Source organism: Lutra lutra, chromosome X, assembly GCF_902655055.1.
Source record: "Lutra lutra chromosome X, mLutLut1.2, whole genome shotgun sequence".
In the NCBI taxonomy this organism is placed as follows: domain Eukaryota; kingdom Metazoa; phylum Chordata; class Mammalia; order Carnivora; family Mustelidae; genus Lutra; species Lutra lutra.
Genome location: NC_062296.1, coordinates 57,344,303 through 57,403,611, shown reverse-complemented (window position 1 = coordinate 57,403,611; position 59,309 = coordinate 57,344,303). Strand labels below are relative to the sequence as shown.

Here is a 59,309-nt window from a genome sequence, read left to right as displayed (position 1 = left end):
TAGAGAAGGAGAGGGACAGAGCGGGAGGGAGAATGAGAATCTTAGGCAGGCTCCAAGCCCAGCACAGAGCCCAACAGGGGACTCGATCTCACAACATGACCTCAGATCATGACCTGAGCTGAAATCAAGGGTTGGACACTTAACCGACTAAGCCACCCAGGTGCCCCGTAGTTTTTGTTTTTTTATAAATATCAAGGGGTGCCTGGGAAGCTCAGTCAGTTAAGCTTCTGCCTTTGGCTCAGGTCATGACCCCAGGGTCCTGGGATCAAGTCCCACATCAGGCTCCCTGCTCAGCACGGAGCCTACTTCTCCCTCTCCCTCTGCCTGCTACTCCCCCTGCTTATGCTCTCTCTCTCTCTTCTTTCTGTCAAATAAATAATAAACAGTGAATCTTAGAACACGGAAAAATTAAAATAAGTAAATAAATAAAATCTTAAAAAAAAAACTATTGGGGTGCCTAGCTGGCTAAGTCGGTAGACATGTGACTCTTGATCTGCCTCTCTGCCTACCCGTGATCTCTGTCTGTCAAATAAATAAATAAATAAAAATCTTTTTAAAAAATAAAATAAAATAAAATCAGTCTATATTTTGTCACTTGTTGCTAATTGTCCTAAACTCAACATTTTCAGATGTCAAGATTCTCTTCTCACTTCCTTTTGTTTGCAATTGTCAGGAATGATTTTATATTTGTCCTTCTTCTAATCTTTCCAAATTATCTCTTGTATTTTGAAGTTTCTTAAAATGTTTTATTTATTTATTTGACAGAGAGAGATCACAAGTAGACAGAGAGGCAGGCGGGGGTGGGGGACAGGCTCCCTGCAGAGCAGAGAGCTCAATGGGGGACTTGATCCCAGGACCCTGAGATCATGACCTGAGCCGAAGGCAGAGGCTTAATACACTGACCCACCCAGGTGTCCTGTATTTTGGGTTTTGCTTTGTATTTCAAACTGAATATATTTGGTCTTTCAGTAGACAAGTTTACCCTGATTTTGTCTGTACACATGACAGAGCTTTTTGGTCTTAGATCTCCCAGTCTATTTCCTATTGTTCATGCTGTTTCCATTGCTTTTGTCTTTTAATCTTTTGTCATGTGGTCCTGGTTGCCTTCATATTAGTTTGGGCAAGTTTCTTCTGTAACAAAGGGAGGGACACTTCTAAAGGGTTTGTGGGGAGCCAACATAATTGAATCAAACAAATCTGAAAAATATGGACCAAAAAAGCAAGCTACAGATCAGTTTTATTTGCAACGATCAATGCAAAACTACTAACTAAAATACCAGCAAAAGTTTGTCTGCTGCATGCTGGCTCATAGCACGAGCAAATGAAGTTTATTCTACTAGTGCAAGAAGGGTTCAATATAAGGGCATTTGTTAATATAATTTATTATATAATGGATCAAAATGAATAGTCATACGATCATCTCCATGAACGCTGAGAAGGTAATTTGATAAAATTCAACAGCTATTCTTGAGTCAAAAAAATAACTCCAATAAAATAGGGACAGATGGAGACTTATCATCATATACTATCTCTCTGTCAACTCAAAGCCTGCATATTCTGTGGGGAAACAATATATATGCTGACTCAACAATATGTGAAGCCCAAGAGTGTTACTGTGTAATGCTGTTCTGAAAATACCTGATAATGTTTTTAGACTTTAAGTATGTCTCTTAAAATGGCATACAGCTAGATTTTATGTCATACAATCTGACAATTTTCTCTTTTAACTGGTGGGTACAGTTCATCTGTATTTGTTATGACTGACTCTCTCTCTCTCTCTCTCTCTCTATATATATATATATATGTATTTCGACTATCTTATTCTGTGCTTTATATTTGTAACACTATTTTTCAATATTTTTGTCTCCCTTCTTGTCTTCTTTTAGGTTGATTTTTTTTAATCCACCTTTGATAAGCAGGATGATGACCACCAAAAATACCCATGCCCTAATGCTCAGAACCTGTGAATATGTTACCTTACATAGAATAGGGGTCTTTGCAGATATGATTAAGGTTAGAGACCTTGCGATGCAGAAATTATCCTGGATTAGCAAGGTGGGTCTAATCCAACTACAAAAGTGCTTAGAAGTGGAAATCCTTCCCCAGTTATAGTCAGAGAGAAATGTGACAATGTGGGAAGAGTCATAGAGCTGTAACTTGAGGGCTTTGAAGATGAAGGAAAGTGGTCATGAGCCAAAGAATTCAGACAGCCTCCAGAAGCCAGAAAGGGCAAGTAAATGAATTCTCTCTGAAAGCTTAGAAATAAATGTAGCCTTGTCAACACTTTGATTTAGCCCAGTGAGATCTGTGTTCGACTTATGACCTACTCTAAGATAAATCTAAGTTATTTTAAGCTGCAAAGTTTATGGTAATTTGTTATAACAGCAATAGGAAATAATACACCATCCATTTCTTGACTGTCTTAATTTGGAAGTTGTACACTCTTTCTATTATTTTGCTGGTTACCTTAGAAATTTTAGCATGCATTTGAACTTAGTAAAGTCTAAATTTAGTCAATATATTTCCTACTAAGTGTAACATGCACATTTTATTTCTGTCTTGTTCTTATACCCATGATTTATCATTACTGGGTTTTGTAGTTACTGTTCATTTTAATTTACCCACATCTTTATCACTTTTTTTGCTCATCATTCTTGTATCTTGGATCATTATTTGCAATCAGTTTCTGTTGGAGATACATCTTTTAAGAAACCCTTAAATATTATCTATGTTATATTAAGCTTTTTATTTTATTCTTTACTATATTAAAAATACACTTATATATGATACACATTATATAAATGTATTTTAATATAATATATAATTTTTTATTGTCCATCTCTCCATGAGGACAGGGACATTTCTGGTCTGCTTTGTTCACTACAGAATCCTTACAGTAGTGCCTGCCATGCTCAGTAAAGATTGGTTGCACATGAAGTAATAATGCCCATCCACACTCTGGGACATTTTTTAAGAAATTCCCCCATTCTTGCTGTGGCGTGCTGCAAGTCACTGACTCCGTAAGAGACCAGACCCCAGAAGCTGGGCCACACCACAGCAAACAGACATTTCACTATTGCGTATCCTTCACTTCAAGAACAATCACCAAACCAAAGTCACTCACACTACAGTTTTCAAGAACATGTCCTGTTCAATGTGGGCAAAGACTGCTGACATAAATTTGGAAACAAAAAGGCTTTACTCTCTGTGAAAGAATGAGCTAAAAATAAAACCATCTCTGCCCAAAAGAACTGTAAGAGAAATTATATACCTTAAATCATGGCATTAAGCAGAAAGGTAAAAAAAAAAAAAAGTCCTCTGAACATTTATGATCAAAAGTTTGCCATCATGCTTTTTTGCAGCCTCAAATCTCATCTCTCTGCTACTATGAGTTATCAAGATTATGGAAACCATAATTCTGCTAGCTTCCTGAAAACCTTTTGAAAGCATACATCCCTTTGCTATGCTCTGGAACACAAGTAACACATCCAGAACAGTACAAAAGAAATTAGAACACATGATGAAAGATGAAAAGACATAAAAGCAATAAAAACAGGATGCACAACAGGAAATACGCTGAAAGACCTAAGACTAAATAGATCTGTTATATCCACAAACAATATTGGGTTATACAGTAGGACTAACCTATCAAAAACCAGAATACTCTCAGACTGAACCACAAACTGCTAAGGTAGTTCTCAGATTAATACACAGCCCAAAACACATCTATAAACAGACCAGAAAGAATGAGATTAATTGACATACACATTCAACTAACGAGGTTAGAAGAAATAGAAAAGAAAATGGAAGGACTTTAATGAAATAAAAAGTACCAATGAATGAATTAGAAAATGGAGAAATTATATAAATGCAAGAATTGGTCTTTGGGGGGACATAAGATAAACAAAACATAAGTATTAGTTTACCTGAGGGGGGAAAAAATCACAAATACACTCTATAAGAAATGATAGTGGAGAAATAACTCCATATTTAGAGGAAAATCAAATGAATCATATGAGATCACTTTGCTCAAAATTTCACAAATATATCTTTTCAAAATTTCACAAATATATTAAGAATCTTCAGGAAATGGGTGATTTTTATGAAAATTACAGGGATTCATATATCTATATCTACATATCGATAGGTATATCAACATAAATATATGTGTAATCTAAAAAGAGAAAATATGATGGAAGAAATACAGAAAGATTGCTTTCAAAAAATGCACCATCCCCAAATAAATTCAAGGAGAGTTCTACAATACCTTCAAGGACCAAATAACACCAAAACAGTGCTAATTGTTCCAGACACATTTATTCCGTGAGGGGGGATAGGATACTTTGAGGGTGAACAAATCCATTCCAAATTTACAGTATTGAGAACCTGACAAGATCATTCTGTGGAGGGGTAATCAGAAATACTTCAGAATTGGGTGGTTGGGTGGCTCAGTCAATTTCAGCCCAGGTAGCGACCTCAAGGTCCTGAGATCAAGCCCCACGATGGGCTCCGAGCTCAACACAGAGTCTGCTTGTCCTTCTCCCACTCCTCCTCCCCACCCCCTCAAATAAATAAATAAATAAAATCTTTACAGTAAAAAAGAAATACTTAGCAGCATATGAGGCTATTCTACAGTAAAGGAGGTGCCACATTTTCTTCCTGTCCAACACATCCATAGATTTCTGTTCAGTGTGAGTTTTTTCACGCACAGTGAGATCTGACTTCTGGGAAGACCTTCCCACAATCAGTACATACACAACGTTTCTCTCCTATATGGATTCTGATGTCCAGCAAGGTGTATATGCTGGCAGAACACCTTTCCACAGTCACTGCATTTTGACGGTTTCTCCCCTGTGTGTGTTCTCTGATATGTGATCATCTGTGATTTCCGGGAAAAAGCCATCCCATATTCAGCAGATTCAGAGGCTTTTTCCCTAGTATGAGTTTTCTGATGAACAGCTAGTGGAGACTTCTCACAGAAGACCTTTCCACATTCACTACATTCATATGGTTTTGCTCCAGCATGAGCTCTCTGATGTATAATGAGATGTGACTTCAGGGAAAAGGCCCTTCCACACTCAGGACATCCATAGGGTTTCTCCCCTGTATGGATTCTCTGATGAATAATGAGGGGTGATTTCTGGGAGAAGGTTTTACCACAGTCATTACACTCATAAGGTTTCTCCCCCGTATGAATTCTCTGGTGTATAATAAGAGGGGACTTCTGAGAGAAGGCTTTTCCGCATTCTGTACATATATAAGGTTTCTCACCAGTATGAAGCCTTTGATGTCCAGTAAGGTGTGACTTTTGGGAAAAGGCTTTTCCACAGTCAGTACATATATAAGGTTTCTCTCCTGTATGAATTCTTTGATGCCCTATGAGGTGGGACTGCTGGCAAAAGGTTTTTCCACATTCACTGCACTTATAGGGTTTCTCTCCAGTATGTGTTCTCCGATGGATGATGAGTTGTGTTTTCCGAGGGAAAGTTTTCCCACATTCAGTACATTTATAGGGTCTCTCTCCAGTATGAGTTGCCTGGTGTGTAAAAAGGTGAGATTTCTCACAGAAGGCTTTCCCACATTCACTGCATTCAAATGGCTTCTCTCTAGTATGAACTCGTTGATGTATAATGAGATGTGACTTCTGAGAGAAGGCTTTTTGACACTCAAAACATTCATAGGGTTTCTCTCCAGTATGGACTCTCTGATGAACGATGAAGGGTGACTTCTGGGAGAAAGCTCTCCCACACTCAGTACATTTATAAGGTTTCTCCCCAGTATGAATCCTCTGATGCACAATGAGGTGTGATTTCTCACTGAAGGCCTTTCCACAGTCTCCACATACATACGGTTTCTCTCCAGTATGAATTCTTTGATGTATAGTAAGCTGTGACTTCTTAATAAACCCTTTCCCACACTCACTACAAACATTGGGTTTCCTACCAGCTTGATCTTTCTTATACTGAATATGGACTTGTTCATGATTAAGACCTTTTTCACATCGACTATGTCCATGGGGTTTCATGTCAGTATAAATTTTCTCAGGCACAGTACAGGAATCACTATAGCTAAGTGGTGTCCCACATCCAAATCTCTCAATGGGGTTCTTTCTTGCATAGCTCCTATTGCATGTCAGTGAGTCTAAATTAGATTTCAAGCTCTTTTCACATGAATCAAAATCATGGAGTTTTTTACTTGAAGGGCCAAGGTCTATGCACCCACCAAATATTTTTCCAAATGTATTATATTTGGGGGTTTTCTCCTTGGCCAATGTTTCATGGCTAAGGACTGTGACCTGCTTCAAAACCTTGTCTTGGTTTCCTTGATACCTATCTATCTGACCATCAGTATGCCAGGCTTTTAAGAGAGAGTACAATGAATTATCTTTTGGGGCTTTCTCCAATACCTCCTTTTGAAATGAAAGTTCTGAAATGATCTGCTGGGAGGAGTCAAGGCTTTTCTCCCTGTCTGAAAGAAGAAGAAAAATATAAAATCAAATAGGAACCAAAAAGAAAACAGCAACAAACAGAAGTGTTAGGAAGGTGCTAATGTAAGATGGATGCTGTAAAAAAGGCCTAGTGAATTTTAAGAAAGAAAGGAGGCCACTGATGTCAGAGAAGAAGAAAATGTCCTCTCAGCCATCTACCCAATTCTCACTCACCTGAGTGGATCCATGTTGACAATTCACTCTTTATGATCCACGGGTCCTCTTCATGTTCCAACTTGAAGATTATACCTGGTTTTATACTTGAACACCCTGTTAAGGGAAAAGTATAATTGTCTTGGCCTTGGCAGCTCAGAAATCCATGAGGAGAAGAAGCAGTTTCAGGGGCCTCCCAAGGAAAGATGGATCCTTAACTCACAAATATAAATTTCAGATATAACAAAAATATGAATGGAAAGTGCAAGCTATAAAAGAAGACTTTATTCATGGAAAATCATAAAGGTCATGGTCTTGACAGCTCTGAAGGATGAAGAGGATTCAATTCATTGTTCCATGGAGAATATGCCCTTACCCACAGAGACCAGGTGGCCATAGATCTCCAGCATCACATCTCTGTGTAGGGTCTTCTGAGCAGCATCCAGGTGCTGCCACTCTTCCTGGGTGAAGTCCACAGCCACATCTTCATATGTCACTGGTTCCTATGACAGCACATTCCTGTACAATCTGCTCATTCTGATCATTTTTACCACAGCAATACCTGTAGGATACTTACTTAGCACTTTTGTGTAGCCTACTTAAGGAGAAAAACTTTGTAAAATTCTGCCATTGCCAAGAATAGTTAGTGGAACAGCACAAATAGTCTAAAGCTAGATATAAATAAAAATGGGACATTTAATATATAAGAAAGGAGTATTTTAAATAAGTTCAGGGGCGCCTGGCTGGCTCAGTCGATGGAGCATGTGACTCCTAATCTCGGGTTTGTGAATTTGAGCCCCATGTGAGGAGTAGAGGTTACTTTAAAATAAAATAAAAATACATAAATAAATAAATAACTGCAAAAAAGACAGATTATTCAAAACTGGGTAGCTATTAGAAAAAAATGTAAAGACAGACTCCCTATTTCACACCATACACAAAAATAAATTTGAGATACAACAAAAACTTAAACAAAGAAAAAGAGAAGCCATAAAATAAAGAAAGACAGGAGAGATTTTTAAAATAAGTTTAAAGTGGAGAAAAATCTTCTAACTAGGCATGCTACAAAACCTAGATGCCACAAAGGAAAACAGTGATAAATCTGACTAGTTTCTGTATTGCACAACAAAATATATCATAAACAAACTCAAAGGACAAGCAACTAACTGGGGAGTGGATGTGTGCACAACACATAAAATGGACAAAGAGATAATTTCCTCAACTTATAGAGCTCCTACAAAGCACAAAGAAAAAGACCAACAACTTCACTTTTTTAAAAAAATAATCAGAGGACACGACCATCAATTCACAGAGAAGGAAATGCAAATGTCTTTTAAACATGGAAAATGATGTTCAAATTCATTTACATGAAGAGAAATGCAAATTAAACCAAAACAAAACATCATGCTTTTCTTACATATTATCAAAGATTAGAGTTTGATAAGTCACTAAGTTGGTAAAGATACCAAAAAAAGAGCACACTCAAATTGTGTGTATACACTGGTACAAAATATTTTGAGGGCAATTAATTTGATAATAGCCATTAAAATTTTAAATGTGCACATCATCTGACCAGCAATTCCATTTCTAGAAATTACTTAACATATATATTCAGATATGTGAACAAAACAGCACATGTGAAGTTATTTCACTATGGTACTGTTGGGTGTCTGGGTGGCTCAGTCGTTAAGCATCTTCCTTTGGCTCAGGTCATGATCCCAGGGTCTTGGGATTGAGTCCTGCATCAGGCTGCCCACTCAGCAGGAAGCCTGCTTCTCCCTCTCCCACTCCCCCTCCTTGTGTTCCCTCTCTCACTATCTCTCTCTTTCTCCATCACATAAATAAATAAAATCTTTTTTTAAAAACTACAGTACTGGGGCACCTGGGTGGCTCAGTGGGTTAAGCCACTGCCTTCGGCTCGGGTCATGATCCCAGAGTCCTGGGATCGAGCCCCACATCGGGCTCTCTGCTTAGCAGGGAGCCTGCTTCCCCCCCTCTCTCTGCCTCCCTCTCTGCCTACTTGGGATCTCTGCCTGTCAAATAAATAAATAAAATCTTTAAAAAAAATAAAAAATAAAATAAATAAATAAAAAACTACAGTACTATTTATAACAGCAAAATGATGAGGACAACCTCATGAGGATCAAATGAATTATGCTTCAATAATTCATAAAGGGGGCGCCTGGGTGGCTCAGTGGGTTAAGCCGCTGCCTTCGGCTCAGGTCATGATCTCAGGATCCTGGGATCGAGTCCCGCATCAGGCTCTCTGCTCAGCAGGGAACCTGCTTCCCTCTCTCTCTCTCTCTCTCTCTGCCTGCCTCTCTGTCTACTTGTGATCTCTCTCTCTGTCAAATAAATAAATAAAATCTTTAAAAAAAAATTCATAAAGGAATACCACATACAACCATAAAAAGCAACAAGGATTGATATGCAACAATCTCTAAGACACACTGTTAAGTGAAAAAAATTTCATCTATGCAGAAAGCTGTTACTGAGACCCCACTGAATACCAGGGATTGTTCTAGGAACTGGGGATTGAGCCAGAAAGAAAGCTGGAAAAAATATCTTCCCTCAAGCATCTCATAATCTAGTGAGAGGAGACAGCCAATAAGGCTGAGTGACAAATCAACACATAGCCAGAAAAAAAGAAGTTTGTAATGTGTACTTCAAAATTCCTATCACTCATAAAAAAGCCTCTAGAAAGCAATAAGCAGGGCACCTGTGTGGCTCAGTCAGTTAAGCATCTGCCTTCAGCTCAGGTTATGATCCCAGGGTCCTGGGATCGAATCCCACATCAGGCTCTCTGCTCAGCTGGGAGTCTGCTTCTCCCTCTCACTCTCCCTCTGTGTGTTCAGTCTCTCTCTCAAATAAATAAAATCTTTTTAAAAATAAATTAAAAATAAATAAATAAAATAAAAAAGTCCATCAACAAGGGGCTGGTATCCTACAAACATTAAAAGAATAATAAAAGGATGCTATGAACAATTTTATGACAAGAAATTTGACGATGCAGATCATAGGACAGCAGATTATGGCATGCAGGCTAAATCTGGCCCATGAGCTAAGAATGGTTTTTACACTTTTAAATGGTTGAAGAAAAAAGCCAAAGGACAATATTTTGTGGCATGTAAAAATTATATGAAATTCAACTTTCAGGGTCCATAAATAAAATTTCACTGGATCGCAGCCACACTCATTGGTTTGCATATTGTCTACAGCTGCTTTCAACCTACAAAAAGAGAGCTGAGTCGTTGCAACAGAGACCATATGGCCAACAGGCCTAAATATTTCTATCTGGCCCTCTACAGGAAAAGTTTACTGACCCCTGATTTAGACTTAGGCAAACTGGACAAATTATTTGAAAACCGCAGCTTAACAAACCCAATGTACAAAGAAATAGAAAATATGAATGGTACCATATTTTTTCAATAAGTCAAATTCATAGTCAAAAACCTATCCACAAAGAAAACTCCACACCCTGATGACTTCACTGGAGAACTCTTCCAAATATTTAAGAAGGAAATAATAGTAATCTTACCCAAACTCTTTCAGAGAATACTTCCCAACTTGTTAAATAAAGCCAACCTAACTGTGATGGCAAAACATAAACAGAAATACAAGAAAAATTACAAGTCAATATGTCTCATGAACAGAGTAGTAAAAATCCTCAACAAAAATATTAATAAAGGACTGGCTTGATGATAATGATGAGGAGGAGGATGACAGGAGTGGATGAAGATTGACCATAGATAAAACAAGATTGGCCATCAGTTGATAATATTTGCAGCTGGGAGATAAGGACAAGCAGTTCACAAAAATGTACTTCTGTGTATGTTCAAAATTGAAATTTTCCATAATAAAATGTATAAAAGCTGTATTTATTGGTAATGTTTTATCAATACATTTTTTAAAAGTTACAGAAGATATAGTGTGTGTGGTAAAGAAAAATACATGAAAATAATAAAATCACTCACACACATTCATGCATATGTATCTATACACGCAGGGGTTATATGTATCTGGAAGGATCATCCCCAAACTACACAACACTAGTTATACCAGGGAAGAGGGCAGAAGTTACATTAAAGAGATATTTCCCTTTCTAATTTTTACTTTGCAATATTATTTACATTTTTTGCACCATATATACATTACCCTTGCAGAGAAGGGATAAAAAGACATAAAATGGGGACACCTAGGTGGCTCAGTCGGTTAGGCATCTGGCTTCGGCTCCAGTGGTGATTCCAGGGTCCTGGGATTGACCCCTGCATCTGACTCCCTGCTCTATGGGCAGTCTGCTTCTCCCTCTCCCCCTGCCCCTCTCCCCGACTCGTATTCTCTCTCTCTCTCAAATGGATGGATAAAAATCTTTTTTAAAAAACTATTTTGGGGCACCTGGGTGGCTCAGTGGGTTAAAGCCTCTGCCTTCGGCTCGGGTCATGATCTCAGGGTCCTGGGATTGAGCCCCGCATCGGGCTCTCTGCTCAGCAGGGAGCCTGCTTCCTCCCCTCTCTCTCTGCCTGCCTCTCTGCCTACTTGTGATCTCTGTCTGTCAAATAAATAAATAAAATCTTTAAAAAAATAAAAATAAAAAAAATTTAAAAACTATTTTTTAAAAAAGACATAAAATGGAAGAGCAGAGAAGGAACTGGCCTTGTGTTGGGGCATGATCCCACAAACTATGTGATGACAGCAAAGGAGCCATGGAAAACCAGGAAACCATCCACCCTCCAAGCCTCTGCCAGAAAATTTTAACTAAAAAGCGCCTCTTTGAAACAACTACTGATGATACCCCACTGAGCAGAAAACCACTGGCCTTTAGGAAAACTCAGCAATAAAATTTTTTAAGTTAAGTCCCAGAAATTGTGACTTGCTGAAGAGCTGGACTGATGAACTTTCTCTTGATGGAGAATACAAGCCATCTAACGTATCCTGTTTGCCATTTTCCCTGTGGCTGCCAGGAAGCTTGAAGGTAAAATGTTTAGCTCAGTTTATATGAAGTAAGGCCACATAATCTATGTATCTTAACAGCAACTTTACCTGCATCTTGATCTTCTATTCTGTCTAAATTTCTCTAATTCTTATTTTCAAAGTATTGTCCTTTCTCATTTTACTGTGGGAAAAACAAGCAGGAAACAAACAACTTACCTGGGACTCAGTCATTTTCTGTTTCTCTTCGGAAAGCAATTGGGGGTGCGGTGGGGTACAGAAGAGTCTTCAGAAACCAAGCTGGGTTTAACCACTCTTCGATGGCTGAATGTAACATGTGTTGCTTGTTAATTCATTGATAATCTGTGTTTATCATCTGACCAGCATTTCCATTTCTAGAACTTTTTCTAAGGTAATAATCATGGATGCGTGCAGAGATTTAACTGAAAGAACTTTCATCACAACTTTGTCAAGAACACCACAGTTTTGAAAATAACCAAATGCCCAGTCACTGAGGACTGAGAAAATAATTTGTGGAACCTCCAAGAAATGGAAAAGCAGGTGACCATTTAAAGTAACACTAGAGACAATTAAGAGGCTCAAAAGAGGGCGCCTGGGTGGCTCAGTGGGTTGAGCCGCTGCCTTTGGCTCAGGTCATGATCTCAGGGTCCTGGGATCGAGTCCCGCATCGGGCTCTCTGCTCGGCAGGGAGCCTGCTTCCCTCTCTCTCTCTCTCTCTCTGCCCGCCTCTCCATCTACTTGTGATCTCTCTGTCAAATAAATAAATAAAATCTTTAAAAAAAAAAAAAAGAGGCTCAAAAGACACAGCAACCACATGTAAACTGCAGACCTTGTCTGGATCTTAATTTGAATACACAAAAAAATCTTTGAGATAATCATTAAAGTTTGAGCCCTGACTAGATATTTAATGATATTACAAAATTTAACCAATGATGATCTGAAGTTATTATTGTTAATTATTTTACCTTGAATAACAGTATTGACCTTTAAGACCTTATCTTTTACAGGTACATGATGAAGTCTTTATTATGAAATGATATATCTGGGATTTGTTTCAAAATAATAAGGACTACATATGTAAAGATTCATTTGGCTATACACTTAATATTTGTGCATTTTAGGAGCACCTGGGTGGCTCAGTCAGTTAAGCATCTGCCTTCAGCTCAGGTCATGATCCCACGGTCCTGGGATGGAGTCCCATATCAGGTTCCCTGCTCATCGGGCAGTCTGCTTCTCCCTCTGCCTGCCCCTCCTCCGGCTCATGCTCGCTCGCTCTTTCTCTCTCTCTCTCTCTGTCAAATCTTTTTAAAAAATGTGCATTTTAGGGGCGCCTGGGTGGCTCAGTGGGTTAAAGCCTCTGCCTTCGGCTCAGGTCTTCATCCCAGGGTCCTGGGATCAAGCCCCACATCGGGCTGTGTGCTCTGCAGGAAGCCTGCTTCCTCTTCTCTCTCTCTCTGCCTGCCTCTCTGCCTACTTGTGATCTCTGTCTGTCAAATAAATAAATAAAATCTTTTTTTTAAATGTGCATTTTATGTTACCAATAACAAGGAGAAAACAACCTAGGAGGGAGAAATAAATGGGCGGTCTAGATTACAGGTTGGCAAACTTTCTCTGTACAGAGACAGATAGTAAATATTTCAGATTTGTGAAGCCTATGGTCTCTGTTGCAACTAACTATTCAGCGGTTGAAAGCAGCCAGAGACAATATATAAGCCAATTCTGTTTATTGACTGTGTTCCAGTAAAACCTCATTTATGGAGCACCTGGGGGGCTCAGTCAGTTAAAATCAGTCTGACTCCTGATTTTTAACTCAGGTCAATGATCTCAGGGTAGTGAGATCAAGCCCTGCATCGGGCTTCACACTGAGCCTGAAGCCTGCTTAAGAGTCTCCTCTCTCTCTCTCTCTTCCTCTCCCTCTGCCCCTCCCCCCATGGCACTGTCTCACTCGAAAAAAATTTTTTTAAGTATACTCTTTAAAAACCTCACTTATGAGCACTATAATTTGAATTTTATATCATTTTCATATGTCACAACATAGTCTGATTTTTTTCCAAACATCAAAAAATGTGAAAACCATTCTTAGTTTATGGCTGCATGAAAAGAGCAGCGAGCCAATATGGCCCACTGCCTCTGGTTTTCCATACCCTGGTCTAGGTGAAACAACAGTGGCCATCAGGAGACGATTGATGTGACTGGGTGATGGGCATAATGGGGGATTATTATAGAATTCCCTCTTATTTTGCTGAATGTTTAAAAATTTCCACAGAGGGAAGCCCGGGTGGCTCAGTTGGTTAAGTGACCTGCCTTCAGCTCAGGTCATGATCCCAGAGTCCTGAGATCAAGTCCCACATCGGGCTCCTTGCTTGGCAGGGAGCCTGCTTCTCCCTCTGCCTCTGCCTGCCACTCTGTCTGCCTGTGCTCGCTCTCTCTCTCTCTGACAAATAAATAAAATCTTGAAAAAAAAATTTCCATAGAAATGAGCTTAGTAGTAATATGGAAATAAAGTTAATAGCATGGAAATACAGCTGCAGAATGAAGACAAGGCAGACCACAAGATCACACTCCCAATTGTTTAATAACAACAAACATCTGACCCCTAAGATAATCGCAATGGTTTGTGGCCCTCCAAAGCTCAACGCTACCTGACAAAATCTTATTACTTGGCATTTGATTTCTTTCATTATATTTTCTTGGGAATCACACGAATAGAGCTGATCTTCAGTTCATGGACAATCCGTACAAGATAAGTGCTACAAAACCATGGTGAATAGATAATAATCCGGTATTAACTCAATTATCATCCAAGCCTCAAAGGATAGACCCTACTATTATCCTCATTTCACAGTGAGGAAACTGAGGCCTAAAAGTTTCAGTAACTTATCCATGATCACACAGCCAGTGACTAGAGGGTGAGCTGGTGGAAAAACAAAAAGCAGAGAACTAGGGGCACCTGGGTGGCTCAGTGGGTTAAGCCTCTGCCTTCGGCTCAGGTCGTGATCCCAGGGTCCTGGAATCGAGCCCCACATCGGGCTCTCTGCTCAGCAGGGAGCCTGCTTCCCCCTCTCTCTCTGCCTGCTGCTCTGCCTACTTGTGATCTCTGTCTGTCAAATAAATAAATAAAGTCTTAAAAAAAAAAAAAAAAGGCAGAGAACTCCTCCCTGGCTGTCATGGCACCGAAGTCTTCAGAGATGCAACACGCTATTTCCCAGTGCCATAAAAAATTAATTCTCATCCTAAATTACAGAGGACATTGTCTGCTTTTTAACTTGAGAATAACAAAACTCTAAACTTACACTGTGCTTTACAGCTCAAAGTTAACTGAAAACCTTAATATTCAAAGCCACAATGAGGAAAAGAGAAGCCAAAAAATCAAGGAAATATTGGCAAAACACATACCACTGCTAAAGGAGTAGTTATCAGAATATATGAAAACAAGTCCTACAAATCAATAAGGAAAAGGCGGACATCCAATAAGAAAATGAGCAAAAGATCTGAACAGGTGCCTCACGAAAGAGGATCTAAGAGATCAATACATATATGAAAAAGCAGTCATCAGGGAAATAAAGTAAAGCCTCAATGTCTGACTCCTCCATTGGAATGTTGACCCCACAAGGGCAAGGATTTTTGTTTATTCATGGATGTATTATTGATCTCAAAGAGCCACCCATCATGGACCCCACAGAATCCCAACATTGACCCTATATTTGCCCACTCCTGACCCCATGAACTCTCATCACTCACCCTAATAAAGACCACCCCATTGCTCACCCCAGATCCACCATCATTCACCCAAAAAACTCTCCATCACTCACCAGACCCCATTCACTCACCCCACAAACCCCTTTCACTCACTTCCTAGAAACCCCATCACTCACCTACAGACCCCCCCCACTCACTTCCATAAATTCATCGCATATCCCACACACAGTCCTACAGACTCCCTTCCCTATCACTGCTCTCCACATCATTCAGCCCAAACAACCCCTTCATTGGTCCTTCCACATGTCCCCATCACTGACCACACAGACCCGCATCACTTAACCGGGTCCCTCACCCTGGCTCTGCTCTCAGGACCCCAAAGCTCCTTCTCAAGACGAGCTTGGCTCCCTGCTTCCACAAGCAGGCTCAGCCTCGCCCGAAATTCCCTTTCCCCTCCAGCCCTCCTTGGTAACTCTAGATGACGCATTAGCTTATCTTTCGCAGGCTCAGCAACAGCCTCCCAGCCGAGCTCTGCCAGTAACAAAAATGGCGTCATTCGGGCTACGCCAGGAACTCTGTCGCCGGCCAGGGCCTCACACTGCTTCTGGAGGCTCCCATTCCAACCAGAAGAGATAGGCATTTTAGGGGACGGGGAGTCCCCGTGATATTTTCGAGGCTGGGTATTCGGAATTAGTGCTTTGAAAGCAGTGTGAAGCTCGGATGTGGAGGACTTTTCCGGGAGGGTGAAGGGGCGTTCCCGGTCCTCTGCAGAGGCCGGGCCTGAGCAAAGGCGGGGCGACGTGCAGGTCGGGAGTGTTGGGTGGGAACCGGGATCTGGGGAGGGGGGCGGAGGACTGGTAAGGCCAGAAGGTAGAAGCACAGCCTGGGAGATTCCTCTGCAGAAGCCTCGTTTCTAAAACCTCTGGTGAAAGTGAAGAGTCTTTGGACGTAGTGTAGTCTCTTCTCCACACTCCCGGCCCACCTCTAACAGCCTCGCGTCAGAGCCCTCCGGCCTTCAATGGAGCTGAGCCCCCTACCCGTTGGTCACTCAAGGCCCCGCCTCAGGACTCTCCTGCTCTTCTATTGGCTCCTTGGAACACAGAAGGTCCGCTCCCTCTTGTCACTCACAGGCCAGACTCTGCCCCGGTCTCTTAAAGTGGGCAGATGTGGCCTTTGGCAGCCCATGTCAAAGCCGAAAGAAGTAAGAGGGGCAGAGGTTTAATGTAGAGCCTAAGGGGCATTGATTTTAGAAAACTTAACAAAAGACTAGCGTTGAGGTCAGCCCAGAATGGGATTGAATAGTTAACAAAGGCTCACATTCTAGATCTACAAAATAGAGGAGTATCGATGGTGAAATAGTTAAGACCTCTATCAAGGTTCATGGATGGAGAAAAAGAACAAGTAAAGTCTGCCTTCGGCTCAGGTCACGATCTCAGGGTTGTGGGATCGAGTCCCACACCGGGCTTTCAGCTTGGCAGGGAGTCGGCTTCTCCCTCTCACTCTCCCCCTCTGCTCTCTCTCTCTCTCTCTCTCAAATAAATAAATAAAATCTTTTTTTAAAATCTTACTTCTAGGGGCGCCTGGGTGGCTCAGTGGGTTAAGCCGCTGCCTTCGGCTCAGGTCATGATCCCAGGTCCTGGGTTCAAGCCCCACATCGGGCTTTCTGCTCAGCGGGGAGCCTGCTTCCTCCTCTCTCTCTGCCTGCCTCTCTGCCTACTTGTGATTTCTCTGTCAAATAAATAAATAAAAATAAAAATAATAAAAAATAAAATAAAATCTTACTTCTAGGTCAGACTAGAAGGACACTGAACGTAAAATAGTGACCTAATAGGAAGTGTAGCATCTTCAAGTCTCCATGACCTTCTGCTTCCACCTTCACACGTTCTTTGAATCTAACCCTCCTCTTCCTTCTCAAAAGGATCCTTGTGATTACATTGGACTCATCTGGATAATCCATAATAATCTTCCTATCTCAAATCATATCTGGTCCTTTTTTCCATGTAAGACAACAAATTAGAGGGTTAATGGTGGTGGAAGATTTGATTAAGGCACAAAGTATTAATAGGGAAAGACTAGTGACAGTAGATCAGGTTTGAATTCAGACCAGATGGTTACCAATAAAGGGCCCAGGCTTTTATGTCAGAATTTTTTCAAAGGCCTGGGTTCAAGGTCAGAACAAAGGAAACTGTTGGAAATATCAGTAGACCCCCTAGGTAATGGTCATAGGAGCACACTGGTGGTGGAAAAGTTAACAGAAGCCCAGGTTTAAGATCTAGAACATAGACACATTGACGGCAGAATACTCAACAGAGCCCTGGGTTTAAGGTTAAAGCTAAAGGTCATTAATGAATAAAGATTTAATAGGCAGAGTCAAGGTCAGAAAAGAGGGGCATTGATGGTAACATCTAGAAGTGCAATCTGGGTTTAATATATAGCTCAACAAGGAACACTAATGTTAAGAGCCTTGGATTTCATTCACAGATCAGATTAGGCACTGATGGAAGTAAAGACTCATGTTTGCTTTTCATGACAGAGTAAACTGATGATAGAACAACTAGTTGACAGATACCTAAATTAAATGCCCCCAACCAGTGGAGCATTGGTGGCCAAAGCATTAATAGAAGGCTGTGTAGAGAGAAAACTGAGCAGAGAACCAGGTACAAGGGCAGACCTGAGTGTCTATGAGACATTTATGAGGTCCTCTATGGAGGACCAGGACCAAAGTTCATATCTGAGGGATAGTGATTCATAATTATTATTATTTCATGTCCAGGCTCACGGTGAACGTGTTGGCCCCCAGGAGATGTGTTCGCCATGATTCCATGCTCCAGTTCCTTTCTGCAGTAAATGTCTCCGAGCCCTGATTGCAAATGTCCCTGCCGTCTGGACATCCCCCAGGATGTGACAGCAACAGGTGATTAAGGGCAATGTCACTGGCGCTTTTTGTGGTTGTATTAGGGTTTGAACATCAGCTAGAGATGTGGCAGCCAACACCTTAAGTCAAGAGGTAAAGAGGAGAGGAGAACCAAAGAGGGAGAGTGTGGGGGAAGGAGAGAGGCCTCTGAGAGAGACCATAAGAGGAAGAGAATGGAGAGAGAGAAAGAGATAAGCAGATAAAACCAGAGACAAAGTGGACAGTTAACTCGGTGAATCAGGGATGGAGGGTCTCCTGTGCCAGGAACACCCACCCAACTCACAGGCAGAAGTGGAGGGGATCAATAAGAAATCTACATCAAGGATCTGGCTACCCCAGCCTCCCTCTGGAGGAGCCTTGCCTAGTGAAATCTGGAGAAAACAATCCCAAGGGAAAAGGTCAGGAGCTGAGAACTGATGCCTTCTTCCCACTGAAGAGATCTTGAAAGGGGCTTGGGAGGGACTAAAGGAAACAGAGAAACCATGTCTAAGTCCAGGAGCAGCCAGGGTATCCTCAGGGTGGGAGGGAAGGACCTATATCTGACACCCTTGGAATAGAGCTGCAGGAAGTGTCCCCTCTCTGTGCCACCTATGCCCCAGCAGGTCTTTTTGTCCAAACCTCTGCCTCCAGGTAGCCAGGTACCAGGACATACCAGCTGCACCAGTGGATCCAAAGGCCTCAGGGGAGGACCCTGTCACCCAGGTTTCTTGGCAGATGGCCTAAGCTACTTTGCTTTGCAGCTCTGTAGGCTGAAAGGGATCCAGTGAAGCCATGGGAACTGTTTGGGTCCCCCAATAATGGGTCCGTGATTAAAGGAGCGAGACTGATACAAAGCGAAGGTCAAGCAAAGCTTTATTTCGTGCCAAGCATCAGGAATCAGACCGACCGTCAAACAGACCAGTTGGGGCTGCCCCTACAGAAAGGACGACCCCTCCCTGCTTTCCAGACTAACTTTTATAGAGCAAAGGCCATGTGGTTGGGCCTGGCCACACACAGGTGGTCAATGAGATTGTAACACACACAGGAAACTCCACAGTGATGCTAGACAACCAATTGAATTACAATTTACCCTAGTAGACATTTGAACCAGCCTATCACCTAGTTCAGAATTGGCACCCAAAATGTGCCCAAAGGGCGGGGCCCATACTCTTTGGTAGCTAGGAGACAGCATGTGCCCCCACTTATTGAATACCTCCACCTGGCCTGACCCATCCTTGTATTTGGACTTTGTTACGTGGGACTGGTTTCCCAGACTTGCTTTTAAATAAGTTCCCCTGTGGGGGGGCAAGGTCAATTTAAACTTTACAGAAAAATGGCAGTTCAACCAGGGTGGGGCTACTCTGGCTGAATAGGCCCTTATAGAACCATCTGGAATGAGGTGCTGAGCCTGAATGTTAGTGCCACCCTTCAACGGTACTGTACTTGGTGATCCAGCTGGCTTTGGCCACTGCCAGAGGAACCCAGGTTACACAGTCCCAGCCCCATTAACATATCAGTTCTCCTGGGTGATTCAGACCACAGGGCTGAGCCATCATGTGGACATTGAGCCCCCAGGAGCTGATAGAGCTATTGCTGCAAGGAAAGGAGGGGCAAGGTCACTGCCGGCCGAGAGTGTTTCAGCCATGGATGACTGTGAATTGAGGCATTGACTCAGCTTACCCTGCCCATCCTTCGGAGGCTTAGCTTAGAAACTCATCACGTCTGCTCCCATTTCTCCAGATTCTGGACCAGTCCAGTTTCCCAAAAAACAGGTCTCACCATGGGGAATCTGACTCCATAGCACGAATTTGTTCTAGCTTGATCAACCTAAAAGAACCAGAAACAAATCTTATAGTACTACAATGTCAAGTTCATTGACCCTTTCCAATGAGGGAAACTGCATGTCAGAAGAACCACGGGACACCTCTTCAAGTAAAAGAGAAAATTCAATTTTTACAGGATTCAAGGAAAGGATGAAATTTATATGAAATTTAGATGAGCCCTGCTACATCTGTCTACATTGTACTGTCTGCATAAAGACATTTATCGTGAGGATCACATCTGTGTATGTACTGATTTCTAGTGCAGAATTTCTCAACCTCAACACTATTGACATTTGGGGCTACATAATTCTTTGTCACATTTTGTGATTTTGTGCATCGTATAAAATCGTTTAGCCTCTACCCACTAGTTGTCAGTAGCCCCCTCATCCCGGTTGTGACAAACAAAGTTTTGCAGACATTGCCAAATGTCCTTTGGGGAGTGAAATCACACCTGGTTGAGAACCACTGTTCTAATGGTTTATTGATAGTGAGTATGATAGTGAAAACTCAGTAAAAGGTTTTATGGGATGGCTTCTGTTTTCACTTTCCTATACATATTTTAGGGGTAAGTATTAAATGAAGAACACATTAAAATGACAAATCTGTGGTTAAAAGCAAGTTCATTGTTTAAAAAAAAGACAATGTCAGAGATGACATGACCATCTTTGTAGAAAATCCAATAGCATTTATTAAAAGGCTATTAGATTTGAGGCACTTGGCTGGCTTGGTTGGTAGGGCATGCGACTCTTGATCTTGGAGTTGTAAGTTCAAGCCCCACACTGGGTGGAGAGATTATTTAAAAAATAAAATCTTAAGGGGTACCTATGTGGCTCAGTCTGTCAAGCATCTGACTCTTGATTACAGCTCAGGTCATGATCTCAGGGTTGTGACATTAAGCCCAGAGCCTCGCATTGGGCTTTGCATTCAGCACAGAGTCTGTGGAGGTTCTCTCCCTCCTCCTCTACCTCTCCCTCTCCCCACTCACACTCTCTCTCTCTCTAATAAATAAATAAGTTTTTTAAAAAGTAAAATAAAATCTTTGAAAAAAAGCTACTAGATCTAATAAGTGAGTTTAGCACGTTTGCAGGATACAAGATCTGTATACAAAAACAAATAATATGCTTATTATACCAGCAATGAACAATCAGAGATTGAATTTAAAAACCAATATCATTTAAAATACAGATAAAATATAAATTAAAAATATTTTAAATAAAAAAACAATAATATTTACAACAAAAGCGAGTCTGCTTCTCCCTCTTTCTCTGTGATCTCTCTTTCTTTCACTCTCTCTCAAATAAATAAATAAAATCTTTTTTTAAAATTTAATTTATTTGACAGAGAGAGATAGACCCAGTGAGAGAGGGAACACAAGCAGGGGGAGTGGGAGAGGGAGAAGCAGGCTTCCCACTTCCCACTTCCCTACTCCCACTGAGTAGGGAGCCCGACTGAGGGCTCAACCCCACGACCCTGGAAGCATGACCTGAGCCGAAGGCAGACACTTAACTACTGAGCCACCTAGGTGCCCCACAAATAAATAAAATCTTTAAAAAAAATAGATAGCAATTGCACTACTAGCTATTTACCCCAAAGATACAGATGTAGTGAAACAAAGGGGCACCTGCACCCCAATGTTCATAGCAGCAATGGCCACAATAACCAAACTGTGGAAGGAGCCAAGATACCCTTCAACAGATGAATGGATAAAGAAGTGGTATATATACACAATGGAATATTACTCAGCCATCAGAAAGAATGAATACCCACCATTTACACTGACATGGATGGAACTGGAGGGGATTATGCTAGTGAAATAAGTCAAGCAGGGACAATTATCATGTGGTTTCACTCATATGTGGAACATAAGGAATAGCATGGAGGACCACAGGGAAAGGAGGGAAAACTGAATGGGAAAATATCAGAGAAGGAGACAAACCATGAGAGACTCTTAACTCTAGGAAACAAACTGAGGGTTGTTGGAGGGGAGGACAGTGGGGGGATGGGGTAACTGGGTGACAGGCATTAAGGAGGGCACGTGATGGGATGAGCACTGAGTGTTATATGCAACTGCTGAGTTGTTGAACACTTTATCTGAAATTAATGATGTAGTATGTGTTGGCTAACTGAATTTAAATGAAAATAAATAAATAAATAAATAAATAAAATTCATATAGAAATGCAAAGTATCTAAGAATAAGTAAAACAACTCTTTTTTAAAGTTTTTTTTATTAATTATTTTTATTAACATATAATACATTATTTGCCCCAGGGGTACAGGTCTGTAAATCATCAGGCTTCACATTTCACAGCACTCGCCATAGCACATACCCAGCTAAAATAACTCTTAAAAAAGAAAAAGTTGGAGGACTTAACACTGACTCAAGAATTATTATAAATATGCAGTAATTGTCACTGTGTGGTATTGATATAAAGATCAAATAGTAGATAAATGGAGCAAAATAGATACTCTAGACAAACCCACGCATATATGTGGGTTATAACTAATTTTTTTAAGATGCGAAGATAATGCAGTAAGAAAGGATGGCCTTTTCAACAAACAGTGCTGGAACAATTAGATATATAAATATTCAAAAATTATCTCAAAATGGATCATAGACCTACATTTAAAACCTAAAAGCCTGGGTGGCTCAGTTGGTTAAGCATCTGCCTTCAGCTTGGGTCCTGATCCCAGGGTCCTGGGATCGAGTCCCACATCAGACCCCCTGCTCAGCTGAGAGCCTGCTTCTCCCTCTCCCACTCCCCCTGCCTGTGCTCTCTCTCTCTGTCAAATGAACAAATAATATCTTTTTAAAATAATTTTTAAATTATAAATAAATAAATAAATAAAACCTAAAAGTATAAAACTTCTAGAAGAAACCACAGGGGAAAATTTATGACCTTAAGTTAGGCAAGGATTTCTTAGATTTGACAATGAAATCACAATTTACAAAAGAAAAAAATTATAAATTACAATTTCATCAAAACTAAAAAATCCATTCTTTTTTTTTTAAATATTTTATTTATTTATTTGACAGAGAGAGATCACAAGCAGGCAGAGAGGCAGGCAGAGAGAGAGAGGAGGAAGCAGGCTCTCTGCTGAGCAGAAAGCCCGACTCGGGGCTCGATCCCAGGACCCCGAGATCATGACCTGAGCTGAAGGCAGCGGCTTAACCCACTGAGCCACCCAGGCGCCCTAAAAAATCCATTCTTTAAAGGACACAGTTAAGATTGTAAAAAAACAAGCCACGGACTGGGAAGTCTTAGCAAAAACATGTATCTGAATATAAAAAAGGACTCACAAAACTCAACAATGAGAAAATAGCCCGGGGTGCCTGGGTGGCCCAGATGTTTGGGCTTCTGCCTTAGGCTCAGGTCCTGATAGGTGAAATAGCTTCATGACCTGGAGTTAGGCAGTTTTTTTCACATGACACCGAAAGGATGATCCATAAAGGGAAAAAATGTCAAATCACAGTTTTGGGATGCCTGGGTAGCTCAGTCTGTTAACCATCTCCCTTCGGCTCGGATCATGAACCCAGGGTCCTGGGATGGAGCATAGGGCTCTTTGTTCAGCGGGGAGTCTGCTTCTTCCTCTACCCCACCTCCTGCTTGTGCACGTGTTCTCTCTCTTTCAAACGAATGGATAAAATCTTTAAAAGAAAAAGAAAGAAAATAACCCAATAAAAAATGGGCAAGGGGCACCTGGGTGGCTCAGTAGTTAAGCGCCTGCCTTGTCCTCAGGTCATGATCTCAGAGTCCTGGGATCCAGCCCAGCATCGGGCTCCCTGCTTGGCAGGAAGCCTGCTTCTCCCTCTCACACTCCCCCTGCATAGTTCCCTCTCTCTCTGTGTCTCTGTCAAATAAATAAATAAAATATTTAAAAGAGAGAGAGAGAGAGAATGGTTAAAATTAAAATGACCATAGGGGGGCGCCTGGGTGGCTCTGTCGGTTGAGCTTCTGGGTCTCAATCTCACAGTTGTGAGTTTGAGTTCTGCTCTGGCTCTGAGCTGGGCGTGACGCCTACTTAAAAAATTTTTTTTAAAAAGGAAATTAAAATCACCATAGCAAGTATTGGCATATATGTAGAGGAGCTGGAACTCTCATACACAGCTGGTGGAAATGTAAAATGGTACAACCAGTTTGGGAAACAGTTTCATAGTTTCTTTAAAATCTAACCATGCACCTACCATATGAGCTATCTTTTGCACTCTTTAGGTTTTTAATCCAGGAGAAATGAAAAGATATGTCCATACAAAGATTTGTACAATATTTGCTTGGAAGTGCATTTATAATAGTCAAAAACTGAAAACAACCCAAATGTCCATCAACAGGTGAATGAATCAACAAATTAGAGTGTATCCATATCCAAACAAATTAGAGTGTATCGTCCTTCCAGCACGACATGGAAGAATCTCAAAATAATACTAAGCGAAGGAAGCTATTCAAAAAAGGGTACATAGTGCATGTTTCTATTTATATAAAACGTTATAAACTGCAAACTCATCTTTAGTGACAGCATCAGTGTGAATGAGAGAATGATGTGTGTGTTTACTATCTTGATTATGGTGAATATATATATGCAATATATAAACTTATCCAATGATATATTTCTAATATGTATAATTCATTATATGTCAGTTATATCTTAATAAAGCCATTTTTTAATGTCATAGATAACAACAGTCTGCATGGCCAATCATACCAGAAATACATGCAAGGAAGTCTAAGTTGGGGGCGCCTGGGTGGCTCAGTTGGTTGGGCGACTGCCTTTGGCTTAGGTCATGATCCTGGAGTCCCAGAATCGAGTTCCTCATTGGGCTCCCTGCTCTGTGGGGAGTCTGTTTCTCCCTTTGACTCTCCCCTCTTCTCATGCTCTCTCTCTCCCTCTCTCTCTCAAAAAAAAAAGTCTAAGTTGTTGAACCATGAACCTGGCAGATATATTTTTCTGATCTCATACTCAATAGCAATGATCGATCTTGAGGAAAATAACACCAACTCTCAAATCCTGAGTTCCCCTGACTCTGTCAAATGATAAAGCTACAATGTGCAAGATTCCATCTTTATGCTATACTTCAATATAAAGTTGAAGGGGCACCTGGGTGGCTCAGTGGGTTAAGCCTCTGCCTTTGGCTCAGGTGTCATGATCTCAGGGTCCTGGGATTGAGCCCCCACATCAGGCTCTCTGCTCAGCGGGGAGCCTGCTTTTCCCTCTCTGCCTGCCTCTCTGCCTACTTGTGATTTCTCTCTGTCAAATAAATAAAATAAAATCTTGAAAAAATATATAAAGTTGAATTTAAAAAAGAAGTGGAAATATACTATAGCATGAAAAAATCTTGGGCTCAATGAATAGTATTCTTGGGGAATCGTGGGAAACTCTCAGAGTCCCATGATGCTGGCCTTCTCATCCATTCAACCTGGAGTCAAAAGGTCCACAGAATCCTGGGTCCTGGTGCAGGTCTTGCTTTCATACAGGGGTCTGTCACCACTACCTGTGTGGGGCCTTTTATTGTCTTGATGGAAAAGTAATGAGCACAGAGATGTCCTCCATCCTGGTTTTCCACACCAGAGTCTGCAGCCCCAAGAGTTGGCAAGTCCCTCCATACAACTGGCCACAGACTTTCCTGCTTGCAGACGTGTTTATCGTTTACATATGCACTCTGCATGTGCTGGGATTTATAATCCCCTCCTGTGATGGAGATTCACATTGTGTTGAAAGATTAGCCATACTTGGTCTTCATCTCTTCCTCTGCTATTTGTTGACTGGCCAACTCTGGGTGAATCCTGGCCTCTTGAATCTACATCTGTGACACGGGGCAATGAGGCCATCTGTATGACATATTCCTGGGAGTGTATGTCAAGATCCCTTGTGAACCCAGAAGAAAGTAAACACAGAGTAAGTGAGTGTTATTAATGTCATCATGCTCCTGACTTAATACGGACAGCTAATGTCTGTTGATCACTCACTATGTGCCTAGCCCTGTGCTAAGTGCAAGTTATAACAACCCCATGAGAGAGAAGCAGTTATCACCTCATTTCACAGAGGGAGAAATGGAGTTAGAAAGGTTGAATGACTTGCCCAAGGTCATCAGATATTGGGGCTGGGAAGTGAATTCCGGTCTATCTGACCACAAAGCCCACGTCCTTCCCACCAGGCCGCACTGACCTCTACCCATGTGGCCTCAAAAAGCTCCAGTCAGGGGCGCCTGGGTGGCTCAGTGGGTTAAAGCCTCTGCCTTCAGCTCAGGTCATGATCCCAGGGTCCTGGGATCGAGCCCCGAGTCGGGCTTTCTGCTCAGCAGGGACCCTGCTTCCTCCGTCTCTCTCTGCCTGCCTCTCTGCCTACTTCTGAGCTCTGTCTGTCAAATAAATAAATAAAATAAAATCTTTAAAAAAAATAAAAAGCTCCAGTCAGGGGTGCATGAGTGGCTCAGTCATTGGGTGTCTGCCTTTGGCTCAGGTTGTGATCTCAGGGTCCTGGGATCAAGCCCCGCATCAGGCTCCCTGCTCTGGGGGTAGCCTGCTTCTCCCTTTCCCACTCGCCCTGCTTATGTTCCCTCTCTCCCTATGTCTCTCTCTCTGCCACATAAATAAATAAAATCTTAAGAAGAAAAAAAAGAAATCTCCAGTCACCCTTTTCAAAACCCAATGACCCTAGAACTTCAAAACAAAGTGTCTGACTTACTCCTTGTAGTAGGCTGAATGATGGGCGCCCCCCCCCCAAAGATATTAAGTCATAATCCCTGGAACCTGTAAATGTTACCTTATTTGGAAAATGGTTCTTTGTAAATATGATTAAGTTAAGGCTGTTGAGATAAGGAGATTATCCTGGATTATCTGGGCAGGCCCTAAATGCAACCACATGTATACTTGTAAGAATGAGCAGGCCAGGGTGTTCCTGAGAGCCCAGGAGCTAAAGAAGCTAAAGAGGCAGGGAGACAGAAGCAGCCAAGGGTTGGAGCCAGACCAGGAGACAGAGCCAGAGTTGGAGTAAAAGCTGCTTTTGCTAAAGCAGCAGCAACTAAAACTATTTAAAAGATGCAGTTATTTTGGGACTGTTCACCTCCTTCCTTTCTTTCCTATATGTGATCCCTCTATCTGTTAGGAAGCTCTTTGCTCCTGGGGTTTGGAGAACTAGCATACCCTTTCCTAGGAAGATAGTGGTAATCACCAGAGCCAACACTGGCATCAGCAAGGAGACGGCCAGAGAGCTTGATAGCAGAGGAGCCCAAGTAAGCATTGCCTTCTGAGATATACTGAAGGGATAATCTGCTGGCCAGTGAAACCCAGGCCAATACCAACAACTCTCAGATGCTAATTCAGAAACTGGACCCATCCCATACCAAATCCACCAGAGCCTTTGCTAAGGGCTTTCTGGCAGAGAAAAAAACAGCTCCATGTTCTGATCAACAACACAGGAGTGATGATGTATCCGTATTCCAAGTCAGCCAGTGGCTTTGAAACGAACCTGGGAGTCAATGTCCTCAGCCACTTCCTTTGTGCCCACTTGCTCCTGGTGCCACTGAAAAAGTCTGTGCCCTCGCAGGTGATGAACCTGTCATCAGTAACCCACCATGTGGTCAAGATTCACTTCCACAACCTCTGGGGGTCTCGCGCATTGCCACAGCAAAGTGGCCAATGCATTTTTAATTGGGAACTGGCCAAGAGACTCCAAGGCACAGGGGTCCCCATCTATGCAGTAGACCCAGGCATCATCCACTCCCAGCTGGTCTGGGACTCCTTCCTTCTGTGCCTGCTCTGGATGTCCTTTATCCCCTTCATCAAGTCAACATGGTGGGGGCATAGACCAGGTTGCACTGTCCCTTAGCTCAGAGCCTGGAGCCCCTGTGTGACAAATACTTTGTTGACTGCAAGAGGACCTGGGTGTCCCCAAGGGTCTGCAATAACAAAACCATTGAGTGCCTGTGGAATGTCACTGTGAACTTCTAAAAACACAGTGAGAGGGGCGCCTGGATGGCACAGTGGGTTAAGCCACTGCCTTCAGCTCAGGTCATGATCTCAGAGTCCTGGGATCGAGCCCCGCATCGGGCTCTCTGCTCAGCAGGGAGCCTGCTTCCTCCTCTCTCTCTGCCTGCCTCTCTGCCTGCTTGTGATCTCTCTGTCAAATAAATAAATAAAATCTTTAAAAAAAATAAAAAATAAAAAAATAAAAAAAAAAACACAGTGAGAGTAGAGCTGATGGAAAAGTCACAGCTTTATTAGGACCAGTCCAGCCATAATGAAAGGGGACAAAGGAGAAGGCCCACCCTGAAAGATCGTCCTTTGGGCTGGCTACTGTTGAAAATTCTGCCCTGTTCTGATTCTCCAGACCCTTCTAGAAGGCTTTGCATACCCAACTTTCTTGTGAAGCTGGCTCATGGTACAAGATATTGACACCTGCCGGAGCATTCTTCTCCAAAACTTATAAGAATTGGTCGCTCTCTTGGGGCAGGAGGACTGGGCAGATCCCAGGCTGGTCATGGGGAAAACAGAAGGACCTGGGAAACAGGGGCAGTTTTCTCACCAATACCAGAAATGCTAGCTCAGCTGAGATGACAAGAGTATCGGCGTTAACATATTTCCAATGGCTATAAGACTCAAACTTTTGACCGATCGCTTTCATCTTTGAATTACTAGTCACTCAGGAAATACTAGTCATTCAGGAAATACTCAGGAAATTTTTGGTTAACTTTGGCCAACTTTGATTTCTTCCTCTGAGCACACTGGAGCATGAAACTGGAACTTCCCATTTTCTTTTTCCGATTTTTCTTTTGTATTAAAGATTTTTCTCAGCTCTACTGAGATATAGTTGACATATAACATTGTATAAGTTAGGACCTACCCATTTTCAAGCATGCAGATGGTTTCCTTTTCAAAAAAGTTCCCTTTACCTCAATTTTTAGAGAAAATAAAGACTGTGCACTGAAAAGAAAAAGAAAGAAAGAAGCAGAAGAAGACTTGAAAAGACACAGAGGAGAAGGCAATGTAATGATGAAACAGAGAGATGTGAGGATGTTAACCTTGATGATTGAAGCAATGCCACCAGAAACCAAGGAATAATGACAACAACAGAGGTTGCAAGAGGTAAGACATGATTCTCCCTAGAGCCCATGAGGGTACACAGCCCTTCTGACAACTTGATATTGACAAGTGATACTGATTTCAGACATGACCTACAGAACCATGAGAAAATAAATTTCATTTTGTATTGATCCACTGGCTGTTTGGTAGCATGTTGTTTATTTTTTTTAAGATTTTATTTATTTATTTGACAGAGAGAAATCACAAGTAGGCAGAGAGGCAGGCAGAGAGAGGAGGAAGCAGGCTCCCTGCTGAGCAGAAAGCCCGATTCGGGGCTCGAACCCAGGACCTGGGATCATGACCTGAGCTGAAGGCAGCGGCTTAACCCACTGAGCCACCCAGGCGCCCCGGTAGCATGTTGTTTAGATTCCATTTTTTTGTTGTTGTTACTTTTTTTCTTGTAATTGATTTCTACTTTTTTAAGGTTTTATTTATTCATTTAAGAGAATGAGACAGAGAGAGCAAGCAAGAGAGCACAAGCAGGGTGGAGAGGGAGAAGCAGACTCCCAGCCAAGCAGGGAACCCAATGCAGGGCTGGATCCCAGGATCCTGGGATCATGACCTGAGCCGAAGGCAGATGCCTAACCGACTGAGCCACCCAGGCACACCTGATTTCTAGTTTCATTCAGAAAAGACGCCTGATATGATTTTAATAATCTTCATTTTGTTGAGACTTGTTTTGTGGCCTAACATGTGATCTATCCTGCAGAATGTTCCATGTGCACTTGAAGAGAATATGTATTCTGCTGGTTTGGGATGGAATGCTCTGTATATACCAGTTAAGTCTGTCTGGTCTAATGTGTCTTTCAAAGACACTGTTTACTTACTGATTTTCTATCTGAATAATCTAACCACTGATGTAAGTAGTGTGTTGAAGTCTCCTACTATTATTGTATTACTGTCAATTTCTCCCTTTATGTCTGTTAATATTTGCTTTACATATTTAGGTGCTCCTATTTGGTACATAGATATTTATAATTTTTATATCTTCTTGTTACATTCCTCTTTATCATTATATTACACCATCATTTATCTCCGGTTACAGTCTTTGTTTTCAAATCTATTTTGTTAGGTGCCTGGGTGGCTCAGTGGGTTAGGGCCTCTGCCTTCGGCTCGGGTCGTGGTCTCAGGGTCCTGGGATCAAGTCCCACATCGGGCTCTCTGCTTGGCGGGGAGCCTGCTTCCTCCTCTCTCTCTGCCTGCCTCTCTGCCTACTGGTGATCTCTGTCTGTCAAGTAAATAAATGAAATCTTTAAAAAAAAATCTATTTTGTCTGATGTCAGTACTGCTACCCCAGCTTTTTTCTTATTTTCATTTGCATGGACTATCTTTTTCCATCTATTCACTTTCAGTCTGTTTGTGCCTTTAGGTCTGAAGTGAGTATCTTGTAGGCAGCATAAAAATGAGTCTTGCTTTTTCATCCCTTTGGTGACGCTATGTCTTTTGATGGAGAATTCATTACATTTACATTTAAAGTAACTGTTGAGGGGCACCTGGGTGGCTCAGTGGGTTAAGCCACTGCCTTCGGCTCAGGTCATGATCTCAGGGTCCTGGGATCGAGTCCCGCATCGGGCTCTTTGCTCAGCAGGGAGCCTGCTTCCCTCTCTCTCTCTCTCTGCCTGCCTCTCCATCTACTTGTGATCTCTCTCTGTCAATAAATAAATAAAATCTTTAAAAAAATAAATAAAGTAACTGTTGATAGGTAAGACTTACTGCCATTTTGTTCATTGTTTTCCAGTTATCTTTATAGTTCTTTTCTGTTCCTTTCTTCTTCTCTTGCTCTCTTCCATTGCAACTTGATGATTTTCTTTAGTGTTGTGTTTAGATTCCCTTCTCTTTATTTTTCTTTATGTGTATCTATTATAAATTTTTGGGTTGCGGTTACCATGAGGTTCGACTGAACACCCTATGTCTATAAGTGTCTTATTTAAATTGGTGGTTGCTTAAGTTCAAACACATTCTTTTTTTTTTTTAAAGATTTTATTTATTTATTTGACAGAGAGAGATCACAAGTAGATGGAGAGTCAGGCAGAGAGAGAGAGAGGGAAGCAGGCTCCCTGCCGAGCAGAGAACCCGATGCGGGACTTGATCCCAGGACCCTGAGATCATGACCTGAGCCGAAGGCAGCGGCTTAACCCACTGAGCCACCCAGGCGCCCCAAACACATTCTAAAAGCACTACATTTTTAATCCTTCCCTCCTGAATGTTTTCTGTATTTGATGTCACAATTTGCATGTTTTATTTTGTGTATCCCTTAACCACTTATTGTAGATATATTTGATTGTACTACTTTTGTCTTTTTTTTTTAAGATTTTATTTATTTATTTGACAGAGAGAGATCACAAGCAGGCAGAGAGGCAGGCAGAGAGAGAGGAGGAAGCAGGCTCCTTGCCGAGCAGAGAGCCCGATGTGGGGCTCGATCCCAGGACCCTGGGATCATGACCCGAGCCGAAGGCAGAGGCCCTAACCCATTGAGCCACCCAGGCACCTTGTCTTTTAATCTTCATACTAGCTTTATAGGTTATTGATCAACTACCTTTACTATATGCTTGCTTTTACCCATGAATTTTTTTCTTTCATAGTTTCCTTACACCTAGTAATGACCTCTTCTTTTCAATGTAAAGAAGTCACTTTAACATATCTTGTAAGCCTGATTTAGTGGTGATAAACTTCTTTAACTTTTGTTTGTCTGGGAAACTCTATCTCCCCTTAAATTCTGAGTGATAATCTTGCTGAATGAATGAAATATTTTTGGCTTTACAGATTTTGTGGGGTTTTTGTCCATCAGCTTTAAATATATTATGCCACTTTCTTCTGGCCTGTACGGTTTCTGCTGAAAACTGCTGCTTTTAAGATTCTCTCTTTTGCTTTACTTTTTGACATTTTAATTATTATGTGTCTTATGCTCTTTGGGTTCATGTATTTGGGAATCTCTCTGATTCCTGGACCTAGATGTCTGTCTTTCCCCCAGGCTAGGGACGTTTTCAGCTATCATTTCTTCAAATATGTTTTCTGCCCCTTTCTCTCTCTCTTCTTCTGGGACCCCTATAATATGGGTATTAACATAAAGAATGTTAATATGCTTGATGTTGTTCCAGAGGTCCCTTAATGTATCCTCATTTTTTAAATTCCTTTTTCTTTTTGCTGTTCAGTTTGGATGATTTCCACTACCCTGTCTTCCCAGATCACTGATCTGTTCTTCCACATCCTCCAATCTTTTACTGATTTCCATTAGTGTGTTTTTGTTTCAGTTATTTTATTCCTCAGCTCTGAATTGTTTTTTTTTATATTTTTTCTTTGTTGACATTTTCAATGAGTTCATTAACTCTTTTCCCAAATTCTCTGAGCATCTTTATGATCATTACTTTGAACTCTTTATCAGGTAGATGACTTATGTCCGTTTCATTTAGTTCTTTTCCTGAGGTTTTGACTTATTCTTTCATTTGTAACATATTCTTCTGTGTCCTTATTTTGTCTGACTCTCTTTGTTTTTTTCTATGTATTAGGTAGGTTCACAACATTTCCTGGTCTTTCAGATAGTGGCCTTAGTAGAAGGCATCTTATGGGCCCCAAAAGCATGATCCCCTCTGGGCACCAGAACCAGGCACTCCAGAGGTGTTCCCTGTGTAGGCTGCATGTGCAGCCTATTGTGACTGCTGGTGGGTGGTGCTGGCCCCCAGCATGACTGCCTGAGAGCCCCAGCTGAAGCTGCTGTGGATGTGTTGGTGGGTGGAATTATCTCCTAGTGTTGCTGGCTGTGAGGTCGGCCCATGACTCTTGCAGGCATGCTGGTGGATGTGGCTACCTCTCTCTGTCATAGGAATCACTTTGGAGGGGCACTGGTCCCAACTGAGGCTGCCCACAGGGTGTGGTGGGGCAGAAGTTACTTTGGAAGGGTGTCTGCTGAGACAGGCCTATTGTGCAGGGTGGGGCTGCAAAGAAATCAGGTGGGGCAAGTGGTGCTAGCAAGGTAGATGGAGAGTGTCTGAACTGGTACCTGCTAGCACTAGCCAAGCAAGGCTGAAGGAAGGCAAGAAAAATGGTAACTGCTAGCACTTCTGTTCCAGGTAAAATTTCCTACAGATCTCTACCCTCCAGAACATATCCTAAAATTAGTCAATAATTTTCACATGTGGCCCAGGTATTTTTTAATCTGCTATCTCTGTTCTGGGTGTCAGAGCAAGTGAAATTGTGTAGAGCCTTGGTTTCCTATAGCCCACCAACTTTCCCAGAATTAAGCTCCACTGATTTTCAAAACCAAATTTTATGGAGGCTCATCTTCCTAGGGCAGATCCTCAGGGCTGGTGGTCCCTAATGTGAGACTTGAACTCCTGGCTCCTCACAGAGGACCTCCATGCCTGTGATATTCCTTACACTTATGAGTTGTTACACCAGGGTTTGGTTCTCAACCAGGGTGCATCTCTGCCATTCCTACCTTTCTTTTTTTTTAAGATTTTATTTATTTATTTGTCAGAAAGAGAGAGAGTACAAGCAGAGGGAGAAGCAGGCTCCCAACTGAGCAAGGAGTGATTTGGGACTTGATCCCAGGACCCTGAGCTGAAGGCAGACCCTTAACCAACCGAGCTACCCAGGTGTCCTATTTCTTACCCTACTTTTCTCTCTCTTTTTTTTTTTTTGAGATTTTATTTATTTATTTGACAGAGAGAGACGCCACGAGAGAGGGAACACAAGCAAGGGAGTGGGAGAGGGAGAAGATTTCCCACAGAACAGGGAGCCAGACACGTGCTCAATCCCAGGACTCCAGGATCATGACCTGAGCCGAAGGCAGATGCTTAACGACTGAGCCACCCAGGTGCCCTCCTACCCTTCTTGATGTAACTTTTTCTTCATATCTTTGGGTGTGGATGGGCTTTCTGCTTGTCTCTAAGTTATGCTCAGAAAGAGTTGCTCCAGATAGTTACAGCCTTGATGTGTCTCTGGGAGGAGGAGGTGAGCTCAGGATATTTCTACTCTGCCATCTTTCCCTCTAAGAGTGATAACCTGATTTCTAGTGTCCATGTCCAAAGAGAAATTTTGACCAGGATGGATCATACCCAGAGTTTAATCCATACCTATTTTAGGTGTTGAGTTTTGTTTTTTTTTTTTTATTTGACAGAAAGAGAGATCACAAGTAGGCAGAGAGGAAGGCAGAGAGAGAGGGGGAAGCAGACTCCCCGCTGAGCAGAGAGCCCAATGCAGGGCTCAATCCCAGAACCCTGGGATCATGACCTGAGCCAAAGGCAGAGACTTAACCCACTGAGCCACCCAGGTGCCCGAGATTTGGTATTTTTGAGCTGATAATATTAAATGAGATTTGGGACTTGAGTTCATAGTGCAATGCATTGAGAAATTTGGGGATTTGGTGACATACTACATGTGTTTTTTTTTTTTTTCTTGTGGGATGGACATGAATCCTTGGGGACCAGGAGGCTGATTACAGGTGAATAACCCCCCCCACCACCAAAGATATTCTATTTCCTGGAATTTATGTATGTTACCTTACAATAATAACAAAAAAAGGACTTGCTGATGGGATTAAGTTAAATATCTTCAGATAAAGATCTTATCCTGGATTATTTGGGTGGATCCTAAATGTATCACAAGCTTCCTTATCAGAGGGAAGCAGAGGGAAATTTGACACCAAGAGAAGAAAAGAGGGGGGTGTGACCATGGAAGCAGAGATTAGAATGATGCGGCCACAGCCAAGAAATGCTGGCAGCTACCAGAAGCTGGAAGAACAAGGAGCATATTCTCTCCTAGAGCCTCTGAAAGGAGCACAGCCCTGCTGACACCCTGATTCCAGCACAGAGAAACTAATTTTAGACTGCTAGTTTCCAGAACTGTGATAAAATAAATTTGTTTGTTTGTTTTAAGATTTATATTTATTTATTTGACAGAGAGACACAGCAAGAGAGGGAGCACAAGCAGGGGGAGTGGGAGAGGAAGAAGCAAGTTTCCTGCCGAGCAGGGAGCCCAATGCAGGGCTCCATCCCAGGACCCTGGGATCATGACTAAGCTGAAGGCAGATGCTTAACGACTGAGCCACCCAGGCACCCCAAATTTCTGTTGTTTTATGCTGCAAGACATTAATTTGTTACAGCAGCCAAAGGACATGTGAGTGATTGCAAGAGATTATGTAGATTTTGTTGAAGGTTCTTTGTAGTGTTAAAATGCATTCATTCATTCATTCAGCAACCAATAAATATTTGAGGCGATATGAAAGAGTAATTAAAACCACAGACTACGGATTCAGTTCAACTTGGGAGTGAATTCTAGCTCTGCTACCCACTGATTGTGTGACCTTGATCAGGGTGTTTAACTCTCTGAGCCTCAGTCTCAACATCTGCACAATAAGGATAATAACAGTACTTAACTCAAGGTGAGGTTCTGAAAATTACATGGGATGATGTGCATGAAGGGCTTTGTGCTGGCAGCAAGGGTCACTGCCGTCCCTGTTCTCAGAGAGCTCTGTCATTCTGGGAGGAACAACTTAGAGAGATCAGGGCTGTGGCTAGAAAGCACAGGGGAGGGGCACCTGGGTAACTCAGTGGGTTAAAGCCTCTGCCTTCAGCTCAGGTCATGATCCCAGGGTCCTGGGATCAAGCCCTGCATCAGGCTCTCTGCTCAGTGGGAAGCCTGCTTCCCCCAACCCCGCCTCCCTCTCTGCCTACTTGTGATCTCTGTCAAATAAATAAATAAAATCTTAATATATATATATTTATTTATTTATTTATAATAAATATATTTATTTATATTAATAAATATATTTATAAATATTTATATATATAAGTATATATATAATAAATATATATATATTTATTAAAATATATATATATTAGAAAGCACAGGGGATATTGGGGACCCATTGGAGACACTGGTGGTGGGGAGGGGGAGAAAAGAATGCCTAGAGAAAGTAACTTCTGAATCCCCTGAGGGACACAGTGAACCGTAATTACATGGATACTTTTTAATACTATTGTAAGTATTACTCTTAAGGGATAAAACTTGCTCCTAGCTATTGGGTATTCTAAGAAAAGCGCATTTTTTAAAAAGCACCTATCAAGGGGCACCAGGGTGGCTCAGTCGTTAAGTGTCTGCCTTCAGCTCAGGTCATGGTCCCAGGGTCCTGGGATCAAGCTCCGCATCAGGCTCCCTGCTCGGCAGGAAACCTGCTCCTCCCTCTCCCACTCCCCCTGCATGTGTTCCCTCTCACTGTGTTTCTCTCTGTCAAATAAATAAATAAATCTTTTTTTTTTAAAGCACATATCAAAAATGGAGAAAAAAATGAAGTTTAAGATGATTCCCCTCCCCGACTGGGTTTGCATGGGGAGTCAGGTAGGCGGCCACTGCCACCTTGGCTGCTGAACTGCTGCTGCCACCACCATTGCTTTGATCCTCCATCCGTCACCACCATTGCTTTGATCCTCCATCCGTCTCACCATGGCTGAGGAGCTCTCTGCAGCCTCATCCTACACCAAAGATGATTTCTACTGTCCCATCTGTTACAGGTGCTAAAAACTGCCATGAGGCCATGGTCTATCAGCACGTCTTCTGTAGAAAATGTTTTCGGACTACAACAAGAGAAAGCAGAATACATTATCCCCTCTGTTACCGAAACGTGACTAGAAGAGAGAGTGACTGTCCTAAACAAGCCTAAGACCTTGAAACTATCATGCGGTTTGCTGATAGCTGCAGATGCTGTGCAAAACAAATTAAATTCTATAACTTGAGACATCATTACAAATTTTGTTAAGAAGTATCAAGATGTCCTTGCTCAGCAGGGAGGCTGCTGCACCCTCTCCCTCTGCCTGCTGCTCCCTGTGCTGTGCACTCTGTCCCACTCTCGCAGGCGCTCTCTCTCTGTGTCAAATAAATGAGTAAAATCTTTATAATTTTTTTTTAATTTTAAAAAAGGGATGCCTGGGTGGCTCAGTCAGTTAAGGGTCTCCCTTCGGATCATGTTGTGATCCCAAGGTGCTGGAATCAAATCCCACCTTGGGCTCCCTGCCCAACAGGAAGCCTGATTCTCCCTTTTCCTCTGCCTGTTGTTCCTCTTGCTTGTGATCTCTCTCTCCTTGTCAAAAGAATGAATACATTTTTTAAAAAATAAGAAGTATCAAGATGAACATGGTGATTCCTCTCCCATTCCGAACATTCAGATCTCTCAAGATCCAGTAGGAAACAGTAATAGGAGTGAAACACTCACCTCTGAGAACACAGAAACTTGTCAAGAAAATACAGGTTTTTCTGAGCATCCCACTTTAAAGTGTCCCTTTCATCAAGGATCAAATTTTACCTGACAGCATTTATGAAATCACTGTAACAATGACCAGATAGTTCCTATTTCAGATCATTCCTGTGATGTGTCCTATTTGTGTGTCTCTTCGCTAGGGAGCTTCTAGCTAAATTACTAGAAATTTTGTTAGTCATCTAATCAAAGACATCAGTTTGATTACAGATGATTTGTTAATCTTCATCTAGAGCAGAAAACCCAGTATCAGACTGCTATTGAATCTTTTCAAGTGAACATATGAAGACTGTGGACATCTCTGAAACTTTATACCTGCAAGTGCTATCTTTAATGGGACAACTATATGAAGTCATTGTCTCAATATTTCGATGTGTGTATTAACAAAAGTAATTCAATCTAAAAAAAGAAGTTTAAAATTCTTAAGTCACTAGAGAGATCCTAGAAAAGAACCCCTGAGGAACTTGCAACTGAGAAAGTTGCAAACTGATAGCAAGGATTTGAGGTGGTGGCCTCGTACTTACTATTTATTAAAATGAAACAATAAAGTCAGAGCAGAGAGTAGCAAGATGTACGCTGAAGGGAAAAGGAACATCTGAGCATGCGCAAGGAATGAGCTTATGGAATCTGGAGTGGCCAATTCTGGCAGAGTGCAATCCTGCTTCAAGCGGGAAAATCAACCCACTTTGAAAAGACGGTCCTATCCCTGGAGCTAGACTTTTAGACCCTGTTCCTGACTCATTTGCCCCGCCTACTCTCCTAGGCTTTGATTGGCCAGTTCAAGTTCATTAACTGTTCTGATTGGTTGACTACTCTTGGGCAGTGGAATTCTGGGACTTCATCTCGTGGAGCGATTCTTAGCCGCCACCGCTTCAACCCTGAGGTAAGCGCTCTCTTTGGACCGTCTTGAACAGGTTAAAGATAGGCTAGTAAAAAAGTAAGGAACCTCTGTAGATCACTCAAATAGTTTAGTTCTTGCTATACCTCAAGATCCTTAGGACTGAAAAATGATTTAAAGCTTTTCGGGGTAATCCCGGTCAGGCAAAGATAAAACTAAAACTATTTTTGGCCTGTAAGACTTTCTAATTGTTCTTCCTGAAGGAAAAAGAACTCCCCTTAATCCAAGAAACCCCCAAATCAGCTAGATGCCGCTAGATTTCTTTAACTGGAGATAAAAGCCACTGCCTAAGTGACTCCTTTATTGCCTTCTCCAGGATTAAGCAGAAACTTTCTTGGCCTCGGAGATCCCTAAATTTCCTCTCCTTAAGAGTTTCCAAGTGCCATCAGTTGGGGAACACCAGATTACTACATTAAAACTCTCCACATTCTGGGGCGCCTGGGTGGCTCAGCCCGTTAAGCATCAGCCTTTGGCTCGGGTAGGGATTCCAGGGTCCGGGGATGGAGCCCCGCATTGGGCTCCCTGCGCGGTGAGGAGTCTGTTTCTCCCTCTGCCCCTTCCCCACCTCGTGCTCATTCATTCTCTGTCTCTGTTTCTGTCTCTCTCACAAAAATAAATAAAATCTTTTAAAAAATAGAAAAATAAAGCTCTCCATATTCTCAGCCTAAGCGAAGATTGGTCCTGTAGTCTTGGAGATTCCACTTCCCTTCACACTAAATATTTTCTTTTTTTTTTTAAGATTTTATTTATTTGACAGACAGAGATCACAAGTAGGCAGAGAGGCAGGCAGAGAGAAGGGGGAAGCAGGCTCCCTGCAGAGCAGAGAGCCCCATGCGGGCTCAATCTCAGGACCCTGATATCATGACCTGAGCTGAAGGCAGAGGCTTAACCCACTGAGCCACCCAGGCGCCCCTTTTTTTCTTAAAGGTTTTATTTAAATATTTTCTTTTTTAATAAAGATTTTATTTATTTATTTGCCAGAAAGAGAGATAGAGAGTGTTCAAGTGCGGGGAGGGGCAAAGGGAGAGGGAGAAGCAGGCTTCCTACTGAACAGAGAGCCCTGGACCCCAGGATTATGATGAAGGCAGACACTTAACCGACTGAGCCACCCGGCTTCCCTGATTCTTTTTTTTTTTTTTTAAGATTTTATTTATTTATTTGTCAGAGAGAGAGAGCACGCGCGTGCACAAGTAGGGGGAATGGCAGGCAGAGGGAGAAGTAAACTCCCTCCTGAACAAGGAGCCCAAATGTGGGACTCAATCCCAGTACCCTAGGATCACAACCCAAGCCAAAGGCAGATGCTTAACCGACTGAGCCACCCAGGCATCCTGCCCCATATTTGCTTGACACCCCCTCCTTGTCCTTTCTCAGGGACAGATAAGCCCAGGATGGAGAAAAGTAGAACCTTGATTCCAGGTGATTAACTGAATATAACCTACCCTCAATGCTGTCTCTCTTCCTCAGGACCTTTGGCCTTGTGGCTGGAGAGATTAGGCTACATCCTTCGGAGATCAAATTATTCCCGGCGCCATGAATAAAGGCAGCTCCTTTGCAAAGAACTCCAAGGAGGATACCCAGAAATCAGAGAAGAAATGCAAGGTGAAGTGTTCTGGAGGGGGTCGAGGAATGGCCCAGGGGATACTGTAGGGGGACTAGATTTTGAGGAGGTGAGTTCAGAGGTACTAGGGAGAAGGAGCAGAGTATCGGTGGGGGGGAGATCCATAGCCTCTGGAGCTTCCCACCTTCACTCTGTCCTCACCTAGCATCTCTGGAGACAACCAGTCTTTGACCTTGCACTGCATTTGGTGACTCTCAGTCCATTCTGGAAGGTGAAAGAGCATGCCATCAGCATTAAGCATCTACCGCAAGCTGGGGAAGAGGGTAGGGAATGTTACCCATGTTCTCTCGGTTAACCTTGACATTAACCAGGAGGTATTATTCTCCTCAGTTCACAGATCCCAACATGGAGGTCCTGTAGCAGAGGAAGAGACCCCCGCTGAAGATCAGACATGTTTAGCTGAGTTGCTGCTCTGACGTACTTATTTTTCTTTCCTAGGCCTTCAAGGATATTTCCAAATACTTCTCTAAGGAAGAGTGGGCAAAGCTTGGATACTCAGATAAAATCACCTACGTGTACATGAAGAGAAACTATGACACCATGACTAGTCTAGGTAACAGAAAGTTCTGGGTGCAGACAAACCTGGGAACACATGACCATCCCTCAGTCCCTTTACATGCCATGCCTTCTTCCTAGGCTGCTTAAGTGTCCCAGATCTTCCTTTTGTGCAGGGAGAAATCCCAGGGCAGCTTTGAGGCACTCTCCTCTTTTTAATATTCTGTGCAGGGCTGAGGACCTGAAGTGGCCACAAAGAGGCTCAGACCTAGGTCTTGCCCATTTCTCTTCTGCTCACTCTGGTTTGGAATTCCCAGCTGATGAGCTTGACCGTCCCTGCTGCCTCCCAGGATTCTACCCCACATTCCTCCTCTCAGGTTGTCTCTTAAGGGACAAATATTTTGCTTCTTTCTAGGTCTCAGGGCCTCTCTCCCGGCCTTCATGTGTCCTAAAAAACGAGCCATGAAATCCAACGGGCGTGATTCTGATGATGATCAGAACGAGAATCAGGGTGAGTCAAAGGAGAGGTTTCAAGAGAGCATCCTGCAGCCCAGTTGCTTTGGGGTCCAGCTGCTTAGGAAGGATTCTCTGGAGTTTGTTTCCTCAAAAGCATCATGGCTGAGTGAGAAAAGTTGGATATAGAAGGTTGAGTAGAGTCAGAGGTCATTCATATAAAATCTTAAAACATGCAAAGCAAGAGTGTGTATTTTTATGGATAATAAGTAAATGGTAAGTGCATAAAACATGAATGAGAATAAAACCCATCAAATTCAGGAGTGCAAAGGGAGGGATGTCAGGGATCAGGGAGGACTGCACAGATGGCTTCAGCTGTGACTTGTTTATAGTGTTTTGTTATATTTTGAATAAAGATCTCAGAACAGTCTGAAGCAGTTGCGGGATAATGGGAAGTTCTGACAAGACTCAGTGGTAGATGCGCATATGTTTCCAAAATTATTCTCCCTAAGTTTCTCTACATTTGAAACATTTCGTTTTTTAAAAAGGAGTTATGGTTCTTGCTAAACACTGTTAATGAATCACAGGACAATTAAGAAAAATTTCATTATAGTGTAGATCCATGTGGAGCATCTGGCCAGCTGTCGGTAGAGCATAAGACCCTTGATCTCGGAGTCATGAGTTCAAGCCCCATGTTGGGCATAGAGATTACTTTTTTTTAAAGTACAGGGACGCCTGGGTGTCTCAGTCAGTTGGGTATCCAGCTCTTGATTTCAGCTCGGATCAAGTCTCGGGTCGTGGGATAGAGCCCCACATTGGGCTCCACACTCAGCTCAAAGTCTGCTTATCTCTTTCCCTCCCCCAGCTTGGGCTTGCTTGTGCACACATGTGCGCTGTCTTGCTCTCAAATAAATAAAATCTTTTAAAAATAAAATTTAAATTTAAAAAAGTGTAAATCCACAAAAAACTTCCAGAGTCAATGTCATAATAGGTCATAAGTATCAGATAAATATCTTAAGAGAGAGTGATGAATGCATTAGGAAATGACATACGGCTATATCCCCAAGTTTTAACTAAACCAAATAGTCTTCTTGCTCCCCATCAAACCTGATTCTATGTGTTGAGTTTGGGAGATGTTTGAGAAAGTGATCCTTCACACATTAGCTTTTCTCCTTATCAGTGAGCAGAGGTAACATATGGTGAAAAGGGTAGCAGATTCTAGAAATCTTTGTGTATTTGATCAGTGTGTGTACTCACCATAAAGGGGATGAAATGTATTCACTTGCTTTTCTGCTCTGACAGCACAGCTGTAAGCAGACAGAGTCAGAATTTTCAAACTGTCTCCAACAGACCTATGACTCTCTGGGAAAACAGGCCAGATTCTGCAAGCACCCAAAATTGCTGAGAGGGCTGAAAATCCAGTGCTTGAGAGTCTACAGTTTTTGACACTACAGAAGTACCTTTTTTTTTTTTTAAAGATTTTATTTATTTGACAGAGAAAGACACAGCAAGAAAAGGAACACAAACAGGGGGAGTGGGAGAGGGAGAAGCAGGCTCCCCGCTGAGCAGGGGCCGACTGAGCCATCCAGGTGTCCCTGAAGGAGTATCTTTATACTGGAAATATTCCAGAACCACTGGGCCAAATCACCCACGATTCCTCATACACCTAATGGCTTTGTTGAAATGTAATTGGCATACTATAAAATTAACCTGGTCTGAGTGGACAGTGATTTTAGCAGCCACATCCTTTTAAGTCAATGCAATCAATTAATTAATTCAATCAGTTTAATTCTTTGGGTAGGGGAAAGGTAAGAAATATGTTGTAGCACAGGATAAGGCAGTGATGGGGTTTGGTTCAAGGTTTAGAAATCATCGGGGCACCTGGGTGGCTCAGTGGGTTAAAGCCTCTGCCTTCAGCTCGGGTCATGATCCCAGGGTCCTGGGATCAAGCCCCGCATCGGGCTCTCTGCTCAGCAGGGAGCCTGCTTCCTCTCCCTCTGTCTGCCTCTCTGCCTACTTGTGATCTCTGTCTGTCAAATAAATAAATAAAATCTTTAAAAAAAAAAAAAAAGGTTTAGAAATCATCGGAAGGGGACACCTGGGTAGCTCAGTCTGTTAGGCCGCTGCCTTAGGCTCGGGTCATGATCCCAGGGTCCTGGGATCGAGTCCCGCATCAGGCTCCTTGCTCGGCAGGGAGCCTGCTTCTCTCTGCCTCTGCCTGCTTGCATTCTCTCTCTCTCTCTCTCTCTGACAAATAAAATCTTAAAAAAAAAAGAAATCATCAGAAGGAAAATTATGAATTGGTGCCACAAATAAATGTATAAACCATGCTTAAAGACAGTTCAAAAACCAGTCTCAAAATAACTCCTTGACAATAAGTGGACTCATAACCCTTTCCTGCAGAACCCCCTGATGCCACAGGAGTCTCAGGAGTTTGGGAATATTTGCCACCAAAGCAAAATTCCTATTTATCACTTTCTTTTAGATGAATCTTCTCAGGAATCTTCTGATGCTCAAGAGAGAGAGAAAATGAAGGTAAGTATCTCCCAAATCTAAAAAACCAGAGATTCTCTCCCTCCACAGATGAGAACATCAGCAAGAGTGGGAGGGTACTGAATATAGCCGGACCGTCACTGCCTCCCTTTCCTGATCTCTCCTGACAATTCCTGATGCATCGGTTGCTTAATAATGAGGGATTGTGATAGTCGATACTTCTTTTATTTTCACAGTGATGTCAGATAATTCACCAGCTTTCATTTCTTTAATCCTTCAGAAAAATCTCGATGGCATTTTCTTAGCATTATTCCCAGCTAATAATGAAGATATTATTAATAATAATAACTAATCATAAAGTTGAGGCTATTGTAGCACAGAGATTCTAAGTAATTTTTCCGAGACCATGTGGCAGTGATAGTAATCTGTACATTTGAAACATTTCTTTTTGTAAAAGCCCTTATTGTTCTTGCTGAACAATATTGTTCTTGCTGAACACTGTTAACGAATCACAGGACAATTAAGCCCCAAATGATATCCCAGCTCATGAGCCCTTTCATGTGTCTAAGTTCAGGGGTTACCCCCCAACACACACACACACCAAGGGTTCTACCCCACAGAAGCTGCTAAGGCCTTGGTTTAGATATCCACTCTCGAAAGAGGAAATACCAGCTCCCCTCTGCTCTGCGGTAGGGCCAGTCTCTCCTGGCTTGAGAATGACCTTAGCTGTCAGCCCCTCCCTACTGTGAGCTCCTATGGGAACTTGTCTGCACCTGAGGCATCTCTGAAGCCTCCATCCGGGCCCCGGTGCTGGGGACGGGGGACCGTCTGAGGTGCCCCAAATTGTTCCTTGAGTAAGTGATTCCGCGGTTTTAGATTAAACTCTACTTTAGAGGGAAAAGGCCCCTGGAAGTTGGATTGCCAGTGTGGAGACCTTGGAGACAATGCAAAGAAGGATCAGAAGAGAAAGTATTCATTTTCATTATCACCACATTGAAAAGTGTTTGCAAGCTTGGAAAGGACTTTCCCTTAGCTGCTTCTACTTTTCTTCTTCCCTGTTTCAGAAATGAGGGAGCTGAAGGAAAGGTAGCCTAAGATTGTTGGTCAGTGACTCACACGCTGACGCAAACAGAACTGGTACAGCAGCCATCTTGCCTACTTCCCCGTTAACCGTTCTTGCCAGGGCAGGACAGAAGGTGGCATCTGGCGTGGCTTTCTTCGCTGTCTATATTAGTTGCTGTGCACCATTCCTTTCCTCTCCCCCATGCTCCTCTCCCTTCTACTGTTTTCCAGCCGTGTTGCGTCCCCTCTGAATTTTTACCTTTACTCTCCCAGCAGTTCTCTATCAGCTTATGCGCGATTCCCTTATATTTTATAGAAGCCCCTCCTTTCTTCCAGAGACCATGTGGAATCTTAGAATGCTACTCTTCCCCGAATCTTCTGTATACCACATACCACTTCCATGGAGCATTTTTGCTGTTTGCAAGAATATCTGAAAGGGGGGGTGAAGACAAACGTTCTAGTCCTGGAAACACCTTTCATTTAGGCCATTGCTTTTTGTTCTAACCTTCCTCATAATTTAGGTACAGGTTATATAATGATCTCCCAGAGTTGTTGAGGACATTAATCAAGGTATGGATGTGAAGACACTTCGTAAGCTCTAAACTACTAGAGGAATGCCATTGATACTCTTTGTATGTGACCTTCACATTAAAAAGGTGATGCTCGAGAAAACAATAAAGGAAGAAAGTGATTCGGAACCAATACCAATAACACCTGGCCCTGAGCAGGCTCAGAAAGAGCCATGCCCCCCAGAAGAAGCGAGTACCTCTGGTCAAAAGAGTGAGAACATACCAGGTAAGAGATGCCTCGGTGGCTCCGTCAGCTAAGCATCTGCCTTCTGCTCAGGTCGTGATCCCAGAGTCCTGGGATCGAGTCCTGCATCTGGCTTCTTGCTCAGCGGAGAGCCTGCTTCTCCCTCTGCCTGCCGATCCCCCCTGCTTGCGCATGTGCTCTCTCGCTTTCTCTCTCTCTGACAAATAAATACAATTTAAAAAAAAAAAAAAGAAGAAGATACCAGGTAAGAGGTAGCCATGTGGGAGCAACCCCTCTGCCTTTCCTGGCTATGTTCCAGTATGTGGTCTAGGCATGGGGGATGGATCCTGGGTGGGCCTGGGGCCAGACCTGCTGGAGGAGCTCACCCAGCTCCAGCCGAGATGTTAGAACGTGACTTCCAGAGTCACAGGTTTGAATTATCATTGATATAACAGCGGGTGATTCTAGGCAAGTCTTCCAAATTCTCTGAATTCCAGATTCCTTGTCCGTAAAATGGAAATAAAGAATCGTAGTTCACAAATTGTTCAAGGCGTTAAACCTAGAAAGCCTGACGACACGAAAGGTGGTCAAGTCATTCCATCTGTGATAACCCGGGAACATATCTCACTCACAGTTGTATCCCCAGCCCTCAGCTCAATGCCTGACGCACAATATGCCCTTAACAAACATAGGCTGAATGAAAGAAGGTCTGAATGAATGTTCTGGTAAGTAAAGAGGGTGGCAATCCAAACCTGACAATGGGAGGAGCCAAAAGCGAAAATTCCAACTGGCATTTGGTGTGTATCAGCGCGGGTCTAACATCTCAGCCTCTCTGAGCCAGAACATGGGGAAAACAGGCTATGTCGAATGCCTGTGTGCCCTCGGGAAGGAGCAGGCATCTTCTTATCTGGGAAAACAGAGACTAACACTCCCCAGCCCATCTGCGCCCCCCCCATTTACCAGCTCTTCTCCACTGTAGGACCCAGGAAAGTGATGAATAGTGTTTGGGCCTATAGACTGCGGGAAAGAAAGACCCTGATCGTGTATGAAGAGATCAGTGATCCCGAGGAAGATGACTAAATCTGTAAGTGACCCTTCAGTCCACACCCGCACCCCTCTGCAAAATGTACCTTTTTGTTAACAGTATTGGTGCCCCATCTTGTCACCTGTTCCCCAGAACATTCCTTTCTCCTAGTCCCTTGAGGTGCCGCTTTGAGGCTAAGTGATGAGGTTCCCCCAGGCTCTCTGTGCTCCCTGCTCTGTGTATCTAGGGATCCTCCCTACCTAGAATGCTATGGGCTCCCAAAACCATGATGTGTAGGCCACGTCTTCCTCTAGCCTAGAAACTCTGAGGACAGGTAAAGGAGTCACTGTGGCCTGAGCACAAGGTTCTGTTGGAGAAGCAGTGGGAGGTGCTTGTAGACCATGAGATAGGACAGAATCTGAGTGCTCGGGGTACTGCAGGCCCGGAGGAGGAGTTTGGTGTGGATTTATCAGGCGATCGGAGCTCACTGCCACTCACATTCCTTCTCTTTCCTTGCCTCAACTTCAGGGATGTGACAAGTGCCCATGATAAGGAGCAGAACCTGGTGGCCTTTCACGAACATGGGCACGGCTGTGAACTCCTAGCCATCAGGTGTATAGCAAGTAAAAGAGTTCACAATAGTGAAAAGTTAAGCACGATTTTTCTTACCATGTGCCAGATATTCTGTTAGATAATAGAGCTCTGTTAATAAGCAAGACATCTACTCAATGCATATTTCTTTCTGTGTATCCATGCACTTACTTTAGAAAACAAAGTATCATGGGGGTATTCTCTGCCCAGAGCAGCACAACCCTCCTCCCCTGATGCGATTGCTGGAGGGCAGCTCTGGGTGTTTGGTTTCACGTGTTTTTCTCTGCATTTACATGCACGTGCAGTACCACTCTAAGTATCTCCCACCTGCTCTTTCCCACTGCCAGCACGTCCTGGACAAGCACCTCTCATTTTGTTGCTGTCTAGCAGGTGCCCCATGCTGCAAAACCCCCTTTCTTCATTTGTGTTGCCTCAGTTGTTGATAATTAATAAATATTTACAAGTTTCTCTCGGTTGTTTGCTCGTCTTGTTCTTGGGCACAGAGCCCTGTACATATGCGTGAATGTTTCTTTAGCACACGGTCTCAGAAGCGGAACTGTCATGTCAGCAGGTTCATTCATTCAACAAACACCTACTGACCACGTCCTGTGTACCGAGCACTGTTCTAGGTGCTGGAAAAACATCAGGGAACAAGACAGACGAATGTCCCAGCCCATGTGGAGCTGGTATTCTAATGGGGGATTTTTCAGTTTTCATTTTGATGGACACCGTACACCCCAGACCCGGGGCGGGTGCTGGTTGGACACCATGGCCTTTGATGTCTGTGAGATCTCCAGGGTCGGGGGCTGGGATGGTCCATTTGGAAGTCTGTGAGATGGGGTGCCTGGGTGTCTCAGTGGGTTAAGTATCTGCCTTCAGCTCAGGTCATGAGCCCAAGGTCCTGGGATTGAGTCTCGCATCAGGCTCCCTGCTCAGTGGGGAGCCTGCTTCTCCCTCTCCCTCTGCTGCTCTCCCTGCTTGTGCTCTCCTGCTCTCTCTCCTTGTCAAATAAATAAATAAAATCTTTAAAAAATATAGAAGTCTGTGAAAGGAGACAGAGCTAAAACCATCTGCTAGGGAATGTGGAAGGATACAGGAGTGGCCCACTGGGAATGGAAGTGTCCACTAGTCATGAGGCAGGAAAGCAGCAGATGGAAAAATCCACTGGACAGAGGTATGAAATTTTCCCTCAAGAGTCTCATGACCAAAGGTTTGGGGGCTGGGGTGGGGATGAAGAGTCACGAATGGGCTAGTCTTCTGTTCACACCATTGCAGACCACAGCGTCAACTCTTGGAAAGGAAAGAGGGGAGTCTGTTTGGGAACAAACCATTGTGTGTGCTGGGAGACATTAAGGCTGTCAACAAAGGTCACCAAGGTGGCTTGCACAGGACTATCAAATACCAGCCCCAGCTGGAAACAGGGTTGATGCTGCCCATCACCTCAGCCTCCCAGCAACCATCCAGGCTTGGCAGGTCTCCACTCTCCTGTTGAAGCCTCCATCTCCCCTACCTCTGCCTCTGTTCCACTTCCAGACCCGCCCCCTTGTCCCAGTAGATTCGGATCAAAGGCAGGGAGAAACCATAAACCCACAGATGACTGGGTCCTGGAGGAGAAGGACAGGAATAGAGGCTCTCCTCGGGCTCTGATGGGTCATCATGACTCCTGGCTGAGGCCACATCTCCTGGGCCAGAACTGAGTCTGCCTTCTTCCATGGGCACCCCGTGACAGCTGCAGGGTTGCAGGCTTGCTCTCCTCACATCAGCCCTGGGACCGGGTCTCCTAAAGCCCTGGGAGTTGGTGGACCCAGAGAACTTTGCCCTGGGAGACTGAGAAAGGCTGAAAAGAATCACTATTGTTTGGAGCTCTAGATTTGGGAGTTGGCGTGGGCCATGATGAGGAATAAGACACGGCCAGGGGTGTAGACAGATGTGGACACACACATGAATTCTCTCTGACCAGCATATACCCCACGGCACAGCCTTCTACAGCAGAGTCAGCTCCTGGGGAATGTGTATCAAGAGGATCCTTATTTACCTGCTTCTCTGAGAATATTATGTTGTCGCTTGAGGTCCCGCCTCTGAATGGGACAGGTCCCAAATCTAAGACTCTGCACCCCAGTCCAGGAACACCATCGACAGGAATGAGGGAGGTCTGGTTTATTGGGTGTTCACAGTCCACCTTCTGTAATAACCCCAGAAAGTGCAATTAATATTCATCTTGTGTTTTATAGATGTTATAGATGATGATTAGATAGATAGATAGATAGATAGATAGATAGATAGATATAGAGAGAGATTATAGATGAAACAGAGACACAGACAGATGTCAGACTTGCTGCCAGAGTTCCTGCAGCTTGCATGTGTGGGAAGGAATGGGTTTGGAACTCACTGCGACTTCAGAGATATTAAGGAGGACAGGTGTGTACTGGAGGGTGAACTTGAACATGCTTCAGGTTCTGTCCCAAGTCTCAGAGTAGAGGACAACTTGGATAGCCTTGAGGGTATAATGCTAAGTGAAGTAAGAGAAACACAAATAGCATGTGATTTCACTCATACATGGAATCTAAAAAAAACAAAACAGGGGTAGCTTCAGCTCAGGTCACGATCCCAGAGTCAGGATCGAGTCCCAAATCTGGCTCCCTGCTTAGCAGGGAGCCTGCTGCTCCTCCCTGTTCGTGCTGTCTCTCTCTCTCTGACAAAAAGTAAATAAAATATTTTTTAAAAGATTAAAATATAATAAAAATAATTTTAAAATTTTTTTTAAAGAATTTATCCTTAAGGGGCGCCTGGGTGGCTCAGTGGGTTGAGCCGCTGCTTTCGGCTCAGGTCATGATCTCGGAGTCCTGGGATCGAGCCCCGCATCGGGCTCTCTGCTCAGCGGGGAGCCTGCTTCCTCCTCTCTCTGCCTGCCTCTCTGCCTGCTTGTGATCTCTCTGTCAAATAAATAAATAAAATCTTAAAAAAAAAAAAAAGAATTTATCCTTAAAAACACTTTTCTTCCCAAATCACTAGAAAGTTGGGTGGGATGGGAGATAGACATTCAGGCTCTATCTGCCATCCTCCTCCAATCATCTGTTTTTAGATATTTTATGTATTTTTATCACTACATGAATGCGATTTTCCTCCGCTTTATTCTCTAAATGGTTCTTCTTGGTGTACGGAAACCCATCTGCTATTGCATATTAGGGGCACCTGGCTGGCTCAGTGGGTAGAGCACGCAACTCTCAATCTCAGGGTCGTGAGTTCAAGCCCCACGCTGGGCGTGGAGCCTACTAAAAAAAAATGAGAAATAAAACATTGTATATTGTATTCTGTAACCTGGCTACTTGCAGGCCCCTTTGGGAGTGCAGTTTTTTGGGGGTTTGGTTTGGTTTGTTCAGCTTATAACAACAAACATTTTATTTGCTCCTGATTTTACGGGTCAGCTCTTGGGGTTGGACCAGGTGGATCTTTTGCTGGTCTTGCCCGTGATCAGTCGCAGTCGGCTAGCCGGCTGGGAGGGGCATTCGCTAGCGTGCGTCTTTGCTTCCTGTGGTCTAACCCTCAAACAGGCCAGCCTGGGCTTCTTCTTCCCATGACAGGCTGAGGGCCATCTGAGACCCACTCCTGCCCCAGGCTCTCTCTGTAGGCTTCTCACACCAACACTAGCGCAGGACTCAATCTGTTTTATTCTCCAAAAAGAAAATTCCTTTCCCAATGTTATAAAGGGGCAGTGTATTGCAGATGTCAGAGAGAAGACTGGTTGGAGGTGAAGGAGGTATGTATCTTACAGAGCTGAGCCATTCATTGTAAAAATCACCTAAATCACCTCTTCCCCCGCCAAAATATTTGACTACTGGTTCTGTAGCCAGGGTGGAGGGGAGCAAGAGCACCTGGCTCTGGGGGGTGTCCCCAAACAGACCGGGTTTGGCCACTGGCCACTGACAAACTCCAAAGGCAGACAACTGAGTGGTGGTGATATAAAGGAATTTATTGCACCAGGAAGACCGTGGACTAGTGTCTCAAACGACTGCCTCCAAAGTGCCCGAGAACACTTCCGGGTTTATATAAGGAAAATGTGGGGTAAAGCTGGGTGGGTAAGCACAGGTAGGCACTTAGGGTCAAACGGATCATCATCTTGAGGTCAGTCATGCGTGAGGGTCTTGCTGGCTCAGGGCGGTCCTTCTTGCTTGACAGGGTGCGTGTCTGGGGATGCTTAGCCCTCAAGCCTCCCACCTGAGCCAAGAGACAAAGTGGAAAGAAAGAACGAACACTGGAAAGTTTGAGGTCTAAGTAGACGCAGCCGAAGTCCTCTTTCAGTTCTTCTGTTCCTTCTAAGACAGAGAAACTGAAGGGACTCCCAGGAAGGACTGCTTTATTGCAGCCTCTGTTCTTTTTTTTTTTTTGCTTTAAGATTTTATTTATTTGACAGAGGAAGAGAGAGCACAAGCAGGAGAAGCAACAGGCAGAGGGAGAAGCAGGCTCCCCGAGGAGCCAGGAGCCGGATTCAGGACTCAATCCCAGGACTCTGGGATCATGATCTGAGCAGAAGGGAGACTGAGCCCAACTGACTGAGGCACCCAGGCATCCCTGCGGTCTCTATTCTTGCTAGGACATACACCCCCATCTTACACACGCCTCATAGAACAGACAGTGTATGTCCTCCTTGTAAAGGTCATGGAGTTAATGATTTCTTTGGAGTCTTCCGGCACAGTAGATAACATCATAGAAGTGGCTGGGCAAGTTATCACATACGTCTTCCAGAACCCTGACTCCAGACACCTTGATGCTAAGACCCCTGGCTCCAGGGCCTAAGCGACTTACAGCGGACATCGGAGCATTCGTCCTTGTTTCGACCAGATCTTGGGTGCCCGTGAGGACACGAATACCAGACCACATCCTCAATAAAAACCTCAGACCCCAGGGGAGCCTGGCTGGCTCAGTTGGTGTGGCTTGCAAGTCTTGGTCTCAAGATCGTGAGTTCGAGCCCCACACTGGGGGTAGAATTTACTTAAAAAAAAAAAAGAAAAAGAAAAACTTCAGACCCCAAGGAAAGACGAAGTCCCTCTCTCCTTTCCTTTCTAGTTTCCCAGACACTTCACCTGCTGTACTCCATCACTTACACTGTTCAATAAATTCTGCCCTCGTTTCCTCTTCAGTTCTTTATTTCTATTCCTGTGTGAAGTCAAGGACCCTCCTGGCTGCTCCCGGGGGACCCCCCTCTAGGTCCGTGGACCCAGCCAGCCTGCATCACTTCTATCTTTTCCCAGTCCTATTATTTGCCCTTTTTTTCCCCCTTGGGACAGTTTTACTCCACTCTGACTTGGGTTCTCCAGAATCAACACTTAACATTGGCTTCACGAGTTCGAATGACCCACTGTTCAAGACCAGATCCCCAAAGAAACAGACTGTGGGGCATATAGGACGTCTCCAGACAGATTATACAGAGAAATTCAGCTCAGAACAGTGCATGAGGAGAGGGAGGGAGGAGAGAATTGACTTGTCTGGCCCACTCCCAGGTTGGTTTGTTTGTTTGTTTTTTATTGGTCAAAATGTACCCCACAGGCATTAGCTCCCCACATTTCTTGATTGCATCCCTTGACCCTTTCGGCAGCTGTTCGGGGAGCCAGATTACACACTCTCAGGTGCAGTTTCCAGAAGTCATGGGAAGAGCCAAAAAGGCCAGGAACGCTGCCGGGCTTTCCAGCGGCATCCAAGGGTCAGAGCTGAGCACTCCTGGGCAAGTCCTAAGTTCACCAGTTGTAACAGCCATCTGTGCTGGCTAATTGCCTTTATCCGGAGGAAAGATTAAACTCCTATCTCCATGATAAGCGGGTGCTTTTACCTTGGAGCCAGGTGTCTAGGCTAAACCTGTAGGTGACAGGGAAACCCTGCGCTTATCTTCCTTGAGATCCACATTTCAAAGAGATGACTACAACACTCTTAAGAAAGGCATTCCTGGGTTATAGGCCGGCAACAGGCTTCTTTAGCTCTTAAAAAGATGGACCTAGGGGCACCTGGGTGGCTCAGTCCTTGAGTCTCTGCCTTCGGCTCAGGTTATGATCCCAGAGTCCTGGGATCGAGCCCCACATCATATGCACAAATCCTAGGTTTCTCAAGGAAATGCTTGAAGAAAACTGCAGGAGGGGAAGTCTCTTTCCTTTTGGGGCAACGGGGAATATTCACTTTTGTGTTTATTTACCCTAACAGCGTTCTTCTTCGGTTATTCTTTTATAGTGAAACTACCATTTTTGAATGATCTCCACTGCCGGGACACCTGAGTGACTCAGTCAGTTGAGCCACGGGCTCTTGGTGTTGGCTCAAGTCAAGGTCTCCTGGGTTGTGGGATGGAGCCCCAAGTCAGGCTCTGCGCTCAGTGGGGAGGGGAGTCCGCTTGAAGATTATCTCCCTCTGCCCTTCCTCCCACCCACTTGTGGGCATGTGCGTGCTCTCTCTAAAATAGCTACATCTTTTTAAAAAAATTCTCTCCAGGGGAGCCTGGGTGGCTCAGTGGGTTAAAGCCTCTGCCTTTGGCTCAGGTTCGACCCATGATCCCAGGGTCCGGGGATCCAGCCCCGAATCGAGCTCTCTGCTCAGCAGGGAGTTTGCCTCCCCCCCTCTCTCTCTGCCTGTCTCTCTGTCTACTTGTGATCTCTCTGTTAAATAAATAAATAAAAATATTTTAAAAAATGATCTCCATTGGGGAGGGTATGTGCTATGGTGAATGCTGTGAAATGTGTAAGCCTGATGATTCACGGAATTGTACCCCTGGGGCAAATAATACATTATATGTTAATAAAATAATTAAAAAACATCGTCTCCACTGCCATTTCTGCCTTTCTCTGGGAGTTTGTCGCTGCCTAAATATTCTGTAAATCCACAGTAAGATGCAAAGGAAAGCAGTCATCAGAATTACAATAGAATGAATCTAAAAGTTCAAGAGAATACTCACCTTTGGTGGTGGAAGAAAAGCCTTTATGTCTTACTTCCTGCTGAGCAGTGTGCAAAAATTCTCCTTCCTCACACATTAATTTCCCTGCTGTCTTGTTGCCTTTCTTGCTCATGCTTTCTCTCTGTCTTAGACCTTCTGAGACCCTGTATGCCTGAAAATGTTTTTATTCCACCTGATATAAAATTCCTTTCTTTCAACACTTTGGAATTATTACCCCCTTGTCGGCTTGCCTCCGGTGTGGTGTTTGAGAAATCTGGTGTCAGTTAAATTATTTTCCTTTGTAAGGAAACTGCTATTTCTCTCTAGGTATTTTAAAAATAATTTTTTGGGGGTACCTGGCTGGGTCAGTTGGTGGAAAGTGTAACGCTCGATCTTGGGACTGTAAGTTCGAACCCCACGTTGGGTGTAGAGATTCCTTACAAAGAAAAATCTTTAAAACAAAATAAAATAGGGATGCCTGGGTGGTTCAGTCGGTTAAGCGTCAGCCTTCCGCAGGTCATTATCCCAGGGTCCTGGAATCAAGCCCAGCATCAGGCTCCCTTCTCGTCTTTCATAATCTGACATTTCACTGTGTCGAGGGGAGTGTATATATGTGTGTGTATTATCTATTCTGTTCAGCACACTGTGATCCCTTAAAATCTGAAGTTGTCTAAATCTGAGATCTTCTCACTCATCATTTTTTTTAAGCATTCCCTCTTTACCGGGCTGCTGATAGATGGGCTTTGACATTTATACTTCTATACTCCCTATTCATTAGCTTGTCTTTCACTTACTCCATCTCTATCCATTTATCCATTCCTGATCACTTTTCTTGCCTTTTCGAATGCATCTGTTTTAATATCCAACCTATCCCAGAGAATTATTTATCTGAACAATCAATATCCAGTATTGCCAACAGTTCTATGAGCAGAAAGAGCTGGGGTCCCCAGTAAAAGACAGACAGACATAGCTTTCTTGACATAAGAAAACCTATTTTAGGTCCCCAGCCATTTTGTAAAAGAATGTAAGAACATTAAAATTTAAAAAAAAAAAAAAGAAGAATGTAAGAACAAGGACGCCTGGGTGGCTCAGTTGGTAAGCATCTGCCTTTGGCTCAGCCATTATCTTGGCGTCCTGGGATTGAGACCCACATCGGGCTCCTTGCTTGGCAGGGAGCCTGCTTCTCCCTCTGCCTCTGCCTGCCACTCTGCCTGCCTGTGCTTGCTCTCTCTCTGACAAATAAATAAATAAAATCTTTAAAAAAAAAAAAAAAAGAATGTGGGGAGCCTGGGTGGCTCAGTGGTTGAAGCCTCTGCCTTCAGCTCAGGTCATGATCTTAGGGTCCTGGGATCGAGTCCCGCATCGGGCTCTCTGCTCAGCAGGGAGCCTGCCTTCCTCCTCCTCCTCTCTCTCTCTGCCTGCCTCTCTACCTACTTGTGATCTGTCTTTCAAATAAATAAAAAAAATCTTAAAAAAAAAAGAATGTAAGAACAAACAATCACTATCAGGCTAGGAGATAACCTAATCATACTCAAAAGTGAAGACTGACCTTGATGTGAAATGTTGGGATCCCGGAGCGAATGAGTGAATGATCAAGAAAGAAGTCTTGAGATTTCTTTGGTGCGGAAAAAAAAAAGTGGCTTTATTAAAGCACAGGGACAGGACCCATGGGCAAAAAGAGCTGTGCTGGGGTTGTGAGGAGTGACAAATTTTATACTTTCAAGTTGGGAGGGAGTTAGCCACAGCGGAAGTCGCTGAGGAATTTGGAAGCAAGGTTTGCTGGACCTTGAGGGGCCGCTGTTGAAGATAAGGTCATTTACTACTGTCTAGTTCAACCTTAGTCATGAGACCCTTCAGATGGATATCGGCGAGCCTACTATGCTTGGAGGATGACTGCTTACATGTATCTTGCGCAGGAAGGACCCAAGAAGGGTAGAGATCAAGGAAGTTTCCAAAGGGATGTTTAAAAGATTTTATTTATTTATCTCACAGACAGAGATCACAAGTAGGCAGAGAGGCAGGCGGGGTTGGGGGCGGGGGAGCAGGCTCGCCGCTGAGCAGAGAGCCCGACGCGGGGCTGGGGCTGGATTCCAGGACCCCAGGATCATGACCTGAGCCAAAGCAGAGACTATAACCCACTGAGCCACCCAGGTGCCCCAAAGGGATGTTTATATGTTAAAGAAGACTTACAGGATCCTGGGGGTCTGGCTAAAGTCAAGCTAAGGCTGCCTTTTGCCTCTAGCCAAGTATTAACATTGAAGCAGCTGAGCTCCTTGAGGAAGTTCACTCTGCCTGTCCAAGTACTTGTCAATGGGCTATAAATTGTAAAGAAGTCTTTTTTCTAAATTTCTTTTGCTTTTGTTCTCTATATCAACCTGATTCACACTGAGGTACCTTTGCAGGATCTAAACCCCTTTAAGCACTCAGATACTGGACTGTCTGGTGGTGCCAGAGAAGCAATGATGCTAGCCCTTGGGGTCCCCATGACTTTGACCTGGGCTCAGTCACCTTAAGATGACTTTTGCCTCAGTTCTGTGCTGTATTCCCCGTTGTGCAAGCCCCTTCATAAATATGTATGCACTTTTAGCTTATTTTTGTTTTTAAGATTTTATTTATTTATTTGACAGAGAGCAACACAGCGAGAGAGGGATCATAAGCAGGGGGAGTGGGAGAGGGCGAAGCAGGCTTCCGGTGGAGCAAGGAGCCTGATTCGGGGTTCAAACCAAGGGCTCTGGGATCCTGATCTGAGCCGAAGGCAGCCGCTAAACGACTAAGCCACCCAGGAGTCCTGCACTCTTAACTTGAAACCAACATGGTTTTGTTGTTTGGGGAGACTGCTTTGGGAAATACCTTAGGTGTTCTCCTTTACCTGTTGCAAGTAAAATCTTCCTTTTCCCATTATTTTTTCTTAAGATTTTATTTATTTATTTATTTGAGAGAGAGAGAGAGCACTAGCAGGAGAAGGGGCAGAGGGAGAGGGAGAAGCAGACTCCCTGCTGAGCAGAGGGCCTGACGGGGGCTTGATCCCAGGACCCCGAGATCACAACCTGAGCCGAAGGCAGACGCTTAACAGATAGAGCTACCCAGGAGGCCCTGCCCTTACATTTTAACAGACAATTTAAGTCATTACTTACAGCAGCAACAACAATAACACCACATGACAGGTGCTCTTCTAAGTGCTTTACATATATTAATTCATTTGATCATCACAGCCACCCAATGAGTTCAATAACTATCCTCAGTTTACTCTTAAGTAGACTGAGGCACAGAAAGATCATGTGACTTACACAAGATCATACAACTAGTAAACTGAGGAGCGGGAATTTGAAGCCACCCAGTATGGCTCCAGAGTTTGCACTCTGAAAGGCCAGTACTCTTAGCTGTTCTAGAGTTCGGTCTTAATTAGCATCTACATTCATCCCTTAAACAACAGAAGAACCTCCCATGTTTATATTACCTGGAATTTTAGTTCAAGATTGGGATTTTCAGGGGCACCTGGGTGGCTCAGGGGGTTAAAGCCTCTGCCTTCGGCTCAGGTCATGATCTCAGGGTCCTGGGATCGAGCCCCGCATCAGCAGGGAGCCTGCTTCCCCCCACCTCTCTCTCTGCCTGCCTCTCTGCCTACTTGTGATCTCTGGCTGTTAAATAAATAAATAAATAAATCTTTAGAAAAAAAAAAGATTGTGACTTTTAAAATTTACAATCAAGGGCGCCTGGGTGGCTCAGTGGGTTAAGCCGCTGCCTTCGGCTCAGGTCATGATCTCAGGGTCCTGGGATCGAGTCCCGCATGGGGCTCTCTGCTCAGCGGGGAGCCTGCTTCCCTTCCTCTCTCTCTGCCTGCCTCTCTGCCTACTTGTGATCTCTGTCTGTCAAATAAATAAATAAAAAATCTTTAAAAAAAATAAAATAAAATTTACAATCAAAACTTATTTAGACTTTTCGATGAATGTTACTATTTTTCCCCTCACCATTGCTTACTAGAACCCACTTGTTGCTCCTTAATCCATTTTTTTTTCTTCTGCTGGATCATATACCCTAATAATCTTTTCAGAAGGGGTAGGTGTGTGATGAATTTTCTGAAATATTTTTCCTTTCATCTGGATTATCTTGGCTCGATATATAAATAGAGGTTCAAAGTTGTTTCTCATCAGCTTTTTTTTTTTAAAGATTTTATTTATTTATTTGACAGAGAGCCGAAAGCAGCGGCTTAACCCACTGAGCCACCCAGGTGCCCCTCTCATCAGCTTTTTGAAGAACTTCTCTACTATATTCTCTTCTCTCTTTTCTTCTGAGACCGTTCAGGATTTTCTTTTTATCCTTAAGGATTTTTTTTTTAAGATTTTATTTATTTATTTGACAGAGAGAAATCACAAGTAGGCAGAGAGGCAGGCAGAGAGAGAGGAGGAAGCAGGCTCCCCGCTGAGCAGAAAGCCCGATGCGGGGCTCGAACCCAGGACCTGGGATCATGACCCGAGCCGAAGGCAGCGGCCTAACCCACTGAGCCACCCAGGCGCCCCTATCCTTAAGGATTTTATCTTTAACCTAGAAATTTTATTTTTAGGTTGTGGCGGGGTGGGGGGCACTGTGTGTGTGTTAATCATGCTTAGAATTTAGTGGCTCTTTTCAGTTTGAAGATTCATGTCTTTTTTCCAGCTCAGAAAATTCTAGAACATTATTTTTTCAAATATTGCCTTCTCTCCACTATTTATTCATTCATTTATTTATTTAACAAGGACATAGGGAGAGAGGGAACAGAAGCAGGGGAAGTGGGAGAGGGAGAAGCAGGCTTCCCACTGAGCAGGGAGCCCATAGATGTGGGGCTTGATCCCAGGACTCTGGAATGCATGCATGACCTGAGCAGAAGGCAGATGCTTAACTGACTGAGCCACCCAGGTGCCCCTCTCTCCACTTTTCTATTCTCTGTTTGGAACTCCTACTAGATGAATGTTGAAACTTCTGCGATCCATCCTCCATTTCCTTGATTTCTTTCATACTACCTACTTCTTAATCCTTCGTACTATAATGTGAAGTAACACCATTGCCTGACTTTTTTCATTGAGTTACTCCAGTTTCTCTTATTGATCTACAAAAGCTTCGTTATATATTAGCGATAGTTACTTTTAATTTATTGCATACTGTAGGGGACCAGAATATGCCACCCCAAAATATGCCTCTTTGGCATAACCATGACTTTGAGCTGATTATTTTGAGAAATGGCAGACAGAAGCTCTAGAAACAGTAGATGTTATCATATCTACCATATCTAAGGGAAATTTACATTTATAAAGGAAGTTTCCATTTGTAAGGGTTTCTGCCCTCCCCCCAGGAAGTGCAGGAGTCTAAATCACAAGAAACACTGATCAATGGAGAAAGCAATGACTTAAATCTGCATAACAAACCTTATCCTTGTTTACCACACCTCCCAGGTCACTTCCCCATAACTTGCCTCCCAAACCCAGAAGCCCAAACTCCCTTTCTCCTGTTAAGAGTCCAAATTGCTATGTAAACCCAAAGCTCTACCATTGATTTGGAGACACGTGTTAATAGCCTTCTATTTGTTTTTCTCTTATTAATCTGTCTTTTGTTACAAAGCCCCAACCAAAAACCCAGAAGGGTAGAAGGAAAATATTTTTTTCTCCCTTACAGTGTCTCAACATTTTCCCTCAAATTTACCCTTTCAGATT

General features: G+C 43.3%; 2 protein-coding genes and 2 pseudogenes across 7 annotated transcripts; 3 read left to right on the top strand and 1 right to left on the bottom strand.

Moving 5' to 3' along the window:
• Window positions 1-4,298: 4,298 nt before the first annotated feature.
• ZNF630 (zinc finger protein 630) lies at window positions 4,299-16,003 on the bottom strand. 6 transcript variants are annotated; one of them, XM_047716757.1, is made up of 5 exons: window positions 15,645-15,746; window positions 11,789-11,893; window positions 7,017-7,143; window positions 6,662-6,757; window positions 4,299-6,468 (listed from the first exon to the last, which is right to left on the bottom strand). In XM_047716757.1, exons 2-5 carry the CDS (start codon window positions 11,801-11,803, stop codon window positions 4,745-4,747), a joined length of 1,962 nt encoding a protein of 653 aa, XP_047572713.1. In that variant the 5' UTR covers window positions 11,804-11,893; window positions 15,645-15,746; the 3' UTR covers window positions 4,299-4,744. The 6 variants fall into 6 exon arrangements, with proteins under 6 accessions (XP_047572713.1, XP_047572711.1, XP_047572712.1 ...); XM_047716755.1 differs by lacking the exon at window positions 11,789-11,893 and having other exon boundaries at window positions 15,645-16,003; XM_047716756.1 differs by lacking the exon at window positions 15,645-15,746 and having other exon boundaries at window positions 11,789-12,143.
• Window positions 16,004-19,594: 3,591 nt separating this feature from the next.
• LOC125091500 (retinol dehydrogenase 12-like) lies at window positions 19,595-27,960 on the top strand (annotated as a pseudogene).
• Window positions 27,961-36,520: 8,560 nt separating this feature from the next.
• LOC125092459 (E3 ubiquitin-protein ligase RNF138-like) lies at window positions 36,521-37,614 on the top strand (annotated as a pseudogene).
• A 564-nt stretch (window positions 37,615-38,178) lies between these two features.
• On the top strand, window positions 38,179-47,168 carry LOC125092034 (putative protein SSX6). The gene is made up of 8 exons (XM_047716269.1): window positions 38,179-38,211; window positions 39,691-39,825; window positions 40,283-40,397; window positions 40,755-40,850; window positions 43,278-43,327; window positions 45,004-45,142; window positions 46,080-46,184; window positions 46,653-47,168. Exons 2-7 carry the CDS (start codon window positions 39,757-39,759, stop codon window positions 46,178-46,180), a joined length of 570 nt encoding a protein of 189 aa, XP_047572225.1. The 5' UTR covers window positions 38,179-38,211; window positions 39,691-39,756; the 3' UTR covers window positions 46,181-46,184; window positions 46,653-47,168.
• Window positions 47,169-59,309: the final 12,141 nt, after the last annotated feature.

Excerpts from the sequence above, each read along its gene's own strand:
- ZNF630 (XM_047716755.1), bottom strand. The coding sequence starts at position 15,929 with ATGCCTATCTCTTCTGGTTGGAATGGGAGCCTCCAGAAGCAGTGTGAG. Across the intron at positions 7,144-15,644 it reads GTCCTGAGAGCAGAGCCAGG|GAACCAGTGACATATGAAGA; the intron begins GTGAGGGACCCG and ends GTGCTGTCATAG. Across the intron at positions 6,469-6,661 it reads GTCAACATGGATCCACTCAG|ACAGGGAGAAAAGCCTTGAC; the intron begins GTGAGTGAGAAT and ends TTCTTCTTTCAG.
- LOC125092034 (XM_047716269.1), top strand. The coding sequence starts at position 39,757 with ATGAATAAAGGCAGCTCCTTTGCAAAGAACTCCAAGGAGGATACCCAG. Across the intron at positions 40,851-43,277 it reads TGATCAGAACGAGAATCAGG|ATGAATCTTCTCAGGAATCT; the intron begins GTGAGTCAAAGG and ends ACTTTCTTTTAG. Across the intron at positions 45,143-46,079 it reads AAAGAGTGAGAACATACCAG|GACCCAGGAAAGTGATGAAT; the intron begins GTAAGAGATGCC and ends TCTCCACTGTAG.